The 71,686-nt window shown below is 41.7% G+C and overlaps 4 protein-coding genes across 5 annotated transcripts; 2 read left to right on the top strand and 2 right to left on the bottom strand.

The window, feature by feature from the left end:
* Positions 1-26,509: 26,509 nt before the first annotated feature.
* LOC139411032 (voltage-dependent anion-selective channel protein 2-like) lies at positions 26,510-41,265 on the bottom strand. 2 transcript variants are annotated; one of them, XM_071156820.1, is made up of 10 exons: positions 41,164-41,257; positions 35,858-35,973; positions 34,267-34,338; positions 33,670-33,719; positions 29,622-29,774; positions 29,156-29,208; positions 28,712-28,939; positions 28,393-28,543; positions 28,209-28,266; positions 26,510-28,036 (listed from the first exon to the last, which is right to left on the bottom strand). In XM_071156820.1, the coding sequence occupies exons 2-10, from the start codon at positions 35,967-35,969 to the stop codon at positions 27,945-27,947; spliced, it is 969 nt and encodes a 322-aa protein (XP_071012921.1). In that variant the 5' UTR covers positions 35,970-35,973; positions 41,164-41,257; the 3' UTR covers positions 26,510-27,944. The 2 variants fall into 2 exon arrangements, with proteins under 2 accessions (XP_071012921.1, XP_071012922.1); XM_071156821.1 differs by lacking the exon at positions 35,858-35,973 and having other exon boundaries at positions 41,164-41,265.
* A 13,604-nt stretch (positions 41,266-54,869) lies between these two features.
* On the top strand, positions 54,870-62,238 carry LOC139411030 (DNA polymerase beta). The gene is made up of 14 exons (XM_071156817.1): positions 54,870-55,062; positions 55,533-55,590; positions 55,762-55,828; positions 56,006-56,080; positions 56,262-56,320; positions 56,473-56,522; positions 56,686-56,737; positions 56,891-56,945; positions 57,042-57,114; positions 57,294-57,364; positions 58,366-58,452; positions 58,745-58,812; positions 58,971-59,110; positions 60,812-62,238. The coding sequence occupies exons 1-14, from the start codon at positions 55,002-55,004 to the stop codon at positions 60,904-60,906; spliced, it is 1,011 nt and encodes a 336-aa protein (XP_071012918.1). The 5' UTR covers positions 54,870-55,001; the 3' UTR covers positions 60,907-62,238.
* LOC139411031 (dynein light chain 1, cytoplasmic-like) lies at positions 62,109-66,286 on the top strand. The gene is made up of 3 exons (XM_071156819.1): positions 62,109-62,238; positions 65,350-65,488; positions 65,902-66,286. The coding sequence occupies exons 1-3, from the start codon at positions 62,117-62,119 to the stop codon at positions 66,037-66,039; spliced, it is 399 nt and encodes a 132-aa protein (XP_071012920.1). The 5' UTR covers positions 62,109-62,116; the 3' UTR covers positions 66,040-66,286.
* A 1,020-nt stretch (positions 66,287-67,306) lies between these two features.
* Positions 67,307-71,481, bottom strand: LOC139411029 (large ribosomal subunit protein eL6-like). The gene is made up of 7 exons (XM_071156816.1): positions 71,439-71,481; positions 70,385-70,534; positions 70,173-70,271; positions 69,788-69,931; positions 68,877-68,925; positions 68,457-68,641; positions 67,307-67,486 (listed from the first exon to the last, which is right to left on the bottom strand). Exons 2-7 carry the CDS (start codon positions 70,532-70,534, stop codon positions 67,334-67,336), a joined length of 780 nt encoding a protein of 259 aa, XP_071012917.1. The 5' UTR covers positions 71,439-71,481; the 3' UTR covers positions 67,307-67,333.
* Between the last annotated feature and the right edge of the window lie 205 nt (positions 71,482-71,686).

The raw sequence follows: 71,686 nt of genomic DNA, 5'->3' as shown, positions 1-71,686 counted from the left end.
TGAGACTTGACGCATTGCAGGTTACAAAGGAAGACCTAGCTGTGATATGCCCAACGATAACTCTTCACCAGATGAACTCAATGCAATGCATATGCACGCTTCCACAAAAGGAATGCCAAGCCGCACATGAGGGCCCTAGACCCAGTCCAATTTGCATCCTGCCCGAAAGATCTACAGACAATGCAATCTCAATTGCATTCCACACTGCCCTCTCCCACCTGGACAACAGGAATACCAACAGTTGAAGTCGGAAGTTTATATACACTTAGGTTGAAGTCATTAAAACTCGTTTTTCAACCACTCCACTAATTTCTTGTTAACAAACTATAGTTTTGGCAAGTCGGTTAGGACACCTACTGTGTGGATAACACAAGTAATTTTTCTAATAATTGTTTACAGACCGATTATTTCACTTATAATTCACTGTGTCACAATTCCAGTGGGTCAGAAGCTTACATACACTAACTTGACTGTGCCTTTAAACAGCTTGGACAATTCCAGAAAATTATGTCATGACTTTAGAAGCTTCTGATAGCCTAATTGACATAATTTGGGTCAATTTCAGGTGTACCTGTGGATGTATTTCAAGGCCTACCTTCAAACTCAGTGTCTCTTTGCTTGATATCATGGGAAAATCAAAAGAAATCAGCCAAAACCTCAGAAAAAACCTCCACAAGTCTGGTTCATCCTTGGGAGCAATTTTGAAACGCCTGAAGGTACCATGTTCATCTGTACAAACAATAGTATGCAAATATAAACACCATGGGACAACGCAGCCGTCATACCGCTCAGGAAGGAGACGCGTTCTGTCTCCTAGAGATGAACGTACTTTGGTGCGAAAGTGCAAATCAATCCCAGAACAACAGCAATGGACCTTGTGTTGATGCTGGAGGAAACAGGTACAAAAGTATCTATATCCACAGTAAAATGAGTCCTATATCGACATAACCTGAAAGACCGCTCAGCAAGGAAGAAGTCACTGCTTGAAAACTGCTATAGAAAAGCCAGACTACAGTTTGCAACTGCACATGGGGACAAAGATCGTACTTTTTGGAGAAATGTTCTCTGGTCTGATGAAACAAAAATAGAACTGTTTGGCCATAATGACCATCGTTATGTTTGGAGGAAAAAGGGGGAGGCTTGCAAGCCGAAGAACACCATCCCAACCATAAAGCACGGGGGTGGCAGCATCATGTTGTGGGGGTGCTTTGCTGCAGGAGGGCCTGGTGCACTTCACAAAATAGATGGCATCATGAGGGAGGGAAATTATGTGGATATATTGAAGCAACATCTCAAGACATCAGTTAAAGTTAAAGCTTGGTCGCAAATGGGTCTTCCAAATGGACAATAACTTAAGGACAACAAAGTCAAGGTATTGGAGTGGCCATCACAAAGCCCTGACCTCAATCCCATAGAAGAACTGAAAAAGCGTGTTTGAGCACGGAGGCCTACAAACCTGACTCAGTTACAGCAGCTCTGTCAGGAGGAATGGGCCAAAATTCACCCAACTTATTGTGGGAAGGCTATCCGAAACTTTTGACCCAAGTTAAACAATTTAAAGGCAATGCTGCCAAATACTAATCGAGTGTATGTAAACTTCTGACCCACTGGAAATGCGATGAAAGAAATAAAAGCTGATATAAATCATTCGCTCTACTATTATTCTGACATTTCACATTCTTAAAATAAAGTGGTGATCCTAACTGACCTAAGACAGGGAATTTGTACTAGGATTAAATGTCAGGAATTGTGAAAAACTGAGTTTAAATGTATTTGGCTAAGGTGTATGTAAACTTCCGACTTCAACTGTATGTGAGAATCCTGTTCATTCTACTACAGTTTAGCGTTCAACACCGTAGTGCCCTCCAAGCTCGTCATCAAGCTCTGGTCCCTGGGAATGAACAACTTCCCCTGCAACTTTATCCTGGACTTCCTGACGGGGTGACACCAGGTGGTGAGAGTAGAAAACAACACCTGTGTTGACACGGGGGCATCTCAGGAGTTTGTGCTTAGCCCCCTCCTGTACTCCCTGTTTACCCACGACTGCGTGGGTAAACAGCATGACTCCGTGGCCACGCACAACTCCAACTCCATCATCAAGTTTGCTGATGATACGACAGTGGTAGGCCTGATCACAAACAGCGAAGAGTCAGCCTACAGGGAGGAGGTCAGTGACCTAGCAGTGTGATGCCAGGACAACAACCTCTCTCTCAACGTGAGAAAGACAATGGAGATGATCGTGGACTACAGGAAAAGAAGGGCCGAACACGCTCTCATTCACATTGATGGGGCTGTAGTGGAGCGGGTCAAAAGTTTTAAGTTCCTTGGTGTCCACATCCCCAACAAACTGTCATGTCCAAACACACCAAGAAAGTTGTGAAGAGGGCACAACAACGCCTTTTCGCCCTCAGGAGACTGAGAAGATTTGGCCAGATCCTCAAAAAGTTCTATAACTGCACCATTGAGAACATTCTGACCAGTTGCATCACCTCCTGGTATGGCAATTGCTCGACATCCGACCGTAAGGCACTACAGAGGGTAGTGCGTACAGCCCAGTACATCACTGTTGCCAAGCTTGCTGCTATCCAGGACCTATATACTAGACTCGTCACCCAAGCCATAGACTGTTCTCTCTGCTACCGCACTGCAAGCAGTACCGGAGCGCCAAGTCTAGGTCCAAAGGGCACCTTAAGAGCTTCTCCCCCAAGCCATGAGACTGCTGAACAATTAATCAAATGGCCACCCGGACTATTTGCATTGACCGGTACCCCTTGTATTGTATTTAAAACTTGTTTTTACACTGCCGCTACTTGCTGTTTATTATCTATGCATAGTCACTTTACCCCTACCTACATGTACAAATTACATTGACTAACCTGTACCCCTGCACGTTGACTCGGTACCAGTACCCCATGTATATAGCCTCATTGCTGTTATTTTATCATGTTACTTTAAATTTGACTTTTTTTTACTTTAGTTTATTTAGTTAATATTTTCTTAACTCTATATTATTAAAACTGCATTGTTGGTTAAGGGCTTGTAAGTAAGCATTTCACCGTAAGGTTGTAATATCTGTTGTATTCGGCGCAGGAAATAAATACAATTTGATTTGATTATGAGACACAGCTTTCGATTGCCAATAGATGGGCCTAGCGGCAGATTGACGAGGTCGGCATTTTCTGAATTAAACTGAACGAGACCCACCTAGAACAACACAAAACCTCACATAATTTTCCGAAAAACCTTGACAATTGCTCTCAACCAGTGGTTTAGGTAAGCGCTGATGCCGCCCTTTGATAAGCAGACCCCACTTTGTCAAAGGCAGGGGCGCAAAATATTTAGCTTGTCCATTCCCAGCGCGCCTCTCCAGAGTGCTGTTGGAGAGATGTATCATAAATCATGTAGCAGATATAGGATATGGTAGAAAGAGTGTGTGGCCTTTTCTGCAGCCTACAGGCTGGAGATAACATGGATGACAATGTAATGAGACTGACACTTCTTACAGGTTTCTCCGATCAAATAGCCTAACCTAAATGGTGCTCAATCAAATAAAAAAGTAGCTGTCATTTTAAGAAACAACATATTCTAAAAACAGGACAGGTCAAAGTAAAATGGATAATATGGAATGGACAATCACAACTGTTGTCCAGGTTGGTTTTAAGTTTGTATCTGTCAAATTTTTTTGACAAGCTGATCATAGCGAAAAATAAAATACTTCTGCATTTCCCGTTGTGTAAACACGTTACAAATGGGCTCACGATAACTCCTGATGAATTTGGGTAGCTGATATTCAGAGTTTAAATAGCCAAACGAATTAGTCACAGGAATCAGGACTAATAAAGCCAATGCAATGGCCTGTTTTACAAACGGTGGGCCTACCACAACATGGATGGATGGGCGTTCATAAAATTCCGTTGGGAGCTGGTAGTAAGCACAAGCCGAGTAAGCACAAGCCGACGTCTTTTGGACGTCTTTTTTTGGTCTTATCAGGACGTCGTTATTTAGTGTTTTTCAAGCGGTAGGCTTACCACATAGATGGGCATTCATAAAATGCAATTTCAGACAACACTGTAGGCTACACCTCAGTAAACACAGACTGAGGCCTTTTGGATATCTTTTTTTGGTGCAGACCGGCCTTGGTTTCCACATCCACAGACATTGGTTTTTGGTCTGATCAGAACCAATCATGAACGTCTATAGTTGGTTCAGATTTGGTGCGGTCCTTGATTTCAACATCAACAGACATAGCTTTTTTTTCTATGATTGGTTTGGTTCAGATTGTGTCTGGTTTGGACCAGCCTTGGTTTGTCCCGAACATAGATGTTTGTAAATGACTTATTTTCAACTTTCATTCAGAACCAAAAATTAGCCTGATTTCAACATCCGGAAAATACATATTTTCAATGACTGTAAAACACGTATTTTAAAAATCAGGAAAATAAGTATTTTCAACTTTCATTCAGAACTGAAAATTAACCTGATTTCAACGTCTAGAAAATACATATTTTTCTATGTCCAGAAAAGATGCCTTTTCAACATCCTGAAAAATATGTATTTTAAACAAACGGAAAATACTGTAACGACCCTGGGTTTATAAGCGCGGAAATCGACTCTGCCGTTCGAGCATGCTTTTGCGGCACAGTCGATAGCGCGCCGGACCTCGGGCTCCCTGCCTGTTTCATTACATTGGTGTCAGAAGTGGGATCCCACTTTTGTGCCGCTCGTGCAGCAGAGTCGATTTCCACGCTTCTAAACCCAGGGTCGTTACAATACCTTTTCACCTTTCATTCAGAACCTAAATTGAACTTAACTTCAACGTCTGGAAAAGCTGTCTTTTAGACGTATTTTTAACGTTATTTTGCTTACTGGGGCAATTCTAGTTTTGTGGGGGCGGCATTTTTTGGTCGCGGCAAGGACCCTGGTTCAGACTGTCTGCCTGGTGCCGACTTGTCTATACTGTGCCCCTCCCCTCTCTCTGTCCCTCGCTAGCTCGTTATGAAAAGATGCGAGTGTTCTCGGAAGTATGGCAATTTATTAGTCTCCTCCGTTCCAAAATACTTCATCTTAAGAGCTAGGAATCGAATCTTGATTCTCAGAAATGGGAGTGAACGCTGAGAGTCCACATGCAACGAGTCGAGAAATCAATTATTTTGAACTCGACTCCACAACTACATCATCGTCGTTAACAGTTTGAAAAATTGCAGAGAAAGGCAAGCGACAGCAGCGAAGTCCAGTATGGCAAAACTTAGAGAAGTTAAATGAGAAGGAAATGTAAACTTTGCGAAGTGGAATAGAGGTACAGCAATCCGTAGTGGTAGTACAAGTGCAATGCTTAAACATCTGAAAGGCACCCAACGTAAGACCCAAACCTTGGCTGGTAGCAGCGCAGCTGCATTGTGGATTTTTTTCTTATTGTTCTAATGGAAAACAGAGAAAAAATCTCACTTAAACCGTCATATCAGTTTGACCACTTGAAACTTTGTATGTAGTTGTCTTTCCTCATGCTGAACAAATTTGCCTCAAGGGCCCATAAGGTCCTTCAGGATAGGTTTTCCTCCATCTTGGACATTTTTACAAACCTTTGAATAACTTATTTTCATTGGCCATAAATCCAAATAACACAAAATTGGGTGTGTAGGCTTGAAACTTTTTAGGGGCATCTAACACATGATCATGATGAACCAGGTTAAGTTTGGCATATCTTAAAATAAGGAAAATATTAACAATGTACTTTTTTGTCTATGTAATGCTTAAAATAATCACACAAATCTACTTAATAGACTAAAAGTCAGATTCTCTCCAAATGTGGCATTCAAAGATGGCCACACTATACCAGTAGATGCATATTTGCACATACACTAATATGCGAAAATTTGGCTAAAAAAATCTTAAACTATTCTTCTCATAAGACCAAGTGACACCAAATGTGAAATGTAGACCCATGGTACATGTTTTAACATCGTTTGAGAAAGCTAAGGGATTGGTCAAAACACGACGGAGTTATTGAAAAACAAAAAATCTGATTTTACTTGTCAAACCACTGTCAATCCACTCCACAGTGGCCTTTCAACTTGAAACTTGTCATCGCTATCATGGACAACCCTAAAATGAACCACACTGTATTTGGTATTGATATCACAAAAAACAAGGAAACTATTAATAACTTGTTCTTTGCATATGTAACGCTAATGCTCAAAATCATCAGCAACAATTTTCTCCTCGTGAACCATATGTCAGATTCACTCTTTGGCTTTGTTGTTTCTGCATTCAAATATGACCACGCTATACCTATAGATTCACGTTAACACATATGCTAATGGTTAAAAATACTTGTACAAAATTATTCTCATGAACCATAAATCAGATTGACTCCAGATGTGGTATATAGACTCAATTAATTAATGTCTAATGAATTTGAGAATGATTAGTTGCTGCATTCTAAATCGGCCACGCTACACCACTAAATTACACTATCTAGTGGTAATGGTGATAACGGCGATAATGGCCCCAGAGGGGCGGTCTGCCGTTGTACGTTGTACGGGCTCCTTAACCAACTGTGCTATTTTGTAAGATTTTTCACATTGTTTGGAGCTAATTGTGTACAAAATGTTGCTGCTACAGTCTCTTATGACCGAAAATAGCTTCTGGACATCAGAACAGCTAGTACTCGTCTCAGACTGGACAAAGATTTTTTCTTTAATGAGTCCAACGTGATAGATATACTGCTTTCTCAAGACAAGGCCCAAATCCCCGTCATCAGCGTGAAGAAAAGACGGAGGAAAAGGGGGAGGAGGACCGGGTGCCTTGTAAGATGATCTACGATCAAGACTATCCTAATAATTGGACATTAAAAACTGTAATATCTTATGTTTCACCAAGACTTGACTAAATGACGACACGGATAATATAGAGCTGGCTGGCTTCTCCGTGTTTCGGCAGGATAGAGCAGCTACGTCTGGTAAGGCAAGGGGCGGGGAAATGTGTCTATTTGTCAATAACTGCTGGTGCGCAATGTCTAATATTAAAAAAGTCCCGAGGTATTGCTCGCCTGAGGTAGAATACCTCATGATAAGCTGTAGAACACACTATCTACAAAGAGAGTTCTCATCTATATTATTCGTAGCCATCTATTTACCACCACAAAGACCGCACTCAAGGAGCTGTATTAGGCCATAAGCAAACATGAAAATGCTCATCCAGAAGCGGTTCTCCTAGTGGCCGGGGACTTTAATGCAGGCAAACTTAAATCCATTTTACGTAAGACTGTTTTGCTAGCACAGACTGGAATATGTTCCAGGATTCATCCAATGGCATTGAGGAGTATACCACCTCAGTCACCGGCTTCATCAATAAGTGCATCGATGATGTCGTCCCCACGTGACCAGAAGCCATGGATTACAGGCAAAGATTGAATCCTACTACTAACGTGTGAGAGCACCAGCTGTTCCGGATGACTGAACGATCACGCTCTCCGTAGCCGATGTGAGCAAGACCTTTAGACATGTCGGCAGGGTAGCCTAGTGGTTAGAGCGTTGGACTAGTAACCGGAAGGTTGCAAGTTCAAATCCCTGAGCTGACAAGGTACAAATCTGTCGTTCTGCCCCTGAACAGGCAGTTAACCCACTGTTCCTAGGCCGTCATTGAAAATAAGAATGTGTTCTTAACTGACTTGCCTAGTTAAATAAAGGTTAAAAAAAATTTTAAAAAATAAAATAAATGAAGGTCAACATTCACAAAGCCGAGGGGCCAGACGGATTACCAGGACGTGTACTCAAAGCATGCGTGGACCAACTGGCAAGTGTCTTCACTGACATTTTCAACCTCTCCCTGGCCGAGTCTGTAATACCAAAGACCACCATGTAATGTCAAAGACCACCATAGTCCCTGTGCCCAAGAAAGGAAAGGTAACCTGCCTAAATTGTTACCGCCCGGTAGCACTCACACCGGTAACAATGAAGTGCTTTGAAAGGCTGGTCATGCCTCACATCAACACCATTATGCCAGAGACCCAGTTCAATTCGCCAACCGCCCCAACAGATTCACAGATGACACAATCTCAATCCCACTCCACACTTCCCTTTCCCACCTGGACAAAAGGAACACCTATGTGAGAATGCTGTTCATTGACTACAGCTCAGCGTTCAACACCATAGTGCCCACAAAGCTCATCACTAAGGAACCTGGGACTAAACTTCTCCCTTGGCACAAAGTTTGGACGCACCTACTCATTCAAGTACTATTTCCTACATTGTAGAATAATAGTGAAGACGTCAAAACTATGAAATAACACATGGAGTAACCAAAAAAGTGTTAAACAAATCAAAATATTGTTTAGATTCTTCAAAGTAGACACCCTTGGCCTTGAAGACAGCTTTCCACACTCTTGGCATTCTCTCAACCAGCTTCATGAGGAATGCTTTTCCAACAGTCTTGAAGGAGTTCCCACATATGCTGAGCACTTGTTGACTGCTTTTCCTTCACTCTGCGGTCCAACTCATCCCAAACCATCTCAATTGGGTTGAGGTCGGGTGATTGTGGATGCCAGGTTATCTGATGCAGCACTCCATCACTCTCCTTATTGGTCAAATAGCCCGTACACAGCCTGGAGGTGTGTTTTGGGTCATTGTCCTATTGAAAAACAAATGATAATCCTACTAAGTGCAAACCAGATGGGATGGCGTATCGCTGCAGAATGCAGTGGTAGCCATGCTGGTTAAGTGTGCCTTGAATTCTAAATAAATTACCTACAGTGTCACCAGCAAAGCACCCCGAAACCATCACACGTCCTCCATGCTTCACGGTGGGAACCACACATGCAGAGATTATCCGTTCACCTATTCTGCGTCTCACAAAGAACCAAAAATCAGACCAAAGGACACATTTCCACCGGTCTAATGTCCATTGCTCGTGTTTCTTGGCCCAAGCAAGTCTCTTCTTCTTATTGTTGTCCTTTAGTAGTGGTTTCTTTGCAGCAATTCAACCATGAAGGCCTGATTCACACAGTCTCCTCGGAACAGTTTAAGTTGAGAAGTGTCTGTTACTTGAACTCTGTGAAGCATTTATTTGGGCTGCAATTTCTGAGGCTAGTAACTCTAATGAACTTATCCTTTGCAGCAGGAGGTAACTCTGGGTCTTCCTTTCCTGTGGTGACCTCATGAGAGACAGTTTCATCATAGCGCTTAATGGTTTTTGTGACTGCACTTGAAAAAACTTTCAAAGTTCTTGAAGTTTTCAAGATTGACTGACCTTCATGTCTTAAAGTAATGATGGACTGTCGTTTCCCTTTGCTTACTTGAGCTGTTCTTGCCATAACATGGACTTGGTATTTTACCAAATAGTGCTATCTTCTGTATACCACCCTTAACTTGTCACAAAACAACTGGTTCCAACATTAAGAAGTAAAGAAATTCCACAAATGAACTTTTAACAAGGCACACCTGTTAATTGAAAAGCATTCCAGGTGACTACCTCATGAAGCTGGTTGAGAGAATGCCAATAGTGTATAAAGCTGTCATCAAGGCAAAGGGTGGCTATTTGAAGAATCTCAAATATAAAATATATTTTGATTTGTTAAACACTTTTTGGTTACTGCATGATTCCATATGTGTTATTTTAACTTAACTATTATTCAACAATGTAGGAAATAGTACTTGAATGAGTAGGTGTGTCCAAACTTTTCACTGGTACTGCATGTCAGTATCTCTAGTGGATTCCATTTACACAGTGTTTTCCATGAGTTCTCAAAGTTCTTGATGTTGTGTAGCTGCCACCTGCAGTATGGTGTCTGTGTCATATGCCAGCAGTTTAGCCAAGTTCCACATTCCTGATGGAGACATCACAGAGTCCCTGTCTGAGAGGCGGAAGTTAATGTGTGATCAACTTCCTGTTGGATGGAGTAAATGGGCGAGCCTGTCTGTGTCACACATACACACATCTGTCAGTCTGACCTTTAGAGTGACATCATCAATGGCCCTAACCCACCGCCCTGAGTTTGATTCCTGCTCAGGCCACATGCACTGAATATACACTACATGACCAAAGGTATGTGGACACCTGCTCGTCGAACATCTCATTCCAAAATCAAGGGCATTAATATAGAGTTGGTTCCCCCCCTTAGCTGCTATAATAGCCTCCACTCCTCTTGGAAGGCTTTCCACTAGATGTTGGAACATTGCTGAGGGGACTTGCTTCCATTCAGTTACAAGAGCATTAGTGAGGTCGGGCGCTAATGTAGGGCGATTAGGCCTGGCTCGCAGTCGGAATTCCAATTCATCCCAAAGGTGTTTGATGGGGTTGAGGTCAGGGCTCTGTGCAGGCCAGTCAAGTTCTTCCACACCGATCTCAACAAACCATTTATGTATGGACCTCACTTTGTGCACGGGGGCATTGTCATGCTGAAACAGGAAAGAGCCTTCCCCAAACTGTTGCCACAAGGTTGGAAGCACAGAATCATCTAGAATGTCACTCTATGCTGTAGTGTTAAGATTTCCCTTCACTGGAACTTAGGGGCCCGAACCATGAAAAACAGCCCCAGACCATTATACCTCCTCCACCAAACGTTACAGTTGGCGCTATGCATTCGGGCAGGTAGCGTTCTCCTGCCATCCGCCAAACCCAGATTTGTCTGTTGGGCTGACAAGGCATTGAAGCGTGATTCATCACTCCAGAGAACGCTTTTCCACTGCTCCAGCCAACGCTTGGCATTGCGCATGGTGATCTTACGCTTGTATACGGCTGCTCTGCCATGGAAACCCATTTCATGAAGCTCCTGACGAACAGTTCTTGTGTTGACGTTGCTTCCAAAGGCAGTTTCAGTCACTGGCAGCAGAGAACTGGAAGGAAAGGCGGCCAAATGAGGTGTTGGCTTTGGGAATGATCAATGAGATATACCCACTGGAACGTGTGCTACGGGTGGGTGTTGTTATCGTGACCAGTGAACTGAGATAAGGCGGAGCTTTACCTAGCATAGACTTATAGATGACCTGGAGCCAGTGGGTCTGGCGACGAATATGTAGCGAGGGCCAGCCGACTAGAGCATACAGGTTGCAGTGGTGGGTGGTATAAGGTGATTTGGTAAAAAAACTGATGGCACTGTGATAGACTGCATCCAGTTTGCTGAGTAGAGTGTTGGAAGCTATTTTGTAGATGACATCGCCGAAGTCGAGGATCGGTAGGATAGTCAGTTTTACTAGGATAAGTTTTGCGGCGTGAGTGAAGGAGGCTTTGTTGCGAAATAAAAAGCTGATTCTAGATTTGATTTTGGATTAGAGATGTTTAATATGAGTCTGGAAGGAGAGTTTACAGTCTACCCAGACACCTAGGTATTTATAGTTATCCACATATTCTAGGTCGGAACCGTCCAGGGTGGTGATGCTAGTCGGGCGGACAGGTGTGGGCAGCGAACGGTTGAAAAGCATGCATTTGGTTTTACTAGCGTTTAAGAGCAGTTGGAGGCCACGGAAGGAGTGTTGTATGGCATCGAAGCTCGTTTGGTGGTTAGTTAGCACAGTGTCCAAGGCAGGGCCAGAAGTATACAGAATGGTGTTGTCTGCATAGAGGTGGATCAGGGAATCACCCGCAGCAGGAGCGACATCATTGATATATACAGAGAAAAGAGTCGGCCCGAGAATTGAACCCTGTGGTACCCCCATAGACTGCCAGAGGTCCGAACAACATGCCCTCCGATTTGACACACTGAACTCTGTCAGCAAAGTAGTTGGTGAACCAGGCGAGGCAGTCATTAGAAAAACCAAGGCTATTGAGTCTGTCGATAAGAATACAGTGATTGACAGAGTCGAAAGCCTTGGCCAGGTCGATGAAGACGGCTACACAGTACTGTCTTTTATCGATGGCGGTTATGATATCGTTTAGTACCTTGAGCGTGGCTGAGGTGCACCCGTGACCGTCTCGGAAGCCAGATTGCACAGTGGAGAAGGTACGGTGGGATTCGAAATGGTCAGTGATCTGTTTATTAACTTGGCTTTTGAAGACTTTAGATAGGCAGAGCAGGATGGATATAGGTCTGTAACAGTTTGGGTCTAGGGTGCCACCCCCTTTGAAGAGGTGGATGACAATGGCAGCTTTCCAATCTTTAGGGATCTCGGACGATACGAAAGAGAGGTTGAACAGGCTGGTAATAGGGGTTGCAACAATTGCGGCAGATAGTTTTAGAAAGAGATGGTCCAGATTTTCTAGCCCAGCTGATTTGTAGGGGTCCAGGTTTTGCCGCTCTTTCAGAACATCTGCTGTCTGGATTTGGGTGAAGGAGAAGCTGGGGAGGCTTGGGCGAGTAGCTGCGGGGGAGGCGGAGCTGTTGGCCGGGGTTGGAGTACCCAGTAAGAAGGCATGGCCAGCCGTTGACAAATTTTCGATTATCATGAATTTATCAGTGGTGACCGTGTTACCTTGCCTCAGTGCAGTGGGCAGCTGGGAGGAGGTGCTCTTGTTCTCCATGGACTTTACAGTGTCCCAAAACTTTTTGGAGTTAGAGCTAGGATGCAAATTTCTGCTTGAAAAAGCTAGCCTTTGCTTTCCTGACTGACTGCGTGTATTGGTTCCTGACTTCCCTGAACAGTTGCATATCGTGGGGACTATTCGATGCTATTGCAGTCCGCCACATTATGCTTTTGTGCTGGTCAAGGGCAGTCAGGTCTGGAGTGAACCAAGGGCTATATCTGTTCTTAGTTCTGCATTTTTTGAACGGGGCATGCTTATCTAAGATGGTGAGGAAATTACTTTTAAAGAATGACCAAGCATCCTCGACTGACAGGATGAGGTCGATATCCTTCCAGGATACCTGGGTCATGTCGATTAGAAAGGCCTGCTTGCAGAAGTGTTTTAGGGAGCGTTTGACAGTGATGAGGGTTGATCGTTTGACCGCGGACCCATAGCAGATACAGGCAATGGGGCAGTGATCGCTGAGATCCTGATTGAAAACAGCGGAGGTGTATTTGGAGGGCAAGTTGGTCAGGATAATGTCTATGAGAGTGCCCATGTTTACTGATTTAGGGTTGTACCTGGTGGGTTCCTTGATGATTTGTGTGAGATTGAGGGCATCTAGCTTAGATTGTAGGACTGCCGGGGTGTTAAGCATATCCCAGTTTAGGTCACCTAACAGAACGAACTCTGAAGCTAGATGGGGGCGATCAATTCCCAAATGGTGTCCAGGGCACACCTGGGAGCGGAGGAGGGTCGATAGCAGGCGGCAACAGTGAGAGACTTATTTCTGGAGAGGTTAATTTTTAAAATTAGAAGTTCAAACTGTTTGGGTATAGACCTGGAAAGTATGACAGAACTTTGCAGGCTATCTCTGCAGTAGATTGCAACTCCTCCCCCTTTGGCAGTTCTATCTTGACGTAAAATGTTGTAGCTAGGTATGGAAATCTCAGAATTGTTGGTGGCCTTCCTAAGCCAGGATTCAGACACGGCAAGCACTTCAGGGTTGGCGGAGTGTGCTAAAGCAGTGAGTAAAACAAACTTAAGGAGGAGGCTTCTGATGTTGACATGCATGAAACCAAGATTTTTTCTATCACAGAAGTCAACAAATGAGGGTGCCTGGGGACACGCAGGGCCTGGGTTTACCTCCACATCACCCGAGGAACAGAGGAGGAGTAGGATGAGGGTACGGCTAAAGGCTATCAAAACTGGTCGCCTAGAGCATTGGGGACAAAGAATAAAAGGAGCAGATTTCTGGGCGTGGTAGAATAGATTCAGGGCATAATGTGCAGACAGGGGTATGGTGGGGTGCGGGTACAGCGGGGGTAATCCCAGGCACTGAGTGATGATAAGAGAGGTTGTATCTCTGGATAAGCTGGTTATAATGGGTGAGGTCACCGCATGAGTCACCCATTCTACTGCCAATGTTTGGCTATGGAGATTGCATGGCGGTGTGCTTGATTTTATACACCTGTCAGCAATGAGAGTGGCTGAAATAGCCGAATCCACTCATTTGAAGGGGTGTCCACATACATTTGTATATATAGCGTATGTGTTTACTGTAAGGTACTTTCTTTGGATAATAGCGTCTTGTAAATTACTATGTTATTACATGCATATTACATATTGAAGAGAGGCCTGGAGAAGAGGGGCCACACATACATTGTTATTGTTCTTCATAGTCATTATTGAGTGGGCCTGTTTAGATGCTCGACATTAGGTGAACTGTGTTTCACTTCAGTTTAATTTATCCACACTGATACAATTATTTTCCATCACCCTGTTTACCAGACTTGACGATGCTAAATATGAAGTTGCAAGTCTCTAGAAACTAACCACAAACTTCCTGATATTCATAGGCACACATCATCCAACACACACCAAATCATATATCATCTCATCCTCCGGTATGCACACAGATTTGAAAGAGCAGACTGTGGATACAGAGGATACTTCTCCACCCGAACACTCACATGGAAATGTACAGAACATACACTCACACCATATTCACTCACAGGAAACACACGTAAATATACAAACACACACATGCTTAGGAATCCATATGTTAATTCATACATCTCACATCTCTGAGAGCAGGCACAGACAGACAAGTGAAAACACGTGAAATGCAGACATGCTAAACATGCACTCACACCATACTCAACCTGTAACACACACACATACAAACACGCACACACACACACACACACACACACACACACACACACACACACACACACACACACACACACACACACACACACACACACACACACACACACACACACACACACACACACACACACACACACACACACACACAGAGAGAGAGAAACAAATGATTAATCTTCCTGTCTCCCTGGTGACCTTTGGTGGGAACTTCCTGCTGATGAGAGTTTTACACTGTACCACCCTCTGGGCCCTGACACACACACACACACACACACACACACACACACACACACACACACACACACACACACACACACACACACACACACACACACACACACACACACACACACACACTCACACTCACACACAAAGACACAGGGGCACAACAGGTTACAAATCTTGCTGCTGTGATTGCACACCGTGGTATTTCGCCCAATAGATATGGGAGTTTATCAAAATTGGATTTGTTTTTGAATTCTTTGTGGGTCTGTGTAATCTGAGGGAAATATGTGTCTCTATTATGGTCATACATTTGGCAGGAGGTTAGGAAGTGCAGGTCAGTTTCCACCTCATATTGTGGGCAGTGTGTACATAGCCTGTCTTCTCTTGAGAGCCAGGTCTGCCTTCGGCGGCCTTTCTCAAAAACAAAGCTATGCTCACTGAGTCTGTACATAGTCAAATATTTCCTTAATTTTGGGTCAGTCACGGTGGTCAGGTATTCTGCCACTGTGTACTCTCTGTTTAGGGCCAAATAGCATTTTAGTTTGCTCAATTTGTTTTGTAAATTATTTTCATTGTGTCAAGTAATTATCTTTTTGTTTTCTCATGGTTTGGTTGGTTCTAATTGTGTAGCTGTCCTGGGGCTCTGTAGGGTCTGTTTGTGTTTGTGAACAGAGCCCCAGGATCAGCTTGCTTAGAGGGCTCTTCTACAGGTTAATTTCCCTGTAGGTGATGGCTTTGATATGGAAGGTTTGGGAATCGCTTCCTTGTAGGTGGTTGTAGAATTTAACACTTCTTACCTGAATTTTTCATAATTATCGGATATCGGCCTAATTCTGCTCTGCATGCATGATTTGTTGTTTTACGTTGTACACAGAGGATATTTTTCCAGACTTCTGTCTCTCTCTCTCGCTCTCTAGCCCCCCTAGCATCTGCACTGACTTACCTCCATAAGAACAGGATCATCCACAGAGATCTGAAGCTAGAGAACATCGTCCTCCAGCAGGGAGAGAAGAGAGTGGGTCTCCCTGTGTGATTTTAGGAATTGAAGACTTTGCACTCCTGCTCCCTGACAAATGAGGCTTTAGCTCAACAAGCTAACATGATTTTGAATCACACAGACAATACCTGGATAATCACAGAAGCACAAACACTGCAAACCCCAATGCAGACAGACACCCACCCTCTATAATAGTTCCTACCTTGCCCAATATGTCCCCATCTTGTCAATGATGCAATATACCATCCATCCCTAAACTCCTAAATGGACACAAATAGAGTTATGTAACGAAGGCCAGTCAGACATATTAAAACAAGTTCTTGCTGAGTTTATGTGTTTCTGTATGCCCTTGTATTGTTTTATAACATTACATGGAGGGTACAGCACAAAACACATATTTCTGTCTGGATTAAATTGACCGTAAAAATGTTTATTGTGAAATGTTTCACTCATCGGCGAACAGCAATACTATATGCCCTCCTGGTGAAGGAGTTCCTGTGCTTGGAGTTCAGTGCTTGCTTTGAGAGACAGGGGCTGTAGAACTATTAAATTAAGGGGTTCTTAAAGGCAGTAGAGCCCCAAAGTAGATTTGATATTTGGTAGTTAATTGTATGTTATGTGTAGTTACTGTTTTGCTAAGTAATTTCTTAGAAAATACTAAGAATACTCCATACAGTGTAATAAATCATTATCCTGTTCTCTCCCTCTGTAGTTGATACATACGATCATAGATCTGGGCTATGCCAAAGAGCTGGACCAGAACAGTTTGTGTACCTCATTCGTCGGAAACACTGCGATACCTCGTGCGTGGTGCTACTGTGGCGAACACTACTACTATTTTTTCTATTTGTGTATCTCTCTCTGGTTGTACTTGGCCCGTATCCACAAAGTGTCTCGGAGTAGAAAATTGGTTTTAAGTGCTGAGAATAGACATTTCACTCTTACGGGTTAAAAGAAAAGCTATGTTAAGCCTCTGTCATTGTAACGGTTTTCCGTATGAGAAGGAGAGTCGGACCAAAATGCAGCGTGTAGATTTCGATCCATGTTTTAATAAACAAACGTAAAACACGAATCAATACAAACACTACAAAAATAATGAACGTAACGAAAACCTAAACAGCCTATCTGGTGAAAACACATAGACAGGAACAATCACCCAGTGAAACCCAGGCTACCTAAATATGGTTCCCAATCAGAGACAATGACGAACACCTGCCTCTGATTGAGAACCATATCAGGCCGAACATAGAACTGGACAAACTAGACATGTAACATAGAATGCCCACTCAGATCACACCCTGACCAACCACAACATAGAAATATACAAAGTAAACTATGGTCAGGGTGTGACAGTCATACTGTAAGTCACACCTAGTCGGCTGATATTTAGGAGACCTCATGAACTGTCCTAACCAGTTAAGAGTTACCAGCAGGTGTCTTAATAAAATACAAATGCAGTGAGTCAGTGGTTCCTGATCCACATGCAATTGCTTTGGAGTTATTAAAGTAATGTTTTATATGTTCAATCCATAAATAATCTAGACCTACGTGCAACAGTATCTCTTGCGCCTTTAACACTGATTTCACATGAGGCCTAGTTCACATGAGTTGCCTAAATACTAATAACCACTAGGCTAATAAATAAACATGTTTTTCTTTAGATTATTCAATTACCTACATTATGTTATTTCAAGTTATCCATTTGGAGCACAACACCACGTTGTTAAAAAAGATGCCTAAATTGGGCATGTCTATAAATTGTGCAATTGAAGGCATCTAGGGTTTATGTTAACCTTTACTGTGTTCAATGAAAATGATAGACCTTTCAATCGTTGCATGCAACATTATTGGCAAGCGACTTGATGCCTATTGTGCCAAAGCGATGAGCAGTGGTGGAAAAAGTACCCAATTGCCATACTTGAGTAAAAATAAAGATAACTTGATAGAAAATGACTCAAGTGAAAGTCACCTAGTACAATATTATTTGAGTAAAGTATTTGGTTTTAAATATACTTAAGTATCCAAAGTAAATCTAATTGCTCAAATATATTGAAGTAACAAAAGTACAAGTGAAAGTTTAAATCATTTCAAATTCCTTATATTAAGCAAACCAGACAGCATAATTTTCTTGTTTTTTAAATTTACAGATAGCCAAGGACACACTCCAACACTCAGACACCATTTACACATGAAGCGTGTGTGTTTAGTGAGTCCACTCCCTCTCCAGCCTTTAGGTCATCAGGCTGCTGATTATCCCGCACACCTGTCACCATCGTCTCATGACACTCACCTGGACTCCATCACCTCCTTGATTATCTTCCCTATATCTGTCACTCCCCTTGGTTCTTTCCTCAGGTGTTATTGACTCTGTTTTCATGTCGGTGCATTGTGTGTGTTGCGTTTTCATTTGGTGTGTGTTGCGTTTTCATTTGGTGTGTGTTGCGTTTTCATTTGGTGTGTGTTGCGTTTTCATTTGGTGTGTGTTGCGTTTTCATTTGGTGTGTGTTGCGTTTTCATTTGGTGTGTGTTGCGTTTTCATTTGGTGTGTGTTGCGTGTTCATTGTGTGTGTTGCGTGTTCATTGTGTGTGTTGCGTGTTCATTGTGTGTGTTGCGTGTTCATTGTGTGTGTTGCGTGTTCATTGTGTGTGTTGCGTGTTCATTGTTTCTTCTATTTATTAAAACTCACTTCCTGAACTTGCTTCCTGACTCTCAGCGCACTCCTTACACCGCCAGAGGTAGTAGGGAAGACCAGGGATGTTCTCTTGATAAGTGTGTGTGGATTTTACAATTTTCCTGTCCTGCTAAGTATTCCAAATGTAACATGTTTTTTTGGGTGTCAAAGATAATGTATTTCGGTAAAAAGTACATTATTTTCTTTAGGAATACATTACAGTGAAGTAAAAGCAAAAGCTGTCAGAAATATAAAAAGTTAAGTACAGATATCCCCAAAAATGCCTTAAGTAGTATTTGAAAATATGTTTTACTTAAGTACTTTACACCACTGGTGACAGGAGTATTGATATAACAGTAATATTGAGCATGGTTACATGCACACAATAATGTGATTATTGTGGATAGTCAGGTTAATATAATAGTCAATTAAAAACGTTTACATGCTTTGCATGTAAAAACAGGTTTTAACAGGATTTAACAGAACACATCTGAAATCTGGCTACTGATGGGACTTTGATAAATGCAGAAAATCGTCAATCAAAAGAAGCATTCTACCACAGTGAACGTTATTTTTTCAAATACTATTTACAGTGCATTCGGAAAGTATTAAGACCACTTAACTTTTTCCACATTTTGTTACGTTACAGCCTTATTCTAAAATGGATTCAATATTTTTTTCCCTCGTCAATCTACACACAATACCCCATAGTGGCAAAGCAAAAACAGTTTTTAGACATTTTTGCAAATGTACTTATTAATGTTTTTATGTGAGAAGTATTTATAAGATGTATACTTTCAGTTTTTACTATTAAACTGTTTACATGTCCTAATAACTTGAAAGACTGCTCAGAAAAAAATATGTTTTAATCAGCGTATGCTTACTTCGATTATGACCTTACGTCGATTAAGATAAACAGAGTCATGTGTTTACATGACTAATGCCATACTCAACCTTCTGCCATAGCTAGTTTAATATCAAATTATTAGTGTACATGTAAACATACTCATAATTCTGCTTTTCATAACCATTGGAATTGGTATATAAAAAAGAAGGTTATGCATGACAACATATTAGGCAATAAGTAAGACAAGGCAAAGTGATCGTGTCAGGCGAAAATGACATATGATGGATGATACAAGCGTTTTACTATTGCAACATTCACCGTTGTTGTCTGTAGCATGCTATAGAATTCACAGCTGAGATAGACTTTTATGAGTTGATCCATCCTGAGATGCTTTGTGGATACAACTGATCTCACTTTCCCTCTCTAGCTTCCTCTTTGTCAAGTACATTTTTTCACTGTTTTTCTTTTTGGGGAAAATAAACCAGTTTTATGTCCGTTCTCACCCTTCAGCTAACCCTTATAGTTCTTGCACCTGTTAGAAACACACACATACCCATTGTTTCTTTTTCCTGTTGTTTACAATCTTGAGCTACAATAAAATAATATGTGTGTGTGTGTGTGTGTGTGTGTGTGTGTGTGTGTGTGTGTGTGTGTGTGTGTGTGTGTGTGTGTGTGTGTGTGTGTGTGTGTGTGTGTGTGTGTGTGTGTGTGTGTGTGTGTGCATACATGAATGCCTGTGAATATATTAACATTATAGTTATTATACAAATTATCTTCTCCCTCTCTCTCTCTCTCTCTCCTATTTCTCTCTCTTTCTCGTTCCCTCTCTCAGGCATAATAAGTTGAAGTTGAAGCAGGATGTTATGACATTGTGGTTTATGAGGACCTGACAGGGGAGTTCACCTGGCCCAGCCCAACAACCTTAACATGTGAGTTGCTACATCGCCACCCGGGGCAATTTCTCCTGGCCACTAAAGTACTTTGAATTGAAGAAAACACAAGATAAGTAATTTGATAATTGGGGTGTGTATTTGTGTTGTAGTCTATTGTAACTTATTTTGTATGTAATGTTGCTGCTACCGTCTCTTATGCCCGAAAAGAGCTTCTGGATATCAGAACAGCGATTACTCACCTCAAACTGGATAAAGATTTTTTCTTTAATGAGTCTGACGTGAAGGATATTATAAGGGCACCAGGCGAGACCCAAATACAGACACAGGAGGCAGATGGTTGAGCTCCAATATTTATTATAACAAAAGAGGTAGGCAAAAGGCAGGTCGGGTACAGGCGAGAGTTCATAAACCAGGTCAGAGTCCAAACGGTACAAGATGATAGGTAGGCTCGAGGTCAGGGGCAGGCAGAGTGGTCAGGCAGGCGGGCTCAGAGTCAGGACAGGCAAGGGTCAAAACCAGGAGGGCAAGAAAAGGGAGACTGGGAAAAGCAGGAGCTGAGACACAAAAACGCTGGTTGGCTTGACAAACAAGACGAACTGGTACAGAGAGACAGGAAACACAGGGGATAAATACACCAGGGATAATAAGCGACACCTGGAGGGGGTGGAGACAAGCACAAGGACAGGTGAAACAGATCAGGGCGTGACAGATATACTGTTTCTCCTGGACCAGACCCAAATCTCCGTCATTCGCATGAAGAAGAGATGGAGATACAAGGGGAGCAGATCCGGGGGCCTTGTGAGAATTCACCAGCGAGTGGGTAACCCGCCTCTACCATCCGTTCTATTGACCAACATGCAATCACTGGAGAATAAACTGGATGAGCTCCGTTCGAGACTATCCTTCCAACGGGACATTAAACGTAATGTCTTGTGTTTCACCAAGTCGTAGCTGAATGACGACACGGATAATATACTATTGGCTGGGTTTTCTATGCATCGGCAGGACAGAACAGCTACGTCCGGTAAGACGAGGGGTGGTGGTGTGTGTCTATATGTCAATAACAACTGGTGTGCGATGTCTAATATTAACCTCTCTAGGCTAGGGGGCGGTATTTTCACGTCCGGATGAAAAGCGTTGTCGTGGAAATTTCCTCTATTTACCAAATCATGGGAGCAAACCACACACACAAGTCAGAGTTAGTTATAAAAGTCCATCTTTAATTATATCAGCTCTATAGCATTTTGACTTTCAACAGTTCAGTATCTCTAATGAAAAGTTGAGAGTCCCCACACAATGGCAAAATGGGATCCTTTATAGCAAAGATCACACATAGTCAGACAGCATAGACATAATTCATCGTTCAGCTTTGTCTCCTTTCCCAAACCCCAGAACCATAAACCAATCCTCCATATCAACAGGTATATATCAAATTGTCATTTAGATACAACCCACTCTAAATACAAACTCACGGAGAGGAGAGTGAGGCTATAGGTTAAGATAAAAGGGAGCATGAGAATGATTCCAGACACTGCCACCCTCCTTTCCCCACTTAAAGAAAAAGGTAAGGAGTAAAATATATGTTTACACATGATGACACTTTGACCTCTCCCCTCTCTGTGGCCCATGCAACTTAGTTTTGACATAGAACAGATAACTGCAACCTCGCCACAGCATTATACAAAAATACCATTCTGATGAGAAGTAACTTACACCCATTTGATGAATATAAAAACATTTTACATATGTTACCAACAAATTCTGAATCTTCCCTAACAGTGTGTTCAAAGTAAACTGCCTGCTACTCAGGCCCAGAAGCTAGGATATGCATATTATTAGATGTGGATAGAAAACACTCTGAAGTTTCTAAAACTGTTTGAATGATGTCTGTGAGTGTAACAAAACTTATTTGGCAGGCGAAACCCCGAGGACAAAACAACCAGGATTTTTTTTTTTTTGAGGTCACTCTCTTTTCAATGGGTTTTCTATGGGGATCTAGATTTCTAAGGCACTTGCTTGCAGGTCCTATCACTTCCACTAGATGTAAACAGTCTTTAGAAATTGGTTGAAGTAATGAAATTAAGAAGTAGGGCTGTTCAGAACGAGGGTCCAGTGTAGTGTACTGTTGTGGTTGGGGCGCGTGACCTAAAAGCTCGCTCCACTTATTATTGAACGCAGTTTATCCCGTCTTAAATTTGATCAATTATTTACGTTAAAAAATACCTAAAGTTGTATTAGGAAAGTTGTTTGAAATGCTTGGACAAAGATTACAGGTAATTTATTAGATATTTTGTTGTCATGTTGTGCGAGTTGGAACCTGTGTTTTTCTGGATCAAACGCGCCAAATGAATGGACATTTTGGAGATATAACGACGGAATTAATCAAACAAAAGGACCATTTGTGATATTTATGGGACATATTGGAGTGGCAACAAAAGAAGGCATGAATTATATCGTTATTTCTGAGTTTTGTGTCGCGCCTGGCGGGATGAAATATGATTGTCTGTGTTGGTTTGATGGGATGTTGTCCTCAGATAATAGCATGGTTTGCTTTCGCCGTAAAGCCTTTTTGAAATCTGACACGGTGGCTGGATTAACAAGAAGTAAAGGTTTAATTTGGTGTATTGCACTTGTATGAAAGTTAAATATTTCTAATAATTTAATTTGAATTTGGCGCTCTGCCATTTCACCGGATGTTGTCAAATCGATCCTGTTAACGGGATTTGATCCCTAAGAAGTTGTTTAAGGAAGTAAGTATTGAGGTATTGCTTGCCTGAGGTAGAGTATCTCATGATAAGCTGTAGAAGCTGTAGAAGCTGTAGAACACACTATCTACCAACTTTTCATGTATATTTTTCGTAGCCGTCCATTTACCACACAAACCCATGCTGGCACTAAGACCGCACTCAACAAGCTGTATAAGGCCATAAGCAAACAAGAAAATGCTCATCCGGAAGCAGCGCACCTAGTGGCCGGGGACTTTAATGCAGTCAAACTTAAATCCATTTTACGTAATTTCTACCAGCATGTCACATGTGCAACCAGAGGGAAAACAAATCTAGACCACATTTACTCCACACACAGAGACGCATACAAAGCTCTCCCTCGCCCTCCATTTGGAAAATCTGACCATAATTCTATCCTCCTAATTCCTGCTTACAAGCAAAAACTAAAGCGGGAAGTACCAGTGACTCGCTCAATACGGAAGTGGACAGATGCTTTCGCTACACTATAGGACTGTAGCACTATAGCACTATAGGACTATAAGATGCTACACTATAGGACTGTTTTGCAAGCAAAGACTGGAATATGTTCCGGGGTTCATACAATGGCATTGAGAAGTATACCACCTCAGTCACCGGCTTCATCAATAAGAGGATCGACGTCATCGTCCCCACAGTAACCATACGTATATATCCCAAACAGACGCCATGGACTACAGGCAACATCCGCACTGAGCTAAAGGTTAGAGCTACCGCTTTCAAGGATCAAGACGCAAATCTGGATGCTTATAAGAAATCCCGCTATGCCCTCCAACGAACCATCAAACAGGCAAAGCGTCAATACAGGACTAAGATTGAATCCTACTACATCGGTTGTTGACGCCCGTCGGATGTGGCAGGGCTTGCAAACTATTATGGACTACAAAGGGAAACCCAGCCGCGAGCTGCGCAGTGTCGCGAGAGGAGATGATGCTCCTCCAGACAGACATTGTGGAGCTCAAGAGACAACTGTGGATGAGTGGAGAGGCCCTTGACACACTGTAAGAGACAGACAGAAACATCTCAACAGTCCAGTTAACTCAGAGCAAGATCTATAAATACATCTAACCAGTTTCATCGTGTCAGCTGATGCTTGGCCTTTAGTGAGCTAATACTGTAAATGTTCATTCTCTGTTCTCACCTCTTTCGGGCCACAGCGAGGGGAAGGCCAAGGAGATGTTCCGCAAACTCAGAGAGAAACCCAGAGGTTGGTTTACCACTTCTCCCTTCATGATCATTTACCGTCACATAGATTATAGACACCTGATGTCTATTTGTGATTCTGAGAACATGTCATTATAGAATGGAAAACAACCTCTCTCTCTCTCTTCCTCTCACTCTCCCGCTCTCTCCCCTCTCCCTCTCTCCCCTCTCACTTTCCTCCCCCTTCCTCCATCTCTATCTCTTTCTGTCTCCAGATCTCCCTCCCTCCCTCGCTCCCTCCAGACCCGAGGTATAGGGGGGGGGGCAGTCGGAAGGTAGTGCGTCTGGTAGTCTAGGCATTCCAGTTCCACGAGAGAAAACTCAAAGATTTCGACACACACCTCAGGTACTCATGCACACACACACTAGTCTACACACACCTCAGATGCCGTTACATATACACACATTTGCGTTTTCACTCTCTCCCTGCGGTAAGATCAAATAAAATTTTATTTGTCACTTGCGCCGAATACAACCTTACAGTGAAATGCTCACTTACAAGCCCTTAACCAACAATGCGGGTTTAAGAAAAATAAGTGTTAAGTAAAAAATGGATAAATAAAAAATAGAAGTAACATGTAATTAAAAAGCAGCCGTAAAATAACTTTAGCAGGCTATATATATGGGGTACCAGTACAGAGTCAATGTGCGGGGGCACCGGTTAGTCGAGGTAATTGAGGTAATATGCAGTGGTGTAAAGTACTTAAGTAAAAATACTTTAAAGTACTACATAAGTAATTTTTTGGCGTATAAGTACTTTACTTAACTATTTATATTTTTGACAACTTTTACTTTTACTCCACTACATTCCTAAAGAAAATAATGTACTTTTTACTCCTTACATTTTCCCTGACAATCAAAAGTACTTGTCATATTTTGAATGCTTAGCAGGACAGGAAAATTGTCTAATTTACACACTTATCAAGAGAACATCCCTGGTCATCCCTACTGCCTTTGATCAGGCAGACTCACTAAACACAAATGCTTCGTTTGTAAATAATGTCTGAGTGTTGAACTGTGCCCCTGGCTATCCTTTAAAAAAACAAACATGTTTTTCTTAATATAAGAAATGTTTAATGATTTATACTTTTACTTTAGACTTTTACTCAAGTGGTATTTTACTGGGGGACTTTCACTTTTACTTTAGTCATTTTCTTTTAAGGTATCTTTACTTTTCCTCGTGTGTGTGTGTGTGTGAGAGATCTCCTGATCAGTGTATATCCTTCGTTGTTATTCAGGTGGACAGATAGTGTGTTAATGTGGTGTGTCTCAAGCTGATGTCAAACAGAAGCGCTGTCCCGTTCCAGACTCCCTGCCGTGGTCCTCTGCTGCTGTTGTGTGGTGGGGAAGACTTACTGCAACAGAGTGCATTGAGCCATTTAACATTGATATTGACTCTTGGAGTTTCCCCTAAAATAATGTATTGAACCAACATTGATATTTTCCAGGCTTATGGGGGTGTCCACGTGAACATATCCAACACCCCCTGTAATCTACACCATGGTGCATTGGAGTAAGTAGATTTGAATAGATCAGTAGATTTGAATGGGGAAAATGTATCTACTGAACCAGGTGACATAGCTGTATTAAAACCAGTGGCCTAGTCAGATCCAAACTGTCCTCTTGACTAAGGTCCTGGTGATACTGGTCCTTAAAGGGGTCAGGTCTGGTCTGGACTGAACTCTGGTGATGATTCCTAATCTTTCAAACATTTTATTTTATGCTTGCCACAAAATATTTCCTGACCAAAGTTTTAGCTGTAGCTTTCATATTCTTTCTGAATTAATACTTTCCAAATTCACTTTACATATTCTCTGGGTTTTTTGTGTATACTGTATATTTGTTATTGATGTTTCAACATATTTTGCAGTATATTATTTGGTTGTTTGATTTCGTTGTATTTTACTGTGGTCTTATTGTTGTTAAGTGTAAGTACGTGTATCTGGTTGAATTGAACTTCAACCACCAAGGAACTATCTGCCTGACAGATATTGTAACAAACTGTAAAGGTGTCCGCATACATAGGTTCGGTTTGCTCCTAGCAGAATTTGGCTAAGCGAAGTGAACGTCTGTGCTCGCAGACTCCCTTAAAATACCTTTGCTTAAAAAACGAGGAAAAAACTGCAATATTACTGTTTGACGCCGTAGCCAGTACACTTTGTCAAAATAGTCCAAATGAATCTAAGATAACTCAAGAAATCTGTCATTAATGTTGACGGTTTTGCCAAGATCTTACATCTAACCAAGATGTTTGGTACAGTATTTCTCAAGTGACAAAATGTGCATGAAAACAAGAACAAAGATTTTGAAATTCTTCTTTATTCCATGAACTCCAGTTTGAGGTTTCAACTATTGACAACCTTCCCTCTCCCAAGCACAGCAGACACAAAATTGCATGATAGTAGTAGAGTTCCCGAAAATAAAATACAAAAAAAAATGTAATTACAAAGAGGTAAGGAAGATATCCACCATGCCTGTATGCCTTCTCAAAACTCTAAACCAAAATAAGAGAATTCAAATGGAGAAGTGTATGGGGTATTAGTTTGGCAATCAGAGATACTTACACACAGAGAGTTGAAATGGTCAAAACAGAAGTAACAGGAGACATTGAGAAAACAGTGGGACATTAGGCAGAACCAGAACCATGTATTTAGTAGGCCAATGCGGTTTCTGCATGTTGATGCATTTACATGACACTTAAACATTCTATGGCAGCCATGTTAGCTTCCTTAACATTACATGGGGAATATTTAAACAATGCTATGTAACAGAATGTTGGCCTAACTTTCTAAATGTATGGCTCTGGGCAGAACATTCAGCTATTGTTACACTGCTTTATGTTCTGGAATGGGAATACAAGTCAGTCAACAAATCTTACTGTCAAGGTGGAATCTTCCAAGTTCTCTGTACTACAGATATTTCCCTGATTTGGAAACTCAACCCGTCTCATTTTCAAGTTCATAGCCACCCATTTTATTGCAGTATGCTCGTGTCAATGTGTCCCTGTTTATGTATCACTGAAAGTGGACATCCTTCCACAAACAGGCCTGTAAAAGGTCTGGGACAACGGAACATCATGACATTTAAAAAATAAGTTATTCCTTGAAAACAACTCCCCTCTGGCTTTGATCGAATCAATAGTGTACCACAAATACACAAATCGAAGTACACTCTCAATCTAAAAAATGTTTTGTCACAAGTCAAAAGTAGATTAAACACATGATCTCAGGCAAAGGGAAAGTATACCACACAATCAAACCCTACTAAAAAGGTGCACACACAGAAAAGAGGATATGTCTGCTTATGGGGAGGAAGTGGAACAAAATGTTGACTTCAGACTTGTCTGTTTCAAACACACTGTTCTGCATACAGTACACCACTTTTGATCAGAGCCCTATGTGAATTAGTAAACTCCTGGTGAATAGAGTGTCATTTGAGACTTGCTCACTGGCTGCCTGCTCCAGTGCCATGGCATGACAGATGTCCCTTACGTAGTGGTATTGCTAAGGAGATAATACAGAGAGATGGTGAACCTAAAACTAACCAAAAAACAACTTGGTTCTCGACAGTCTGTCCATTTTAATATAGTACTGGGGGTCTCAGAGGGTGCTAAGGGCTGTAGGGTTAAGGCCAAAAGACACACTCTCTCTGTGCGTGTGTATGTGTATGTGTGTTTTGTCAGATTCGGGATCTTTCCCTTCCTTCACCCATCCCCCTCTTCTCCTCTCCCCTCCATCCTTATGCCTCCAGCTCAAAGCCCATGCCAACCTTGTGGCCGCCTGCGTTGAAGTTCTTCCCATCGATCAGAGCTGAGAGAGTCAGCTTCACTCCTACAGAGAGAGACACCAGTCTTAACACACAAAGTACAGCTCTTTTCATATATAGAGCATAGACATCACCTCTTCCTTTCTTCTAACCAACTCCTGTGGTACTAATAGGCAAGGTGTGTAGATATAGACAGATGCAGTTAGTCATCTGGTGTAAAGGTCAGTTTTGAGTTACCTGGCCGGAGGACCTGTGTGTAGCCGACTCCAATCAGACTGGCGTTGTTGACTTTGGCCTGCAGGGGGAGACAGACAGACAGACACAAAGAGGTGAGACAAGCGTGTATTTTGATGGTTGTGTGGTTCTTGTTCTGGCACTATGGACTGGTATGTGGTTCTGTATGTGTGGTTGTGGTACCCACAGACAGGGAAGCGTCCTTGTCCAGCTGGTATTTGGCTCCGATGCCAAAGCGTGTGTTGTTGCTGCCGGCCGTCCAGGCAAGGTTGATGGCTGTTTCCAAGTGGCAGTTCACCTTCTGGTAGATGGAGCCACCGAACTCTGTACCGTCGTTACTGAGAGGACAAAACACCATGGGCTTCATCAGTAGGGTACTACATAGCTCTTAAATCAACTTCCTGTGGATCATGACAACAAAAATTGTGCATGGAGAAAACAACTCTGCTCAAACACAAAACAACCTCTGCTGGACAGTAGTCAGGGTTAGGTGTAGTGGTACTCACACATTGGTGTGGAGCTGGAAGTCCCCAGCCTTGTATCCCAGGGCAAAGTTGTTCTGGGACAGTTTGGACTTGGCTGTGTCGAAGGCCATCTGGTACCCAGCCAGCCAGCCCTCATAGCCCAGCACGGCAGCAGCATGGACCGTGGGGCCTGCCATGTCAAAGTCCAGGTCACAGCCCAGGTTGATGAAGTCCCGCTTGTAACCAGTCTTCAGCTTGGCACTCTTCTTACTGCAGACAGAGGGGAAGGGGACAGGAGGAACGTAGAGAGGTGTCAGGATTGCTGTGACATTATGTTCCCCAATTTGACAACGGATGAAAAAAACTGCCCAAGTGACCGTTTTACTCCCTTTACTGGTGCTGTTTATTTCAAAATCCTTCATGTTCGTGTGCACCACTAAGGCATATGGAGGGAGGTAATGATTGACCAGCGAGTGATTAACTTACCCAGTGTTGGGCACGAACGATGTGTCCAGAGCCAGCTTCAAGCCCTTAGCCAACTACAGAAACACAGGACAGAGAAGGAGATACAGTACATACACAGGAGGTTGGTGACAACATAATTGGGGAGGACGGGCTCGTGGTTACTCGCTGGGGCGGAATAGGTGGAATGGTATCAAATACATCAAACACACGTTTTTTTAGGTGTTTGATGTCATTCCATTTAACGCCGTTCCGGCTATTATTATGAGCCGTCCTCCCGTCAGCAGCCTCCAGTGATTACATATTGGTGAACAGCAGACACAGAACAATGAGAACAATAGGGGTAATAATATTACTGACTAAACTTTGAGTTTAATGTTTTATTGGATGCATTTACATACGGGTGTTCAATGATTTAACATCAAGTGCTGTCAGGAGCTGGTTTGGTGCGGTGTAACCTGATTTTGGGCTAAACTGGTTTCAAACTCACCTGGTCCTCTATGGAGACCTCAGTGGTCAGGGTGTTGTCTGTGTTCCATTTCTGGTTGAAGCTCAGGCCCAGCTCCTTCACCTTATATTTGGTCTCCAGGTTACCTGCTGCCTTCCCTGTGTCTGTGTTACTGGAGCCCGAGGTCGCAAACTCCTGAGAGATGGAAGGAGAGTGGAGGGTGAGGAAGAGGGAAATGAGGGATGGTTAACAGCAGAAAAGTAAGAAAACAGCAGAAGAAACTGGAGCATAGGAGAGAAAAGGTAGAAGAGAATGGGGAACTGTTGTTACAGGAGGCTGCTAAAGAGGGCTTAGCACACTCCTCACTGATGAGAGAAAGAGACGGGGGATACAGAGGTGAAGATAAATAGACAGGGAAAGAGATAAGTACCCCTACCACATCTCTGCCAAGCAATTCCTCTCAGGTTTGCATGACTGACATGTCAGCAGCTACCGTTTAGAATAGTGGTAGATGCTCAAGCCAGTCATCTGGTCACTGGCAGACCAGTGACCTGTAGACCAGTAACCTGTAGACCAGTAACCGGGCCAGTTAGACCAGTCTAAATGTCTGTCATTATGGCCTGTCATTATGGGCTTAGCAGTGCAAGGGGAATGGTATCAATAAATCAGCTGGGACACTGCTGCAAGAACGGCTGCAGGGAGGAAAAGCCTTCTCCACACACACACACACTCACACCCTTACCATCTGACAATGAAGTCCAGAGAGGAAGCAGAAAAAAGGCAGAGAAAGAGAGAGGCAGATATCGTTAGGTCAGAACCATACAGATATTCACATTCAATCACTTTTCCACTCTTTCAGAAAAGAAGATTCTAATGCACATAATGTATGTACCAGAGATACCAAAGCTGCACCAGCTTGTATGAACTGTGAATCATAGATATACAACATCTCATTTACAGGACACGCTTGACTTTTGGGGGAAATGATCGTCCAAATAAAGTGTATTTCATGAAATCTGCTTTGTGATTCAATTCAATCGCAGGGAGAGGAAGATGAGCTATCCAAAAGGCTGATATAGATACGGGCAATTCCATGGAAAGGTCAACATGAGCATGCCCAAATGAAACCACGTTCATTATGCTTAAGGTTTTGTTGGAGTTTAGGTTTTATTTGAAAAGTTTAAGAAGTTTAAGAAGGAAATTGCATGAATTTTGACCATTTAGAGCAAGTCTCAAAAAAGGCTTTTCAGTCAATCATATTTCATGGCTTTTAGAAAGGGCTCACATAGCTTGTTTTTCCTCTCACAGCTGTCCCCCCCCCCAGATGAGATTCAGATGAGATGTTAATGAAACAATACAGACCAAATTGAAGTGTCTTGAGTTGTGTTTGTGTCTTCTACAGTCTTGTAATGACAGGGGTGTGAATGGCACAGACAATGTAACGTCCATAACGTTTTAAGGAAAAGTTTTTGTAAAACATGCACCTTACATCGGATCATCTTGAAACTGTCTCTGTAAAGATAACTTTCACGGTTGCATATGGTCTATAATTGGTTTCTCTCTTTTCATTGTCTATGTCCTTATTCATTGTTATGATATCCATAACTTCCATTACGGTGGTGGATGGGATGGATCTTCAGAAGATTGTACCTTCACCACATTTTGTGTGGTTGTTCTGGGATGTACTGAAGCAATTGTTGATATCTTGAAAATGACGTGTTCTAGCTAAGATTCTCTCTGAAAATATATGCTGAAATGCATTTCTCATACATGGCAGTACTGTTTAAAATTTTTATTTTAGATAGAACGATAATAAAATAGTGATTTTCAACAATCTTTGAATATTCCTGGAGTGTTCTTTTCTTCTTCAAATGAAAGCCCCCCAAAATATACAGACTTTATCCAGTGTCCAGAAAGGTGGATTGGCAGTATAGGCACATTTATATTGTCTAATTTGCATATTTCAGAAAATGTGTAATATAAAAAATATATATATTTATGTCTACATTTAACTGGTAAAGGTTCATTTTGATATATATAAAGTGGAGGGAAAAAAATCAGGACCTGCCTATTCAGGCTACCTGTAATTGTGCAATCCTAAAGTACTATGCCTTCTGCTGACCTTGGAAAAACCATCCAAATGACAACAAATGTGTAATGATAAATTTTGATAATGAAATCTTTACGATTTGAATGTTTATTTCAGACTAACATGCATAATGGAGGGTGTAACATCCATAAAATTAGTTTTCCCTCTCTAAAGTAAGAATGGACATGACAATATTTTCAAAATGATCATTTTTGTGTTCAACCATGCCTTTCCTTCAAAATGGCTATCCATGTTTGGACCTAATAATTACAAACTCACAGACGTTTGCTAATATGTTCACTCTCCACAAAAAGCTTGTCCATTTCATGTAACATCCAGAACTCTTCTTATTTGCTTTGTTTCTCCAACATGCCAATATTTAGAAGTCTGCTGGGGGGCTATACACTCCCCCCAAGGGGTACTATAAACATACACATCAACATTTACATTTTGTTTGTCCATTCTGTGAGACATTAAAGTTGTGATTTTGCCCGCAAATGTAATGTCCATAACTCTGGAATCGACCATATCCAAAATGTGTACAGGCCGAAATATGAAGACAATGACAAAAAACAACATAATCCTACACACAGTATTGTTGCCCCTGACATCTTTTAAGAGAATATAACACAAAGTATTTAGGGAGCAGCAATGCTATGGGCGGTATCCATTTTGTTCTAATGTATAGGTAGATTGTAGTCCGACAGTGATCTGCCAAGCTGACTGGGTTCGACAGCTTGTCAGACTCTCTGGCAGACACACACACACACACACACACACACACACACACACACACACACACACACACACACACACACACACACACACACACACACACACACACACACACACACACACACACACACACTCTGCCAGCAGACAGTGAGTCAGCCATTTCAACTTTCTTGTTCATCCCTGAGGTTAGGGTCTAGACATGCAGCTTATACTGTAAGGCTAGACTACACAAACACACAGACTATTGCATGGGTGTGGCCTAAATGTAAATGTTACACATCTGTGATAAATTAATTGGAAAACTTGTTTTTTATCATCCCCAGCACCACAATGTAATGTGAATGTGTGTGTTAGTATTTCTCAAATATTACACATCTGATCAATGAGTGTTGCATGGCAATCCCGGGTAAATATATTTTAGCTTAGAGAGGCACACAGGTGGCACATTTGGTTCATAGGGAAGTTGTGGGTTTTTGGTTTCCCATTGGTCCTGGGAATGAAGCAATACGTTTCCTGACCGGCAAAACTTTTTTTAAACATTCTGAGAATAGAAGTGAAAATGTTCTGGGAACATTCATTTTTAGGTTGCAGGGATGTTCTGAGAATGTTTTACTATGGTTCCCTGAAAGTTTTCCTGTGAGGTTTTATAGGTTATTTTAAGATAATTAAATAACGTTCTGAGAACCTATCATCTTCTGTTCTCTATCCATGGAATTAGTCTACTGCACCACCATGATGGAGCTAGCATGCCATGTTTTTTTTTACTCATACAAAGCTGTTAATTTCAGTCTATTCAAACAGACCCCATTTCAAAGGAAACAAGCACTCATTAAGATCAGGTGTGGCCAATTAGTGGATGCAGTCAACACACCTGAACACACTTAAGGTAGAAGATAGACATTTTTGTTGACACTGAGAACAGAATGTTTTTAAATAAGATTCTTAGAACATTCTTTGAACGTTAATGTTTTCTTGTGGTTTTTATGTAAAGTTTTCTTAATGTTCTGAGAACATGACTTTAAAATAGAACCATGAGGAAACCTGCAGAAAATGTTATGCTGAAGTACTGAAATTCCCACCTAAGGTTGTCAGAACGTCATGTGCTAGCTGGGTATCCTGCACCATTCCCAGAAAATTGTGGGAAGGTTGTATGCAAAACAAACATAGGACAACCACGCTCTCACCAAACTCCAAGAAACATAATGTATAAAACAGAGGAATTCAATAAATGTGAAAGAGAGAGATAGAGAGAGAGGTTGTACTTACAACTCCACTCTGGGCCTTGGTCTTTAGGTCCAGTTTCACAATTCCAAAGCCTGGAGGGGAAAAGAGAAAGAGTAGAAGGAAAAGAGGGGGAAAAGAAAAATCATGTCTCTATTCATAAAAAATAGAGGAGCAGACCCCATTTGATTTGGGATACTTCTCTGTAGCCCTTCGTTATTGGATGCATAATTTACATGACGGTTTTCATTGAGGGTCATCCAAGCTTTACAGTTGTGAAACAAGAACATTTGCAGAAAAGTAGATCTAATGGTATGAAACAACGATGACAAGAGACACTGTTTGACTCAATATAAATGAGCATGAAACAAGTCTAAAAACAGTCCCAGTCCCCATCCGCTGACCCATGGGGTCGTAAATAATGTAAGAGGTCACAGAGTCCTTGATGACCAGCTGAGGTTTATGGTCTCAGAGGGAGAGAGCAAGAGAGAGAGAAATAAAGAGAGGAGAGAAAGAGAGGAGAGAGACATAGGTTGGAGTGATCCTAAGAGCTTACAAACACATGAAATATGTAATTGTGTCCTCCCTTTCTTCTTGCGTGTGGTGGTGGTGGGTGGGGGTCTGGGGGATTTACTGACTTACCATAGCCCTTGCTGAAGATGTCTTTGGCAGATTTTCCCAGGTCTGAGTATGCAGGAGGAACAGCCATGGTGACTGTGGAGAGAGAGAGAGACAGGTTTGGGTGTATCTCTAATAGTACAACAATACTTCTCTGAGTCACAGGAGGCAAAATTCTGTACAAATGGAGCACAACCTCCAGCACACAAGCAAAACATCACATTACTTCTATGCAAAATAGGTCCAACACAGTACCTGCCTATGACTTCACACAGAACACTGCTGTGTTATAGTGAAGTGGCTTTGAACTGAAGCAAACACACACAGCATCTAGGCATACACACAGTGTCCACACAGCGTCCATCTATGCGTTCACAGTCACACACACACCTCACGCTGCTCTAGAAAGGTTTTCAACAGAAGCAAACACACACCACACAGCGCCTACTAACTAGAGGATCTACAGGCCCACTAATGACTTACCCTTGGTAAGTCCCTCGTACATTCCTTGACTGTGTCCTAAATAATATCCACACTAGCATACTAGACTATTCAGTATGAATGGTCAATACATTGCTTCATACTAAAGTAGTATCCAAAATGTTGTTGAAGCCTTTATGAAGGTGTGTTTTGTAAAGCCAACGTACTGTGAAGTACTGATGGCCTTGCCAGCTATACTGGCCCTGCCTGGTCTGGTCTACTGGGCCTGTGATATATTGCTTGTCGCTTTCCCCTACATCCCCACTTTAGCCCAGCCAATTAGTTTAACTCCATTTTCTCCTAGCATCAGTCCATTAGCGAACCGCTAGCTAGCATGGTTTAACTTAATGGTATTGACTTGTGTTTTGACCACTGGTATACCAGGTAATCATCTCTCTAAACAGGGAACCACATGGCACCATATTAGGGACAGCCTGAATGGGGCCATGGTATGATTAGTTAGTTGATTTTTGGGTGAACTGTGCCTTTAAAATCTTGCCACTTCTTTTGCCTAAGTCAGCATTGTTAGTAGCTTGCTGCCTGGGAATGAAACGGTTAGCGTGAAGTGGAAGAAGATGTATGACATATAGCAATCACAGTGTACGCCACAGCATTCGCTCTACTATGTGCTGTTGAGCGACAGTAAGCCTAAGCCAGGGTTTGGCTAGTCAGCAACTATCACCACTGCACACAACTGCACTACGCTAGCTTTTATGATGTCACCAGGGTCCCCTGAGTCTCTGCTAGGATAAATTACCGGTGTGTGCATGCGTGCATGAAGGTGACTTTGCCATAGCAGTGTGTCTCTTTGTGCTCTTGCTGGTGTCCAGGGGCTGTGTCCCAACACTCCTACATACCTTCCTACCTTTCAGATTAGTGGCTTGTCATATTGGGCATATCATGTGACCGATCAAGTCCTTTCAAATCAGAAGTCATGAAGGAATGGAGACAAGGACAAGGCGGTCTAAGACTGTTAGGACAAAGCCTACTCTCTGGAATGACAGATACAGGTAGATTGATCAATCGATTCAGATAGCCGAGGGGACCCTGATAACATCTTTGTCTACGCACCTCCCTCTCTCACCCACCTCCGTATCTCCCCCACCTCCTTCCCTCCCTCACCTCCCTCACTCACCCTTGTGGCAACATGGCACACAGGGAGCTCCTTTGTTCTGACTGGCCTGTGCTGCTGGACTCTCCCCCTCCTTCCTCACCAGGCTTGCCTTCTCTCCGCCTTTGTCTGACATGACTCTTCAGATGTGGGGAAGGAAGGACAGAAGACTTTGGCATGCAATCTCTGTATTCACAACAATGATGGTGGTGTCTGTACTCTGTACTTGGTCTGTCTCATGTAACTGGACTGGATATCTTTGTGAATTTGTATTGAGTATTAGGTGCTGCCTTTTGTTGGAAGTGGTTTTGGAAAGGATAGCCGAAGCAGTCTCTTTAAGTTCTCTTAGTTGCATGCCCTATACTGGCATGGTTATCATCACAGTCCATGTAGCACTGTGACTCTAAAGCCAGGCAATCAAACAATTAAACTGTCCCTTTCCTCTGAGCTCTTCAAATTTGGCAGAACACATGATCAATTCCCCATGAACGCGTCTCCAGGGAAGGGCCTGCAACTATTACTCTAATATTGAACCAAGGGGTGTGTGCTCAAAACTGATAAAGCAGTGCTCTATGGGGCCTCCCGAGTGGCGCAGCGGTCTAAGGCACTGCATCGCAGTGCTTGAGGTGTCACTACAGACCCAGGTTCGGTCCCAGGCTGTGCACAATTGGCTCAGCGTCGTCCGGGTTAGGGGAAGGATTGGCCGGTCGGAATGTCCTTGTCCCATCGTGCTCTAGCGACTCCTTGTGGAGGGCTGGGCGCATGCTCACTGATTCCGGTCTCCTGTTTTATGTTGTTTTCTCCAACACATTGGTGCGACTGGCTTCCAGACACTCTTACTGACAGTTGTGGCTGCTTCGTGTGATGTATTGTTGTCTCTACCTTCTTGCCCTTTGTGCTGTTGTCTGTGCCCAATAATGTTTGTACCATGTGTTGTGCTGCTACCATGTTGTTGTCATGTTGTGTTGCTACCATGCTGTGTTGTTATGCATTGCTACAATGTTGTTGCCTTAGGTCTCTCTTTACGTAGTGTCTCTCTTGTCGTGATGTGTTTTTTTGTCCTATATTTTTATTTTATATTTTTAATCCATGCCCGCGTCCCCGCAAGAGGCCTTTTGCCTTTTGGTAGGCCGTCATTGTAAATAAGAATGCTCTTAATTGACTTACCTAGTTAAATAAAGGTTAAATTAATACAATTCCCGGGTTAAGCGAGCAGTGTGTCATGAAGCAGTGCGGCTTGGCAGGGTGGTGCTTCGGAGGACTCGTGGCTCTCGACCTTCGTCTCTCCCGAGTCCGTAACGGGAGTTGCAGCGATGGGACAAGACTGTAACTACCAATTGGATATCAAGAAAATTGTGGAGAAAAATGGGTAAAAAGCTATTAAAAATAAAAACAATAACACTGTTCTATGGCCCGTATGACTGACATGTTGGCTGACATGTTTATCACCCAAAGTCATAGGCTCTATAGATGACAAGAACACGCCCATCTATGAGAACATAGTGATCTGGTAACACACACACACAATACTGTGGTACCGAGAGCATCTGGTGATTTGGGGACACAGCGGTGAGGTGGATGATTTGCTTTGTGGTGATTACCCTGGTGTCACTGGGAATTTAGCAAACAGGCAGAAACACACACACGGACACACCTTTTGTCCTCTATGCCTGTCTCAGTGCTGTTGTCTATGCTCAAAGGCTTTATGATAGTCAGCTGACTGATGCAAGGGGGGCATTCTGCAGACTCAGCATGGTGTGGAATCTGTCTTTGTCAATCAATCACCCCCCCCCCACCGACACACACCCGGCCCCCTTTCTTCCCTCCTTACTCAGTTCCTGTTAGAGGAATTTAATTCCTATATGTTCGTTAACCAATTCAATTATATCAAAGCAAAACACTGTCCATTTCTAAGAATTTGTAAGGTTCTTATTTGCATAAAACATACAAAGATCAGTCTCAAAATGAATCAGTAGCGTTTATTTCCGAGAGCTCTGCTCAAAATACCATGTACATTAGTTTATATACCATTCTAACCTACGTACATACTTACACACTAACATTTGGATTCTCTCTTTTTCTACTGAAGTCTCACCATAGTTTATTACCACTCAGCTGACAGTTCCAGTCCCCCCCAGATACGGGAAACCTGGAGGGGCTCTCCCTGTCCTATCTTATCTCTCCAGAGTTAAAGCTGGGTCGGTTCAAACATAGGTTAAGGATCCTCTTTGTTTTCGTTAGGCACACACATGCATTCCTCTCTTCCCCCCTCCAACGTAGTTGGAGCTGTGTTTATTATTTTGAATTACTCCTTGTTCATGCTACATAACCTCTAATCCCTAATGGTTAAGTTTCCGGGTAGAAATAATATTAATTAATTAATAATTTATCTTAAACCTTGATAAAATATCTTAACAGTTCCTTCTTCCCAGCTTCCTCACCCTCTCCTCCCCCTTCTCCCTCTCCCCCTACCCCCTAACCTCTGTTCTATAAATAACCCAGGTGAACTCAACACCATACCTCATATGGCCACGCCATTTTGAAATGGGTGCTTTACTCCTCTACCGCTGGCAAACCTAACCTCACACACCTCATCACTCCCACCCAACCCCCACCCCCATAAATCCTCTCTCGACCCCTACTTTCCTCTACCTTGATCCCCCCCACACCCCCATTCCTCACTCCCCACGTACAGCCCCCTCTCTGACAACTTCACTAGCTCTAGGGGTCACGACGACATTCATAAATCAGCTACGCACAGGACAGGAAATCAACTGAAAACAGATAGGCATAACACATCCAGTGGGATCCTGGGAAATGTAGTTACCAACCAGACATCATTCACCATAGCAGTCCTTAGTCTTTATGCCATTCAAACAAAATAAGCATCATTGTTGGGGAGATCAGTTAGCTGCAAAAATTATCATGTCAGCCCAAAGACACTGGTTTGGTGATAGAGACTGACTAGGGACAGGCGAGGGTGAGGCTTTACTTAAGGTCTGCTTATAAACGGCGTACAAAAACATTATTATATGCTTGTTACTCAGTAGTAAACATTTTTTAAACCATGGTTTATTTTTAATCCAATGTTTAACAAACAATGTAGGCTGATAATGTTCAGCAATTAATAAAACAGATCCTCACATGCAGTGTAACCCAGATGGGCCTATGTGGCATGCTGGTAGTGGAATGTGTGAGATAAGGTCGGGGGAAATGAAGTTACACCTTGTGAATATATAGCCTGAATGTACAGTGGTGCATGGGTTAGCTATGGCTACCCATGCACCTATGTCCTTGCCGTTCTGCAGCCATAGGCGAGACCAATGTTCGTAGATGCGGAAATCATGGCCGGTCTGGAATTGCACAAAAGAAAAGACGTCCAAAAGGTGTCGGCGAAACCACTGATCATGACAATGGGGTGAAACTCACTGTTGTGATTGTCCATTCTACATTGTCCATTCTACTTTGACCTGTCCTGTTTTTAGGATATGTTGTTTCTTAACATGACAACAAATGTTCTATTTGATTGAGCGGCAGTTAGGTTAGGCTATTTGATTGGAGAAACCTGCATTTGGTAAAAAGTGTCTGTCTAATTACACTGTCATAACTTATGTCCAGCCTGTAGGCTACAGAAAAGGCCACATACTATTTCTACCATATCCTATATCTGATACATGATTTCTGTTAGATTTTTGTTGTAATTGAGGGAACGTTGGTGGAGCGCTGCAGAGATGCGTCTCTCCAACAGCACCCTGGAGAGGTGTGCTGGGAATGGACACGCTAAATATTTTGCACCCCTGCCTTTGACAAAGTGGGCACTGCTTATCAAAGGGCGGCATCAGCGCTCACCTAAAATGCCCATATGCCACTGATTGAGAGAAATTGTCATTGTTTTGGGCAGAATTATTGTTGTTGGAGGTGCGCCTTGGCCAGTTTAGCTCAGAAAATGCTGCCCGTGTCAATCTGCAGCCATAGGCGGCTGCCTAATCCTGCCTAATGAGTGTGGCATCACATCTTGACCTACTCAACAGTGCATTCCTTCCAACCAACGCCAGGCACTTCAGGACAGCCATGTTCCTATAGGGGTTGATATTCAGCCTGTGTACATGGACCTATATATACAGAAAAAACGACTTAAGTAGTACTTTAAAGTATCTTTTACTTAAGTACTTTACACCACTGCCTAGATTGTGATTAATAATAGCATTCTTTTAACGAGTCTAAACTTGAACCTACTAGAACTATCTACAGGCCTTCTCTCATCAGGCATTTTACTAGGTCTAGGCCTACTGCTTCAGACACTACTACCACAAAAATAAGCAAGGTTTGTGTCATTCTTTGTTGTCCATAGGCGGCGGCGCAATAGGATTCCAGAACTTCAGAGAGCAACAAAGGTTCAAGAAGAGCAAACACCTATTGTGTGATCACACAATGTTTTCACTTTCACTTGAAATCCCCAATCTTTTTCACTTTCATTCCTGTTGGTGGGCCGACTGTCTACTACGCTCATGATTGAACACAGTAGAAGGTCAGGTGGCTCCAACAATCGAGAGTGGATTATATATTTGCTGCATGTTACACCAGAACCCAGCGTGCGTAAAGTCCACCGTGCCAACCCGAAGACAAACCTAACCCTCCTTGTTTCTGCAGCACAAACCATGCTGTTAACGGGCCTTCAACTTTACAAAACATTTTACAAAAACACGGACACTATCATACAGGGTGTAATTTATGGGATGACATATATATTGCCCTTTGCAATAGACAAATGGCAAGCCTAGGTCTCCAATGTTCATAGTTCAGTGCATTGCTCTGTTTACAAAAATCTATAGCGCTATAACTATAGACAGTCTCTAAAAAAAATTACAGAATCTACAATAAAATTGACAACAACTCAACCATTTTAATATCCTGCTGAAATTCAGAGACTACATGTAATTGGCACTAAAAGTGAAATACTGTGCGTAATGCGCACTAGTTAGCAATCAAATATGTTTATTTTACATTGTATAGCCCACAATACATGTTATAGCTTATAATCAACCTGCATAGTCTAGTGTTATAGGAATCTAATTTGTCCGAATAATTCTTAAATATACCTCAAGTGTTGAGATATCTACCGTTTATAGACAGACAGGCCTGTATGTCCTGCAGCCCTACTATGCTGAGGCCTACCACACTGTATTCTCGCTTCCACACTTTACGCGTCTAAGCCATTTAAACAACAATCAAATGAGTCAAATATATTTTCAGTATCAATCCAATAGACAGGCTTTTCCGTCAGAGCCTTTCACAATAAAATATCCCTGAAGGTGCCATGAATTTCCTACCTTATTTAAGGGGCGATGAGCGAAGTTTCAGAACGTTCTGTCTCGCGCAATAGGGCACAGTGAAGGAGAAAGCACAGAGTTGCGGACTGAGCATGCGCAAACATTATGACACAAAGGGCGGGGTCATTGTGTAATTGTCATTGAACAAAGAGAGAGGTAGCCAATAACTGTTTTCGAAAGCTTGTTTATGTCTATGGTTTGCAGTAGCCTTCAGGCTCAGGGCTGGGGAGTAACAGATTACAAAACAAATAAATAAACTGTAACTGTAATCCCTTACTTTACCAACAAATATATTGTCATCAGATTACAGATACTTTTGGGGAAAAAATATATGATTACTTCTAGGATTACTTTTAAAGCTGCAATATGTAACTTTTTGGGTGACCAGACCAAATTGAGTTATAGATCCTTCATTCTCATTCAAAGCAAGTCGAAGAAACGGTAGATCTATTCTATGTGCACCATTTTTATGCTTCCTGTTCTTAAATGTCATTCTTTCAGTTCATAGAGAGGCATTTTGGATTGTGCTGTGGATGGGGCAGCATTGTTTTTAGCGGCCCCACAAGGAATCACTATGTAAATTAACATCCTAGCACAGAATAACTTTTGCGGCTCCGCCATCTTTTTATTTTGATGGAGGTTGGGTTTTCCAGTTTAACTTTCTCGCCTAACAATTGTTTACAGACAGATTGTTTCACTTATAATTCACTGTATCGCAATTCCAGAAGTTTACATACACTAAATTGACTGTGCCTTTAAGCAGCTTGGAAAATTCCAGAAAATGATGTCTTGACTTTAGAAGCTTCTGATAGGAAAATTTACATAATTTGAGTCAATTGGAGGTGTATCTGTGGATGCATTTCAAGGCCTACCTTCAAATTCATCATGGGAATATCAAAAGAAATCAGCAAAGACCTCAGAAAAAAAGTGTCGACCTCCAAAAGACTGCTTGATCCTTGGGAGCAATTTCGAAACGCCTGAAGGTACCACGTTCATCTGTACAAACAACAGTATGCAAGTATAAACACCATGGGACCACACAGCCATCATACCGCTCAGGAAGGAGATGCATTCTGTCTCCTAGAGATGAACGTACTTTGGTGCGAAAAGTGCAAATCAATCCCATAACAACAGCAAAGGACCTTGTGAAGATGCTGGAGGAAACAGGTACAAAAGTATCTATATCCACAGTAAAACGAGTCCTATATCGACATAACCTGAAAGGCCCCTCAGCAAGGAAGAAGCCACTTCTCCAAAACCACCATAAAAAGCCAGACTACGCTTTGCAACTGTACATGGAGACAAAGATCGTACTTTTGGAGAAATGTTCTCTGGTCTGAAGAAACAAAAATAGAACTGTTTGGCCATAATGACCATTGTTATGTTTGGAGGAAAAAGGGGGAGACTTGCAAGCCAAAGAACGCCATCCCAACCGTGAAGCACGGGGGTGGCAGCATCATGTTGTGGGGGTGCTTTGCTGCAGGAGGGCCTGGTGCACTTCACAAAATAGATGGCATCAAGAGGGAGGGAAATTATGTGGATATATTGAAGCAACATCTCAAGACATCAATCAGGAAGTTAAAGCTTGGTTGCAAACGGGTCTTCCAAATGGACAATACCCCAAGCATACTTCCAAAGTTGTGGCAAAATGGCTTAAGGACAACAAAGTCAAGGTATTGGAGTGGCCATCACAAAGCCCTGACCTCAATCCCATAGAAGATTTGTGGGCAGAACTGAAAAAACGTGTGCGAGCAAGGAGGCCTACAAACCTGACTCAGTTACAGCAGCTCTGTCAGGAGGAATGGGCGAAAATTTACCAGATTTATTGTGGGAAGCTTGTGGAAGGCTACCCGAAACATTTGACCCAAGTTAAACAATTTAAAAGCAATGCTACTAAATACTAATTGAATGTATGTAAACTTCTGACCCAGTGGGAATGTGATTAAAGAAATAAAAGCTGAAATAAATCCTTCCCTCTACTATTATTCTGACATTTCACATTCTTAAAATAAAGTGGTGATCCTTACTGACCTAAGACAGTGAATTTTTACCTGGATTAAATGTCAGGAATTGTTAAACTGAGTTTAAATGTATTTGGCTAAGGTGTATGTAAACTTCAACTTCAACTGTATGTGAGAATGCTGTTCACCGACTACAGCTTAGTGTTCAACACCGTAGTGCTAAATAGCGGACTTAACGTTTAAGAGCTAACAACCACATTTTCTCTAACAGCAGGTCATAGTCGGAGTGTTTTTTTCTAACTGGCTAGCAAGCTAGCTACTTTTTTACCAACATAACGTTACTTTCTGAAATCTGAACTCAGTGGAAAAACCTCTAGCTAGCTAGCTAACCCAATTTAGATCGTCTGTATTGGTCTCTGTTTCAACAGATGTTCAGTGATGTGTGAGGGTCCCTCCATGATATCTGGGCCCATACCCCCAGAGCACTCCTTTTTCCCCAAATACTACAAACGTCCTGTCTCTGGTAAGATAGCTAACATGTACACCTTTTAAAAATCCCAATAATTGTTGGTACAACATGTCACCCAGTGTCTTACTGTTCATTGTCTTCCTTACACTCCCATCCTTCTGTGGGTGAGTCTTATCCCAGCTAGGGGTCGTCTGGAGGGGAACGCTGATGGGAGTCCAGCCTTTCTCTCTGGTCCCCTTACCCCGGACCCTGTGTTGTACTCAGGCTGCTACAGCACACGTATCCCTCAGCACCAATGAATTAGCCCTAACGCCACACACATCCTGGAGAGGGGCCAGAGAGGGGTGACAGGGGCCCTGAATAGTTAGACTTTATCTCATTGTAGTACATTATATGCAAGGCTGTTGTTTAATATACAGGAAAATATATTCAAAAGGTTAAACAGACTGTGGTACCTCTCTCACATTCTATATAATCTCGGTTTGTCCCACAGAGCAGCTGGTGTGTGACTACGGAAAAGAGAACGTACATCGGGAGACAGAGGGAGATCCCCCCTCACTTCGTCAAGCCACCCAAAACCATACAGGGAACCAGGGTTTACAGGTGAGATAGGCACCTTAAAATAGCCTCTGATTGAACGAATGGATGAACTTTGACTCCAGCTCAAATGTAAACATGTATTCCTCCAATGAGGATATTAGCTGTGTATTGGCATATCTACCTCCACAGCTGAAGGTTTTTGATAACAAAGAGATGCATATTATTCAACTTACATTTTCCTCCAAATGTGGCTGAGCATCTCTTGTGTACTCTGTCTGTTTCCGCTAAGGACCATGTTGAACATAAATGTCTCTCTCTCTCTGACCTACTGTTTTGACCTTGATTCTCAGAATGCCTGGTTATGAAAAGCCAACTGACATTAACTCCTAAGTTATTGAACTGTTGCACCCTCTATAGCAACCACAGTTATTATTTGCCTTGCTGGTCATCTATAAACGTCTGGGATAGCGATCTTAAATGGCCACATGTACTCTTAAATCTCCACCCGGCACAGCCAGAAGAGGACTGGCCACCCCTCTGAGTCTGGTTCCTCTTTACGTTTCTTCCTAGGTACCTGCCTTGTAGGGAGTTTTTCCTAGCAATTGTGCTTCTACATGTGCATTACTTGCTCTTTGGGGTTTTAGGCTGTGTACCTGTAAAGCACTGTGACAACTGATGTAAAAAGGGTTTTATAAAATACATTTGATTTATTGATAATGAGCCCAAATGCATGCTTAATGAATGAATATATCCAGTACATCCAGTTTCATGTTGTTACTGTAATTTAATTATGCCAATGTGTCTTCATTAATTGAAAACCCTTAATCTATTTTATGAGAATTTGTAAGATTCTTGTTTTCATAAAATAGACGGAGACCAGCCATTTCAATAATAGGTAACAGAATGTATTCTCGGAGCGCGCTGCCACATTACCACGAGCAACAGTTTATATACAATAACATGACGTCATTTCATTGCTTAACAGAATCCCCTCCTCTCGACCGGGACAAAGTGAGGTTAGAAGTTCATTCTAACTTACGAACACACTCCCAGGTAACTTTTGACCCCTCAACATTATCGATCACCACTTAGCTGACAGTTCTAATTAACAGAAAACCTAGGAATGCACTCACTGCACCCTTATCTAAAACACCCCAGAGCTCAGTTTCGTCGGTTCAACCATAGGTTAACTACCTTATCTGTTTACTTAATCCACAAACCATTTATTTCTTCCTAGTTGGAATGGTGTTCATTAACTTTAATTACTCCTTGTCTGTGTCACACAATCCCTTCTTATGAACTCATATTGTTAATCAGATATAATAAAACAGAGTATAAGTTTACTTAGTTACAGTTCCATTTAAAATTATTTGTTCAGTCATTTAATCATAATTTTCCCAACACAGGTGCAGGGCAGGACGGTAGACTTTGTGAGACACAACACACAGGCTGTAGGGAAGACAGTTCTCTGTCGCTCCCAGTCATTGACCAATCTGAAGAACAGCCAGCCTGTGCCCAGTGCAGTCAAGGGACAGGTGCCTCAGTAGTGAGTACACTGAACCAATATACAGTATGCTCCTCTGTTATTTAGAAATGGGTCTCTCTCTTGCATTCAAAAGTGTAAGTCACTGGAAGTATCAAATTCACTTTTTCAATAATTCTGCCTCACGGTTAACAAAGCTTACTCTTTTCTGACACTATTATTCATTCTCTCTCTTCCTCTGTCTATCAGCTTTGAGGAGTGGAAGAAGCAGTGGCAGAGGAGAAGAGTAGGAACATTCCTGATCCATCCATTTAATCTGGCCACACCCTGATGCCGGAGAGGGAGAGGGAGAGACAGGAGACCCTGCAGTCACTCAAAGAGAGTAGGTATTTTACCATAAACACATTTAAAACATTTCTCTTATGCCTCTCACTGAGCATTTGGTCCTGACTTTTTTTGGTGTGGACCGGCTTTGATTCGTCTCCATGTTTGGACCAAATCAAGGCCTGTCCGGACCAAATCTGAGGCAATTATAGACATCTATGTTTGGTTCAGTCCGGTCCAGCCTATATTTGGCCCAAACATAGAGACGTCTATGATTGGTTCAGATTTGGACCGGACCAAATCTGAAACAATCATAGACATCTATGTTTCACAAGTTTGGACAGCACAATACAGCACAGTACAGTTGAATACAGTAAAGAAAAGTACAGTACAGTACAGCCCAGTATAATGTATTGTACCCTACTTACTTTACTTAAATGTACCCTATTCTACTGAACTAAACTGTACTGTACTCTACTGAATTCAACTCTACTGTATCGCACTCCACTTTGCTCCTGAGTGACGCAGCGGTCTAAGGCACTGCATCTCAGTGCAAGAAGCATCACTGTATCACATCCGGACGTCAGGAAGTCCAGGATACAGTTGCAGAGGGAGGTGTTTAGTCCCAGGGTCCTTAGCTTATTGATGAGCTTTGAGGGCACTATGGTGTAGAACGCTGAGCTGTAGTCAATGAATAGCATTCTCACATAGGTGTTCCTTTTGTCCAGGTGGGAAAGGGCAGTGTAGAATGCAATAGAGATTGCATCATCTGTGGATCTTTTGGGGCGGTATGCAAATTGGAGTGGGTCTAGGGTTTCTGGGATAATGGTGTTGATGTGAGCCATGACGAGCCTTTCAAAGCACTTCATGGCTACAGGCTGAAAATGTCAGTGAAGACACTTGCCAGTTGGTCAGCGCAGGCTCGCAGTACACATGCTCCTGGTAATCCGTCTGGCCCTGCGGCCTTGTGAATGTTGACCTGTTTAAAGGTCTTACTCACATAGGTTGCGGAAAGCGTGATCACACAGTCTTCCGGAACAGCTGGTGCTCTCATGCATGTTTCAGTGTTATTTGCCTCGAAGCGAGCGTAGAAGTAGTTTAGCTCGTCTGGTAAACTTGTGTCACTGGGCAGCTCTTGGCTGTGCTTCCCTTTGTAGTCTGTTTCTCAAACTAGACACTAATGTATTTGTCCTCTTGCTCAGTTGTGCACCGGGGCCTTCCACTCTTTCTATTCTGGTTAGAGCCAGTTTGCGCAGTTCTGTGAAGGAAGTAGTACACAGCGTTGTACGAGATCTTCAGTTTCTTGTCAATTTCTCACATGGAATAGCCTTCATTTCTCAGAACAAGAAAAGACTGATGAGTTTCAGAAGAAAGTACTTTGTTTCTGGCCATTTTTAGCCTGTAATCGAACCCACAAATGCTGATGCTCCAGATACTCAACTAGTCTAAAAGAAGGCCAGTTTTATTGCTTCTTTAATCAGAACAACAGTTTTCAGCTGTGCTAACATAATTGCAAAGGGTTTTCTAATGATCAATTAGCCTTTTAAACAGATAAACTTGGATTAGCTAACACAATATGCCATTGGAACACAGGAGTGATGGTTGCTGATAGTGAGACTCTGTACGCCTATGTAAATATTTCATTTAAAAAAAATCAGTTTCCAGCTACAATAGTCATTTACAACATGAACAATGTCTACACTGTAGTTCGGATCAATTTGATGTTATTTTATTTGATTTTTATCTTTAAAAAACAAGGACATTTCGAAGTGATCCCAAACTTTTGAACGGTAGTGTATATACTAGGCGATGTCAGAAGGACAAAAAAATTGTCAAAGACTCCAGCCACCCAAGTCATAGACTGTTCTCTCTGCGACCGCACAGCAAGCGGTACCGGAGCGCCATGTCTAGGAACAAAAGGTTCCTTAACAGCTTCTACCACCCTCCCCCTTTGTTTTTACACTGCTGCTACTCGCTGTTTATTATCTATGCATAGTCACTTTGCCCCAACCTACATGTACAAATTACCTCGACTAACCTGTCCTCCCGCATATTGACTCGGTACCGGTACCCCTGTATATAGTCAAGTTATTGTTATTTTATTGTTTAAAAAAAAAGTTTTTTACTTTCGTTTATTTAGTAAATATTTTCTTAACTATTTCTTGAACTGCATTGTTGGTTAAGGGCAGTAAGATCTACACCTGATGTATTTGGCGCATGTGACAAAAACTATTTGTAAAGTATTTATGCAATCTGAGAAGAAATGGTACAAGAGGTTCAAGACCCTCGTAAGACATCACAGTAAAATAGAGGGATGTATTGCAAAGGGAAATGGTAAAATGGGAGTTCATTTGGAAAGATGGATTAGACTGTGGACATCTGAGGGTTGGAATTAAGATCAGAGTGACTGGTTGAATGGCCGATACACTATATTGAATTTGAAATGTTTTCCACCAAGTCACCCAACTAGGGGAGAGGGAAGTAGGGGCAAATTAAAAAATAAGTAGGTTTTTATCAAGGATCTATCTGTACTGTGCTCCGTTCATCCTTCCCTTCGATACTGACTAGTCTCCCAGTCCCTACTGCTGAAAAACATCCCCACAGCATGATGCTGCCACCACCATGATTCACCGTAGGGATGGTGCCAGGTTTCCTCCAGACTTGACTAGGGCTGTTATGGTGGTCACGAGTCATGATGGCGGTCAAATTCCATATGACCTTTAGTCACGGTAATTAGGCTTCTCCAAGCTCTGATGCTGCTGATGGTCATTAGTAGCCTACCAAACTTGCTAACTGCTTGGTACGCCACACTATATTGTTCCTCTAATCACACTGACATCAATGCAAATGTCATCGAAAATCTAATCAAACAATTCATGAGAGCCCATGAGCTCATGTTGTGCAACATCTCTATAGGCTATGTGATTGTGTGAGAAAACAGAGTGATCCCATCAGCTTTCTGTAGGCTAAGACTACTATATTTATTTCTCAACCTTAAGCACATTGCTTCACTTTAAAACAGGAGTATACAGAAACAGTGTCCTCCATTCGCTATTTAAGTGCATAGATGACATGTATTTTTCTCCGCTGCCCCTGTTTCGAGATTGTACCATTATCATGCAACTTTCTAAATTAAAATGCATTATACACATACACAGTACCAGTCAAAAGTATGGACACACCTACTCATTCAAGGGTTTTTCTTAATTTATACTAGTTTCTACATTGTAGAATAATAGTGAAGACATCAAATTTATGAAGTAACACATGTGGAATCATGTAGTAACCAAAAAACATGTTGAATAAATCAAAATATATCTTATATTTGAGATTCTTCAAAGTAGTCACCCTTTGCCTTGATGACAGCTTTGCACACTCTTGGCATTCTCTGAACCAGATTCATAAGGTAGTCAGTCACCTGGAATGAATTTCAAGCCTCGATGTGTCTGTCTTCAATTGTTGCCTGTGAGAAAAACCTGATCACGTAACTGAGAGCCATGTGAGTGAGAGGTGCTTCGGCACGCAGCTGGGAGAAGGGAATTCTAATTATTATATTTATCCCAAAGGCACAACGGCCAATGGTCGCAAAAAGCATTTTTTTAGGGGGCATTACGGCCACTGAAAGGGGATGCAGCTGGGAAATTTGAGGCATTATTAAGTACTTGTCAAACTGACAAGTACTTAATAATGATGAAGTGTGTACAGCCTGTGCAAAAAAACAAAGCAGAGCTCATGCCTTTTGTGCAACTTTTTTCAAGTCATCATTAGAGTTGCATCATGCAGCCTTAGCATATATGAAAAATGTAAACATATAGCCCAACCAAAGTGACATAAATAACTCTAAAATTAAGCATATAGGAGTACCTGTTTCTTTGTTATCCGCTCAACACAGAATAGCTGCATATGCGCACTTCCTCATCGTTGGGAGAAATGATCCTTTCTATTTTATTCAGCTATGTTCAATTGTATTCTTCATACTATAAAATAATGCCACGGAATTCTAAGCAAATCTTGTCTGCTGGCATAGCCAGATCAGGGCCTAACATAAGGACAACTCAGAGTATGTTATTCTGTTCTTCTGAATTTGACTACATTTTCTTCATATAATGTTTCTTTACACCTGTCTAAAATAAATAATGGATTTATTGTGATGGTGTAGGCTATATTACATGGATTTATTGGACTTTTTCAAATGTAGATGATCCGAATGCACTGTTTATAAGTGTCACGTACATTCTCTTTATTAAAAGAATGAACACCGAACAAACTAACAAAAGAAACATGAAGCTGTACAATATAGTTCTGACAGGCAACTAACTACACATAGTCAAGATCCCACACCAGAAAGTGGGGAAAAGGGCTGCCTAAATATGATCCCCAATCAGAGACAACGATAAACAGCTGTGTCTGATTGGGAACCATATCAGGCCAACATAGATATACAAAAACCCCTAGACCTACAAAAACCCTAAACATACAAAAACTCTAGACATACAAAAACCCTAAACATACAAAAACTCTAGACATACAAAAACCCTAGACATACAAAAACCCCTAGACCTACAAAAACCCTAAACATACAAAAACTCTAGACATACAAAAACCCTAGACATACAAAAACTCTAGATATACAAAAACCCCTAGACCTACAAAAACCCTAAACATACAAAAACTCTAGACATACAAAAACCCTAGACATACAAAAACTAGAGTACCCACCCTAGTCACACCCTGACCTAACCAAAATATATAGAAAACAGAGATATCTAAGATCAGGGCGTGACAATAACATTTCACAGGCATTAAGTGTTCGCTGTTCTTTACCATTTTTTATTTATTTATGCAGCATTTAAAAAATTACAAATAAATCAATTTTAAAAGGTATGAATCTTGGCTTTTCATTAGCCCACTTGCATTCATGTATAAAGTATTTACAATACATAGAGATTCATAACGAATACTGATTTATTAAATAAAAGTAAAACATCCTTACCATCAAGCTGAACCTTGACATCAGTTGATCTAAAAAAGAAACTCTAAAGGTCCCAAAAAATATTAATACAAATACAATCATAGAATAAATTACTTAGTTTCATTCTCAACTTGACAAAACACACACTTTTCATTAATATCAATTGTAAATCTTGACAGTGCCTGTTTAACTGGATAAATTAAGTGTGTCCTTTGAAAAGACACTTGACAGACTTTGTTAGTGACACAATTCTTATTTAAATTCCATGCAACTTTCCAACTAATGTTATTAAATGTTGAAATCCAGTTTACTTTTGCAGGAGAAAAAGCCGGCTCGCTACATACAGTGGGGCAAAAAAGTATTTAGTCAGCCACCAATTGTGCAAGTTCTCCCACTTAAAAAGATGAGAGGCCTGTAATGTACATCATAGGTACACTTCAACTATGACAGACAAAATGAGAGAAAAAAAATCCAGAAAATCACATTGTAGGATTTTTTTATGAATTTATTTGCAAATTATGGTGGAAAATAAGTATTTGGTCAATAACAAAGGTTTATCTCAATACTTTGTTATATACCCTTTGTTGGCAATGACAGAGGTCAAATTATTTCTGTAAGTCTTCACAGGGTTTTCACACACTGTTGCTGGTATTTTGGCCCATTCCTCCATGTAGATCTCCTCTAAAGCAGTGATATTTTGGGGCTGTTGCTGGGCAACACGGACTTTCAACTCCCTCCAAAGATTTTCTATGGGGATGAGATCTGGAGACTGGCTAGGCCACTCCAGGACCTTGAAATGCTTCTTACGAAGTTAGTTCAGTTATGCTGAAAGGCCCAGCCACGTTAATGCGTGGAGTTTGGAGTGTGACTGTTTGAGGTTGTGGACAGGTGCCTTTTATACTGATAACAAGTTCAAACAGGTGCCATTAATACAGGTAACGAGTGGAGGACAGAGGAGCCTCTTAAAGAAGAAGTTACAGGTCTGTGAGAGCCAGAAATCTTGCTTCTTTGTAGGTGACCAAATACTTATTTTCCACCATAGTTTGCAAATAAATTCATTAAAAATCCTACAATGTGATTTTCTGGATTTTTTTTTCTCATTTTGTCTGGCATAGTTGAAGTGTACCTATGATGGAAATCTCTCATCTTTTTAAGTGGGAGAACTTGCACAATTGGTGGCTGACTAAATACTATTTTGCCACACTGTATCTTCCTATAATTATTAGTGCATTTTTTATCTTTGATACACACACCATCCAATAGGACGCTAAAACGTAATTCTTCATTCCTCTTGTCAAGCCTGCTCCCGCTCCCGCTCCCCCTCCCCTCTCCTCCCCTCCCCCTCCTCCAGCTTTTTTTTTTCTCTTCACATTTTCAAACATTTATATTTTCCAAACTGGCTTTTTTTTTATTGCCTAAGTAGCCTTGTTTCACTGCCAAAAATAAAACCATCTAGTGTTCATCGAAATAACAACACAATGTCAAATACAGGTAGCCTAGTCAAATAATTAACATCCAATCACATTAACCGTTACTCTCTCGCAGGAATTCCACTAATGGTCCGTATGTAGCCAAACGTAGCTGCTGCTCATGATGATATCTGTACTGATGGCGCAAAAGCCATGACAAGGAGACATAGTGAAGTGTGGTAACGCACGTGCAAGCAGTTGCTCCCAACGCCACTTGGATACACTACAGCATCCACCGAGAGGCTCTTGCTGCCAAGGGAATGCCTGACAGCTTTAAATACTTTTTGGACACTACAGTGAAAATGGTTAACTTTGTTAAAGCAAGGCCCCTGAACAATCGTGTATTTTATGCTTTATGCAATGATATGGGCAGCGACCATGTTAACGCTTTCACAACAGACAGAAGAAGTGCGCTCGTTATCAAAGGGCAAAGTATTGACACATTTTTTAAAATTGAGAGACGAGCTTAAAGTTTTCGTTACTGACCATAATTTTCACTTGTCTGATCACTTGCATGATGACAAGTTTCTCACACGACTGGCCTATCTGGGTGATGTTTTTTCTCGCCTGAATGATGTGAATCTAGGATTACAGGGACGCTCCGTAACTACTTACAATGTGCGGGACAAAATTAAGGCTATGATTAAGAAGTTGGAGCCCTTCTCTGTCTGCATTAACAAGTACAACACACAGGTCTTTCCATCATTGTATGATTTTTTGTGTGCAAATGAACTCAAGCTTACGGACAATGTCAAATGTGATATAGCAAAGCACCTGAGTGAGTTAGGTGCGCAATTACGCAGGTACTTTCCAGAAATGGATGACACAAACAACTGGATTTGTTATCCCTTTCATGCCCTGCCTCCAGTCCATTTACCGATATCTGAACAAGAGAGCCTCATCGAAATTGCAACAAGCGGTTCTGTGAAAATTGTATTTAATCAGAAGCCACTGCCAGATTTCTGGATTGGGCTGCGCTCAGAGTATCCTACATTGGCAAATCGCGCTGTGAAGACACGGATGTCCTTTGCAACCACGTACCTATGTGAGAGTGGATGCGGAAAATTATTTAAGACTGAGACTCTCTCCAATACAATCCAACAATGCAGAGTTATGTACATCCTTTCAAGCGCACCCTTCTCATTAACCTGTGGTGAGTTATTCTCAATTTTCAATGAACAAATAAGGTTTTATTTGTAAGATGTTAAAATAAAGAGCAAAATGATTGATTATATTATTATTTGTGCCCTGGTCCTATAAGAGCTCTTTGTCACTTCCCAAGAGACGGTTTGTGACAAACTCACACTCATTCTTATGTTTAAAACATGTATCATAGAGTGTAAGTGTGAAAGGCTTACAATGATGGCAAAAACCAACATTGTAGAGTGCGCTGACCCTGGTGCTAGAGGGGGTACTCTGCTGGAGGTTGAATGTTTGAAGGGGCACGGGACTATAAAAAGTTTGGGAACCACTGGTCCAAATGAATGGAAAACGGAGCAAAGTAGTGTACAGTGATGAGAATGTCCCTTCATATCTAGTAGGAGTATGGTTTGTTAATGAGGAGCAGCTGAGCAGATGACCAATCTTAAAGAAATCATTTGAGATATCCAAACTGGTGGAGAGAGTGCTGGGTTAGATTTTTTTGTGCTTCTGCGGATCAGAAGGAACGTTTGTTGCGTCTCACCCAATTTGATAAGTTTGAAGTGTTGTGTGTTTCTTTCGAACAGGGCACCCCTCAAGGGGGTTATATCTGACATCTCGTGGGAAGTTGATTTTGAAGAGATTAAAAATATTCCTGGAGTGATTGATGCACGTCGGATGAATCGTATGGTGAATAGTGAAAAAGTTAAGTCTATATGTTCTTTTGTTTTTTTATACGGAGTCTCTTCCTACTCAAGTGCAGTTGGGGTATGTAAACTACAGAGTCAGAGCATTTATCCAAAGACCAATGCAGTGTGATCATTGTAAAGCTTTTGCTCATGTGACATATTGCAAATGTGGTTGGAACCAAAAAGCAACATATTTCAATTACCCGATAAGGGTTAAAGAGAATGAGGTGTCCAAAGTCAGTGCTGTCCAGAGCATTTCATATGCAGCAGCTGTCAAAAGGGTTTAGGGTTTGAATGGTGGTGGATAGGCCTTCACTGCTGGCTGCAGCATATGTGTTTCACCAGCAGGACCCTGACATGTTAAAGGTTAAGAAGGTGGACTTTGAGGCCTTTATAGCTATGGTGATTAATAGCACTGCCAAGGTGGAGAGAAGGTCCAGGAAGATAGATATTGTGGATTCGGCAATATTTCTCGGCAGAGCAGCCCTAGAGCCTGAGAAGGGTGATATCGAGATTTGAAAGAAGGAAGAAGTGGGAGTTTTGTTTTGTTTTTGTCAATGTACTATTTTATTTGGGTGGGTATGGATTTTCTTTTTACCTTGTTTTGGTTTTTCAACCGTCCACTTGGTGGCAGCAATACTCATTTGGGGGTTGTAGTCAGCGGTAAAACCATCAGAAGAAGAAGAAGAAGAAGAAGAAGAAGCAGCAGAAGAAAGGCAGTGTTAGCTACACTACTTGCAAGCACGTAAAATAAGAATACAATATAATTTTTGAAAAGCTTGAATACAGAGATGAGTAAAAGGAAAGCGCCACAGGAATCCCCAAACGAGGGAATAACAGACTTTCTTACCGGTAAGCCAAGAGACTTGAAGGCTAGCTAGCTAACGACAGCTGGCTAGCACATAATAGATAGTTTAGCTAGCTAGCTATCTTCATTTGCAACCAAATATCGCAACTTAATATTGATAGCTTTTTACTAGCTAGCAATGAAACACGAATGCAAACTTGCTAGTTGTATGGTAGCTAGATTTAGCTACTAGTTCAATCTTTAAAATCTAACCCCGTCGTCCTTGTAAGTGTGTGTGTGTGTGTGTGTGTGTGTGAGAGTGTGAGATGATTGTGATGATGGAGGCTGTGTCAAACTCGTCACACATTTAAAAAATCTACTTTACACAGCCTGTCATTGGTGAGGTAGAATGTGAGCATTTGTGATGCTCATGGTTAATAGCCTGTTAATCTCTCCAATATTCTGTTAGAGTTTGTTTCTTCCGTATGCGAAGCCTGTGAGTGAGTGTGCTTTTGTATCTGTTTCTTTCTCCCAGAATTGGCCAACTATGAGAGGAATGTCAACAGAGCTATACACAAGTACAATGCCTACAGGTATGAGATGGGAGTAGTGTAGTGAGGGATGTGAGTGTCCCTTTACAACAGACATATGTTTAAGTGGCTCATTCAGTCCTTGGTCATACGAACATATATATTTTTTTATTTACGCCCCGTTTACTCCCTCATTTACTGGAAATAACTTTGTGTTGTGCCACTGTTCTTCAGGAAAGCAGCTTCAGTGATCTCCAAGTACCCCCAGAAGATCAAAAATGGGGAGGAGGCCAAGAAACTGGTGAGGGCATAAATGATGAGAGAGAAAGATGTCACAGACAGTACAGTGCTGTTATAGCGGTGGTTGACTGTAGTTGATTGACTTGAAAGCTCATCTGATGACAGCCAATGCTCACCAGTGACTTACTATAACAATATTATCATTATACTTTCTATTGTGTTCATCTATTTTAAATAGGATGGCGTTGGAAAAGAGATCGCTAAGAAGATAGATGAGTTTTTACAAACAGGAACACTTAAGAAGTTAGAAAAGGTAAGTGTTTGAGGGATGACATGTGAAACTTAATGCAAGGACAGTGAACTCTGCAGCCTGTCACTTCTTTGTCCCCTGTGACCACAATACAAATGCACAAATAACCTTTTTAAAGATGATGATTATATTATTAATTTCACTCAGTTTGATGCAGGTTAATGGATTGTGTTTATCTTCCCAGATTCGTAATGATGACACCAGCTCCTCCATCAATTTCCTTACCAGAGTCACTGGTATTGGGTATGTCTTCTGCATGGTTTTTTAAACCAAATCCCTGACCCTAGCCCCTGGGTGGCAAACCCTTCTTGTGGAGAGCTACCATTCTGCATGATTTTGTTCCAGCCCTTATTTAAGACACCTGAGCAGTTAACTCTTTCTTTCCCCTCCGCTAGTCCTGCTGCTGCCAGAAAGTTCTTTGATGAGGGAGTGAAGACTCTGGAAGGTTTGCTCAGCTTTTAAAGCATTTTTTTTTTTACATTTAGAAGAAGATACCAGAGTAGCCTGCAGTGCATATGGTGAAGGGTTGAGTATATGTAGGAATGCCATACAATTTCAAAAGTAACTTCAATTGTTATTAGACTACATTAACAGTGTTGTGCTTTTAGATCTGAAGAAAATCGAACACAAGCTCAATCATCATCAGCAGATTGGACTCAAGTAAGTATGAATTTCCTATGTCAGTGTCTCAGTCTGCATGCACCAATGTAAGTGTTTTTCTGATGTTGTATGTGCATCATTGGTTGGTGACTCATACATTCCAATGTAAGTTTCCTTTGCATGTTTGGTGGCGCTGCCCTGTGCCCGCTGTAGGTACTTTGAGGAGTTTGAGAAGAGGATTCCACGATCTGAGATGACGAAGATGGAGGTGAGAGAGAGAATTCAGATAGATTTTTTAAAAAGTGGTTAGAATGGCATGTATTTACTCTTACCTCTGTCTTATGCTTCTTGTGTGTTTGTCCAGACTCTCATTCTGCAGGAGCTGGAGTTGGTGGATACTGAGTACATTGGGACAATCTGTGGAAGCTACAGGAGAGGTGAGTCCACCATGTACTCTGTGGTTTTTACTATTACTAACTGTGTGTGGTGTTTATATTTGCAATTGTCATGTTGTATCAAAGAAGTGATTGCACTGGGAAGACAGATTTTTATGCATGTGATTATTGTTTTAGGTCATTTCTTCATTATTTAACTGTTCCTGCATTCCCTCCTGCAGGTGCTGAATCCAGTGGGGATATTGATATCTTACTGACCCACCCAAACTACACCTCTGTGGATGAGAAACAGGTAACCACCAAACTCCACAATGCCAACTGCTACTTTGGCACTGTATTGAATTAATATATATTACGCAGGGGAGGACCATCCTCCTCAGTGAATTTCATAAAAACAGTGAAACATTTAAAAATGTATCCTTTTTAGAAAGAACTATACAAAATATATTCAGGTCACCAAATAATTTATTAAACACACTGTTTTGCAGTAGCTTTAACAGCACTCTGTAGGGTAGAACCATGGTGTTTAGACAGAGGACAGCTAGCTTCCGCCCTCCTCTGGGTACATTGACTTCAGTACAAAATGTAGGATGCTCATGGTACTCACCCTCTTCCATAGATTTACACAGTAATTATGACAACTTCTGGAGGACATCCTCCAACCTATTAGAGCTCTTGCAGCATGAACTGACGTGTTGTCCACCCAATCAAAGGATCAGAGAATGAATCGAGTACTGAAAGCATAAGCTACAGTTTGCTAGCACTGTAGTGCATAAAATGTGATGAGTAGTTGATTCAAAAGTTTTGGCAGATGCCAGGAGAATGCAGAGTTTGGTGGAGGATGAATAATGGTCTGGGGGTGTTTTTCAAGGTTCGTTCTAGGCCCCTTAGTTCCAGTGAAGGGAAATCTTAACATTACAGCATACAATGACATTCTAGACGATTCTGTGCTTCCAACTTTGTGGCAACAGTTTGGGAAGGGCCTTTCCTGTTTCGGCATGACACTGCCCCCGTGCACAAAGTGAGGTCCATACAGAAATGGTTTGTCGAGATCGGTGTGGAAGAACTTGACTGGCCGGCACAGAGCCCTGACCTTAACCCCATCTAACACCTTTGGGATGAATTGGAATGCCGACTGCGTGCCAGGCCTAATCGCCCGACCTCACTAATGCTCTTGTTGCTGAATGGCAGCAAGTTCCCGCAGCAATGTTCCAACATCATTGCATTCAACAGAAGATAACTCTTATGACTTGCATATACTCATAACATAATTCTTTGCTCTTCCTCTTCCAGCCCAAACTTCTCCATGCCGTGGTGGAGCATTTTGAATCCATTGGGTTCATTACAGACACACTGTCCAAAGGAGACACCAAATACATGGTGAGGACATTTTGTGGCTAGCAAGCTGCAAGGAATGTTGCTTAATCTGTCTAGTAACTAAGATGTTTTATGTTGTCATTGGTGATGTATTTTGTGCAGAGAGGGTCTGTACTAAATCGGAAGCAACCATTCAAGCAGATGGCTCACTGGTTATTTATGTGGTTGTTGCTCTCTCTCTAGGAGGTTTGTCAGCAGAATTAGTTTCATCAGTCAGAAAGTGTATCTATTCAGTCTTTATTTAGCTATAAAAGTGTCCTACCCCTCTACCACATGGTCATTAATATGTTTCTAGGGAGTCTGCCAGCTGCAGCAGAAGGATGAAGACGAGGAGGAATATCTTCACAGACGCATTGATATCAGGTGGGTAGCTAGTTACCCTCCACATACACACCTAATCACATGGTTCTTATGACTCTGTTGCCTGGAGGATGGTCAGATAGAGCACTTTCAACGACATTTGATTATCTTTTCCTTCACCTTGCTATAACAGAAATACAATTTCCCTTATCTCACGGCAGGTTAATTCCTAAGGACCAGTATTACTGTGGTGTGCTGTATTTCACTGGCAGTGACATCTTCAATAAGAACATGAGAACTCACGCTCTGGAGAAAGGCTTCACCCTCAATGAGTATACCATCCGTCCAGTGGGGGTCACTGGTGAGTCACGCTGAAATATCAGCCGTCCACAATCAACCCCTTGCCCCTATTCCTAGACCAGGGTGTCAAACATACGGGCCCACGAGCCGATTAAATGTGACTCACGTTTTTAGTTTAAAAAAATGTAATCTAGATATAATCAAAATCATTTTGGGGGGGAAATATATACACATTTTGACGGCGAGGAAATCTTTAAAAACAATTGTGCGGCCCTATGGACCTCGGTGAATACAGAGTGAAATGCATAAATATCTAATTTCCATAAATATTCACATCCCTGAGTCAATACATGTTAGAACCATCTTTGGCAGCGATTACAGCTCTGAGTCTTTCTGGGTAAGTCTTCATGAGCTTTACACACCTGGATTGAACAATGTTTGCGCATTATTCTTTTTTAAAATTCTTAAAGCTCTGTCAAGTTGGATGTTGATCATTGCTAGATAGCCATTTTCAAGTCTTGCCAAATATTTTCAAGACAATTAAAAAAACTTTTTTTTTTGGCAACTTTAACTAGGCCACTCAGGAACATTCAATGTCATCTTGGTAAGCAACTCCAGTATATACAGTATTTTGCCTTGTGTTTTAGGTTATTCCCTGCTGCAAGGTGAATTTGTCTCCCAGTGTCTGTTGGAAATGATGAAAAGCATACCAATAACATGATGCAATCACCACCATGCTTGAAAATATGAAGTGGTGTACGCCGTGATGTTGGATTTGATTCAAACATAACTATGTTCCGAGTACAAAGCGTTAATTTCTTAGACACATTTTTTGCAGTTTTTTAGTGTTATTGTAGACTTTTTTTGTGTGTGTGTGTGTGTCTTTCTGCAAACCGGATGCATGTTTTGGAATATTTGCATTATGTACAGGCCCCCTTCTTTTTACTCTGTCATTTAGGTTAGTGTTTTGGGTAGTGACTACTATGTTGTTGAACCATCCTCAGTTTTTTCCTATCACAGCCATTTAACTCACCATTGGCCTCATGGTGAAATCCCTGAGCAGTTTCCTTCCTCTCCGGCAACTTACTAAGGAAGGGCGCCAGTATCTTTGTAGTGACTGGGTGTATTGATACACCATCCAGGGTGTCATTTATAACTTCACTATGCTCAAAGGGATATATTCAATGTCTGCTTTTTTTATTTTTACCCATCTACCAATAGGTGCCCTTCTTTGCCAGGTATTGTAAACCTCCTGGTCTTTGTGGTTGAATCAGTGTTTGAAATGTACTGCTCGACTGAGTGACCTTCCACATATTTGTATGTGTGGGGTACAGAGATGAGGTAGTCATTCAAAAAATCATGTTAAACACTATTGCACGCGACGTGTAATAGTGACTTGTTAAGCACATTTTTACTCCTGAACTTATTTAGGCTTGCCATAACAAAGGGGTTGAATACTTATTGACCCAAGACATTTCAGATTTTTATTTCATTTGTAAAATTTCCTAAAAACATAATTCCACTTTGACGTTATGGGGTATTGTGTGTAGGCCAGTGAATACTTTCGGACGGCATGTAATAAATCCTTCAGATCAAAGTGTCTGGAGGTTGATTAAAAAATATATATATTTATTAGGCACCTGTATCTTATTTCCTGAAATTCAGCAATGTATCCATCTCACCGTCACAGTTGGGTTAGTCAACTGTGTAAAGTCAGTTTAAACAGCAAGGTTAGTTCATGTCTGTGTTTCTGTGGTTGTAGGTATGGCCGGGGAACCTCTGATGGTGGACAGTGAGAAGGATATCTTTGACTACATCCAATGGAAATACAGAGAGCCTAAAGAACGCAGCGAGTGAAAGGGATGAAAGACACTTTTTATCCCCACATGATTTAACTGCCAACAAGGCTGAAATTGTGTATGTTTGTTTTTATCTATGTGTCTTAGGGTTTCTTTTGATTTTGGTGTGTTTTCCCAGGAGGGAAAAATAGCACAACCTTGTTGGTCTTTTTTTAAGTTGTTCTGAGGTTTCTCCTACAGATTGACAGAACATGTATAGTTAAAATATACTTGCAAACACTCTAACTCTTGTGATATGCGTGATCTGTTTTTTTTTGACGACATCACCAGAGATTTCTACCCTCTGACAATGCCAAGACAGAATTATTTGTTTACATTGCTGTCACTCAGCAGAATCATCCGAATATATTTTTATTGTGCTAAAATAATTTGTGTATCGAACAGCAATGCAGTCTGTTACTGCTTTGTCACTATCTTGTTTGGCTAGCTAGGCAACAATGTTACCTTGACTGCAGAAACAGACTATCTACCAGGCTAAAGCATAGGGCTAGTGTTAGGACAATACCAGATCTTTTAGTATGCCTGACTAGTCACTGCTGTAGCATCTTTGTACATTGTTGTTTCCTTCACTCACTGTCAAGTTTTATATGTATTATGTCTGGGAGACATGTATCATGCTTTTGAGATGAAGTTACTTCCAAGATGAAGACACTTTGGAGTGATGAATGGATATTATGTTACATATTGTTCTGTCTTTTTAGAACCAGACGTACCCATGAGCAGTTGGAGTCCATTTTGTCTCTAGATTTTTTAAATTAATTTTTATGGGTGGAAATGTAACACTGTAATTGAGCTCTATCCGCATGATTTCTAGGGAATAAATGGTGCACATAAACATGTCGAGATGGCCTGTAACTACCCTTATGGAATCCCCCCCCCCCCCCCAAAAAAAACCTGAAGATTTTCGAGAAAGGTGAATTGATACTGCTAGCTAACAGAACTATTTATTTTGTGTTTTTATGAGTAATTAAAAAAAATAAGTATTCTCTTTAACTTTGACTGTGCACTGCAAAGCATTAGCAGAAGTCTAATAGTACTGTCTTTGCTAATGTTGTTTACAATTACACAGCGGTTGCCACGGAAACCAACGACGTTTGAACCGCAAAGCATGATGGGCTGAAATAAAATGCAGCAAGAAATGCCAGCAAAAGCTGCGAGAGATTGACCAATAACTACACCGTGTGCATAACGGTTAGCCAATAGGAGATATGTGCGATCGTGTCTTCTGTCAGTTACACACCCACATTACTTTTTGTCCACCACTTAGCGGGAGTTGTAGCTGTGAAATCAAGCGTCCATATAGCAGAGACAACCGGCGTTGGAAAATAAGGTAAAAAAAAATTGTTAGGCTATTATGAGCTCTCCTTCATTTTTTAAATTAGTGTAGGTGGTCTAAGAATAATTTGCGATCTGAGTTGATAAGTACAGTTGAACCCGCTAACGTTAGCTATTTGCGTCTGAGTGGCACACAACAGGCGTCATTAATTAATCTTCTACAAGCTAACGTTAGTCTACTAACGGTAGCTAGCTAGTTCATGTTAGATTGCTAGCCAGATATCAAGTTACATTACGACATCTAACATAATATCATTAATGACTTGTTTGCAAGGTGGCACCCATGGAGATCCTATTAAATTACTAGAGGGGCAATGTGAACCCAAAAAGTTCCAGAATGTGGTGAAAAAATGGCAGCCATATTGGTCAGGGAGAAATCAAAACCAGTCTAATTGGAATGAATGGCAGAGGCATAATCCTCCTGCTTTTACTTATGCAGGAAAATAAAAGTAAAGCATGCGATATAAATTGTGTAATAAAATGTTTCAACCTAAAATATTGTAAGTTAATAGAAAAGTCATGCAGGTTTTATATCTACACGTTGTCTATCTCTATCAACAGACCATAAATGGATACATTTATTTTCTTAGAAAGGTGTGTTTATTATGATACAACATCAGTACTTGTTGCATTATTTTACAACTTGTCCAATGCTGCTTTCACATGCTAGTTGGATCTCGGAAACGCGAAAATGTCCCAACTTGCTAACTGCATGTACATATACCTGCCATGTGCAACCAGTTAGCAACTCCCTGACCAAAATGGCTGACTTTTAGCCCATCATAAGACAGTTAAAGCCTATGTCTAGTATTGTAATTCCTAATTTTATGATAGCATCTGTCTTACGAATTTAAATGAAACACTTTGCAAGCTGCAAACAGCAATGTTAAGTTATTATGCTAATTTTAACTTGACTAATTTGGGGAAATGGTGAGTTATGGTTTTTGTTTTGTCAAGCAACATTTTTGTTATTTTGAACAACTTGAATAGATTGGAGAAGATGAGAATTCTAGCTACACATAAGTAGTGGTGAGGTGGAGTCTACCGTGTCCGGATGCAATTTCACCATTAATTTTCTGTATTCAGGGTACACTCAAACATTGTTTTATGATTGAGAGTAACAGCTGATTTTGAGATTGTATATAGATTTGCTCTCCTTAATTAAATACACAACAGACCAAAAGTATGTGGACACCTGCTTGTCTATCATCTTATTCCAAAATCATGGGCATTAATATGGAGTTGGTCAACTTTTGTTGCTTTAACAGCCTCCACTCCTCTGGGAAGGCTTTCCACTAGATGTTGGAAAATTGCTGCGGGGACTTGCTTCCATTCAGGCACGAGCGTTAGAAAGGTCTGGCATTGATGTTGGGCGATTTAGACCTGGCTCGCAGTCGGCGTTCTAATTCATCCCAAAGGTGTTTGATGGGGTTGGACCACGCTTTGTGATCAGGGACATTGACATGCTGAAACAGGAAAGGGCCTTCCTCAAACTGTTGCCACAAAATTGGATACACAGAATTGTTTAAAATGTAATTGTATGCTGTAGCAATAAGATTTCTCTTCACTGGAATTAAGGGGCCTAGCCCGAACCATGAAAAAGCACTAGAACATTACTGCTCCTCCACCAAACTTTACAGTAGGCACTATGCATTGGGGCAGGTAGGGTTCTCCTTGCATGTGCCAAACCCAGATAGTGAAGCGTGATTAATCACTCCAGAGAACGCGTTTCCACCAACCCCAGCCGACGCTTGGCTTTGCGCGTGGTGATCTTAGGCTTGTGTGTGGCTGCTCGGCCATGGAAACCCATTTCATGAAGCCCCCGAGGAACTGTTATTTTGCTGATGTTGCTTCCAGAGGCAAGTTTGAACTCGGTAGTGAGTGTTGCAACCGAGGACAAACTATTTTTATAGTGTGTGTCATCTGATTTATTTGTTTTAGACTCTGAATTGTTTAATCAAACTTTTTGCCACCAGCTCCTGATTAGCCTACTGATCACATGTGCACTACGCCTGCGCTCGTTTTCCCTGGCTAAACTAGCTGGCTTGCTGGACTATGCTAGTTTTCATTCTCATTGTCAAACTTCATAAATACTGCACCCTCAACTTCAAAACTCATTTGGTAGTTATACAATCATGTAATTAAGAAATTACCTGGAAAGAAACTTTACAATTATGTATTGTTTTGTTGAATAGTCATGACTGTTTTGAGACAAATGTCGTAAGACAACAGTAGCGAAAGATATCATTGCTTTGCCGACACAGCCAGATGTGTAGTCTTGTACTTGTAACCTTATTTCAATTTACTATTGTATTTGTTGATTAAATCTGACATTTTATTAATGAATAATCCAGAAGTGAGATCTCGAAAATATATAAACTATACAGATCGCATTTACTACAATGAATGGCTAAATTAATTTCAGACACTAAGGGTCCGGAGCTCCCCTTCCTCCTCATATTAGAAGTGTATCCATAGAAACTACACAGAGCGCGGTTGCCATGCCATGTGCCAGTCATTATTTAACTGGTATTTGCACAGCAGTAAGCCACGGTTGGTTAGCCAGAATGGATTCCGACCCTACGCTTGCTTACAGCTGTGCTAGGTTTGGACAGGCTGCATGTTTAGATTAAGACACCGCGGAGCTGGCTCAAAACATGGCTCGGAAAACGTACCTCAATCCAGGGATGCGAAATGCGTTGTACTCCGATTTGTCCAATTCACTGTTACACCGAGAAGATTGAATGAATGCTACTCTAGCAGTCGTTTTTATCTTCTGTGTAACAGTTGGGATGATGGGACAATTCGGAGTACACCTCATTTCTCACCCCTGGGTTGAGGTGTGTTTTCCGAGCCATATCCTGCACCTGCTCTGCGGTGTCTTGCTGGCCCCAGTAAGGAAGCGTAGGGTTCGGAATCTATTCTGGCTACTGCTTGGCGTGTTAAGCTCTGATCTGAAGATGTTAGCTAGTGGATGATGAGTCTTAATATGCCAAGTTCTTTCTAGAAGTGTTTAGTGAATAGCGTTTAAAATGCTGGGTGAGCCCAGGTTGAACCCTATCAGTCTGTCCTTGTTGGTTAATACCGTGATGTTTTGGTTTCCTAGGGCAACCATGTCTGACAGAAAAGCAGTCATAAAAAATGCCGACATGTCAGAGGAGATGCAGCAGGATGCAGTGGAGTGTGCCACGCAGGCTCTGGAGAAGTACAACATCGAGAAAGACATTGCCGCATACATCAAGAAGGTACCCACCCAAGACTTACCTATTCAATAACTATCATGGTCTGTGGCTGAATGACTCCCTGCCTATTCCCCATACAGAGCAGTGTGACTCTTGCCAAAAGTTACTCTCTGGGGGGATCGATTAATTCTGTGGCTATCCATATTTTATGATTGTCTAAAATATTGTTTGATGCTCAAACAATTGGTTGAATTGCATACATCGGGAAAGGGATGTTATCCCCAGGCTTTGGTATAACATTGAGTTCAAGTAGTCCGACCTTCATTCTAAATAATGTTAGCTACCTGATTTACTGGTTAACTATAAATCTAAGTAAAATTCTATGACATTTACTACAGTGGTGCAGGGTCACTGGATTGTAAAAAATTAACACTGCTGTCTTGTTGATCATGCATTCCTGTCTCCGCCCCTTCCAGGAGTTTGACAAGAAGTACAACCCCACCTGGCATTGCATTGTAGGGAGGAACTTTGGCAGCTACGTGACCCATGAGACCAAGCATTTCATCTACTTCTACTTGGGCCAGGTGGCCATCCTGCTCTTCAAGTCTGGCTGAGGAGCCAGCCGCCCCAGCCCCTTTAACATCAACTGACCATTAAATATTGACTGACTCGACAGAAAGGCTCTTTCATTCCTGGTCAACGGGAACTGCCTTTCTGTGCTGCTTTCTACCATTTTGTTCCTCTTTGTTTAAAGAAAATACCTGGCCATGTGAGAGAAATGAAACACTTGTATTTATGTTTTCTATTGCAGTAGATTGTCACTAATTTGATTTTAAATTAAAGCGATATCGTTTGGCTTTCTGGGTTTACCCGTTGTAGTTTATTTTAGCTACTTGTGTTCACTTACTATGAAGCATCTTGGTCCACCACCCAAATGTATTGAATGACAGCACTGATTGTAAGGAGGGGGAACAGGTTTCTCCTGATAACCAGAAACTGTGTGGGATAAGGCTTTAAATATCAGTCCACTTGAAAATGAATTACATTAGCCCGGGTAAATATTGGTCACAATGAAAAGGTGATAATCGTCCAAATAATTCATACATTGCCACAACTTTAGATGGCATGAGTAAATTATAGCTAGAACAGCAAACAGGACTTATGGGAAGTGGTGAAAAGTAAAGATGCCTTAATAGAAAATGACTCCAGTCAAACAGTAAGAGAAAGTCCAAATGTACTTAATGGTTTTTACTTGATACTTAAGTTATATTAAGCGAAGCAGTTGGGATGACCAGGGATATTAAGTGTGAATTTGTCAATGGAACACATTTCCCCTGACACCCAAAAGTATGTGGAGTAAATGTAGGCAAAATTGTAAAGTACTTTAGACCACTGCTTGTGGGTAGACAATGCAGCCAAGTGACTGGTGTACATCTGTTTTCCAGAGTAAAGTGACCTTTATTTGAAGAAAAACCTGGTCCAGGGATAATTCTATGGTCTGGCTCATGCTAAAAGCAAAGCAGCTGTATGCTGAGCATTTTCATGCAACTGTTCCTAACATTGTATCACTAGTCTAGCACAACCTACCAAACTGTTCCATCATATATACAAGCCGAATGGCTTAAAGCTTAAATGTCAGTGAAGACAGACTCATTCTGTGTAGGGGGTGGATGTGAGGCAATAAGAAACTGATTTGTCGATACAATAGCAGCAACCAAACACCTGATGTGTCCTGAATGCCTTTGACAGCCCAGCCTGCAATAGAACCCCATTAAGAGTTTGAGTTACAGGGGAGCTACTGAACTACAATGTCCTCAAATGCTTTGTGGATTTGAAACTCAATCAGCCCATTTACACACAATCACAAGGTGAGATAGGACGGTGGTGGTACTCTTTATTACAACACATTTAGAAAACCAGTTTGTGAGGGTAGACCCCATTGGAGAGGCAGAAAGAGGATCGCAGGTAGCCCTTCAGCTGGGGAACCTTCTTAATGAGGGGTAGAAGCTGAGAGTCCACAGCCTTCTGGTCCTCCTTCCTCTGCACTGTCAACTGGTACTTCTGTAGCGGGGGTAGAGGTAAGAGTTTCAGATAGCTTGTGACATCCCAGTTAAAAGCATTTTTTCTAGCCACAACCAGAGGGAAGAACCGTTATTCACCATATTTTAAGTAAAAGACCTACTCCCAATCGAAAGATTTCCAACCAATTGGGACAGATTAATGTGAATATTAAAAAATATGCATAAATTATGCACATTTCCCCACCAGCGGTCTTTCCACCAAACTGAATTGCAGCGGATAAAAATCCGTGCGTGGTGACAGTGTACACAAAATTTACTTTTTCACTTCAGTTTTCCAGTACCGAAAGAAATGTAATGTTCAATGTGTTTCCATCGCATTTTCAACTCTACCAAACAATTGCTTGCGTTAAATTGCAAATGTGCCTACTCTGGTCTTGGCAAGTGCGCTCTAGCCAACAGCTCACAGACAGATACAGGTAGGTTAGTCTACAACACGAGATTATTGTGGATATTTGTGTCAGACGGCTGTCAAGCATCAATCGTGTCACCAGAATAGGACCCTCAACATTTATCTGGAGCCTAACAGTCAGTGGGAGGACGACACACCATGACAACGCGTGACTCAGTTTTCTTCGACGTGTTATTATATAAATATTTGTGCCATTGCTTGCATCATTTTACCATCAAAATGATCCCACCATTTCGAACAAATGTTGGCATTTATAAAATTGTGCCGACACTTCCTGTTTCCTATCACAGCAGTCCTGATTTTGTATGATTCCTTTTTAAAATATACAGTATGACTTAACTAGTGGATGGAAATGTGATTAATGACTGCATTCTCCAAATAACATTCTAAGGAATGTAGGATTAATGCACCATGGTTTTTATGTTACTTGTCCAATAACAGCACTCAATAGTAACCATTACTCCTCACTACCACTAGTCTAAATCCCAGGAGCGTTTGGAAGTGTGTATAGCTTGTGTATATCTAGTAGTGTGGGGTTGACCTCTTTCTCTGTGTCAAAGATCTCTCCTTCCTGGTGGCGGGGTCTCCTCAGCCTCTTCTTCTTGAAGTAGGCATCTGACAGAGTCTTGGGGATCTTCATGCCAGAGATGTCAACCTTGGTTGCTGTGGCAATGACAAACTTCTGGTGTGCCCGGCGCAGGGGAACACGGTTCAGGGCCAGGGGACCTAGAGGATGGAGAAAGCAAGAGGGTGATTGAGTTACAACTGAAAATGCAAGAACAGCATACTTTTCCAAACATCACATCAAGATAAGGCTACCAAACGGGGTACTGCAGCTGCACAGACGTGAATGTGAGCTATAAAATCTCACTGGACATTCCGACCAGATCTACTCTATGCAACACTTGTTTGGCCAATTCACTGATTAATAGGAATGTTTCAAAGCACTGGTTGTTCTTACCAGTTACAAGCAGGAGACCACTGGAGAGCTGCTTCAGGAACACAACACGCTGAGGGGAGAGAAGAGTCAGTTACTGCATTGCACAGGGCAACATCTACCACACGTACATGCTACTGAAGTGATAACCAGTCCTGGTTCTGAAAAACTATGAAGACTTCGAAAAACCAATGGTAATAGTGCTATAGCCTAAACCAAACAAGCTGGCCTTCTACTAGAATGTAGAGCTGATCAATCTACTTGTTACAGTAAGAAAAATATCCACAACACTAGTATAACACAATTGTACTAGACCACTGACTTTTAAAAATGTATTGGGAAACTCATACATAAATCAAACAAATCTGTTCAGATATTGTTTATCAACTCGAAATTCTCCACTTCACACATTTATGTTCTTCCAATACAACGCTGTGAGTGTCCTCTGCCAATTGAGCAGCACTTAAAGCTGAAACCATAGCAGCAGGCCCTGCTACGTGCATTCAGTGTGTGGGCGCAGTCCTATGTGTGGGCACTACCGTAATATGCCTGTGTGAGGCTTGAACGTGTGTTTTTCATTGTGGGAAAAAAGGAAACTGAGTTGGTAGTGTGGGAGTATTGTGCAGCTTATCGCATGTAGAGCAAAGGACAGTTCTAAGGAGGGTAGCAGTGCAACAAGGGTGTTTAGAATAGTGTGCACAGCACGCCATCTCAGCAATATAATAGGTCGCTAAATAATGCTACTGAGTTTGCTTTCGCATGCTCAAGCTATGTATATTTATGAATGATGGCAGTGTCATGTGTAGCCATGCGAGTGTTCACCTTCCTGCACTAGTGTCCAGTGAGCAGGACAAGGACTCTTCCGGGGGTGGTGCATGAGTGTTTCAGAGGTGATGTGTGCGATTGTGCACGCACAAGTCTGTGTGTGATCTCACCTTTCCACGGTGGCGCCCAGTGAGTAGTACAAGCACGGTTCCTGGGGTGATGGTGGCACGCAGGTTCCTCTTGTGCTTGCTGAAAGGCTTCTTACCATGGTTCTTCAGCTTATGGGGCACATCCTCTGTGGGGTAGTAACGGGGCTGGGGGGCACAGAGTCAGGGGATCAAACTACTTCACAGGTGTAGAACCATTTAACACCACCAGCCATGTCTCATAATTAGACCTCACTGCAGTATATTGAAATGGTGAGAAGTTAATCTGCTGAATCATTGTGCGCTGCAAAACTCAAGACAATTTTGTCTCTCCAACAGCAATTGCATCGATCCATGCGCAACATGACACCAACTACAATTAAGGAAACTGTTTGAGCCAATGACTCACCATCTTGCGCATCTTGACAACACGAGTGCCTCCATTCTTGTCTCCACCAACAGTCTTGGTGATTGTGGATGGAGTCTTGACCTTCATCTTCTTCTCAATCTGAAACAAGCAAAACACTTCAATACACTACACATACAAATTTGAAGTCTAACAGGTCCCATGTAGAGAACCAAGGGGACAGCTTTCCCCAGACTGTGCCTCCCTTCTCTCACCTTGGTCTCAGTGGTCTTGGTCTTTCTCTTGTACATGGCCCTGCGGGCGTACATGGCGGTGCGGGAGTAGCGACCAATGCCCCTGGCCAGGACAGGGTTCCGGCTGCAATGAGCCTTCTTGGCCACCTTCTTCTTGTCTCCCTCTGCCATCTTAGGACAGACCAGGGGACCCACATGGGTTAAAACACATGGATACAATACTATAGAACAATATTTATATAATCACTGGATGCATTACTGGTGAATCATGAACTGATCATGCTGGCTAGCTAGATCCTTTGATGGTATGATGCTCAGAGGTTGCAGGTCATAGGTCAGGAGAGCTAGCAAACTAAGTTAAGCACATTTGTGGCTCCAGATATTCAATAACAGGTAACCAAAGTACTAGTTTGTCATATTCCAATACAATATAACCAGCAGGCCCCATACTGGGAGGTGGCCTTTTAGCCATTGTTATTAAGTAGTTAGTTTGCCATAAACATTTCGATAGATCACATCTGCGACTTGCTAGCATATCAGAAACAAATAAATGCCCGCGTGCAGGTAAAACTCTGACATTTTAAACAGTCAATTAACTAGTTAGGCACGACAGACTTGTCAATATGCCAGAGTTTGCCAAAACACCTCAAACCTGGGAGTGAACACGCACGCATGACGTTTTACCTTAGCCGGTAGCTACATCTAGCAATCTATCTGGCTAACCTTTTGACTATTTCGGCAATTCTCTATAATATGCCATTACACATAGATAAGTAATATCCGCTGACAAGCCACTAACGTATGAACCAGGGTACATAAACGTAATATTGGTCAAACGTGAAATCTGCTCAAGTTACAACGCGTTGCGCTAGCATGTAGCCGTGGGCCTAAATTTCCGAAACATAAAGCAATTTATTTACAAGTCACCACACAAAACACAACAATTGTCATACATATTAACTGCTTAGGATACAAATAACATTCCCATGCGAATGGGAAATGGTTATTTAGTCCATTTTGCACAGATGAACACCGATTTTATTTATGAAGTTGGGTGGGGAGAAACCAATCTTACCTTTGCTATGAAAAAAAGACCGACATCCGGGGAAGTTACGTATATATCTACGTTGCATGTCACGTCGACGTAAGGATGCAAAAACGACGCAAAAAATATTGGGGGCTTGTAGTTCAGAGAATCAATAAAATACAACAATTTGTAATCAGTAAATATTTAAGCAATAAGGCACGAATATTTAAGCAATATACCACGGCTAAGTGCTGATCTTATGTACGACGCAAAGCCCTAGTGCCTGGATAGCCGTA

Source organism: Oncorhynchus clarkii, chromosome 6 (assembly GCF_045791955.1).
Source record: "Oncorhynchus clarkii lewisi isolate Uvic-CL-2024 chromosome 6, UVic_Ocla_1.0, whole genome shotgun sequence".
Classification (NCBI taxonomy): Eukaryota; Metazoa; Chordata; class Actinopteri; order Salmoniformes; family Salmonidae; genus Oncorhynchus; species Oncorhynchus clarkii.
This window is presented reverse-complemented; position numbering and strand designations above follow the sequence as displayed.

Coding starts and splice junctions, on each gene's coding strand:
- LOC139411032 (XM_071156820.1), bottom strand. CDS start 35,969: ATGTCAGACAAAGGCGGAGAGAAGGCAAGCCTGGTGAGGAAGGAGGGG. Junction 29,775..33,669: donor CCAAGGCCCAGAGTGGAGTT/GTAAGTACAACC, acceptor TCCATCTCTCAG/GAGTTTGCGACCTCGGGCTC. Junction 28,267..28,392: donor ACAAGGACGCTTCCCTGTCT/GTGGGTACCACA, acceptor CTCCCCCTGCAG/GCCAAAGTCAACAACGCCAG.
- LOC139411030 (XM_071156817.1), top strand. CDS start 55,002: ATGAGTAAAAGGAAAGCGCCACAGGAATCCCCAAACGAGGGAATAACA. Junction 55,591..55,761: donor CACAAGTACAATGCCTACAG/GTATGAGATGGG, acceptor ACTGTTCTTCAG/GAAAGCAGCTTCAGTGATCT. Junction 56,523..56,685: donor GGGAGTGAAGACTCTGGAAG/GTTTGCTCAGCT, acceptor TTGTGCTTTTAG/ATCTGAAGAAAATCGAACAC.
- LOC139411031 (XM_071156819.1), top strand. CDS start 62,117: ATGTGCGATCGTGTCTTCTGTCAGTTACACACCCACATTACTTTTTGT. Junction 62,239..65,349: donor AACCGGCGTTGGAAAATAAG/GTAAAAAAAAAT, acceptor TTGGTTTCCTAG/GGCAACCATGTCTGACAGAA. Junction 65,489..65,901: donor TTGCCGCATACATCAAGAAG/GTACCCACCCAA, acceptor CGCCCCTTCCAG/GAGTTTGACAAGAAGTACAA.
- LOC139411029 (XM_071156816.1), bottom strand. CDS start 70,534: ATGGCAGAGGGAGACAAGAAGAAGGTGGCCAAGAAGGCTCATTGCAGC. Junction 69,932..70,172: donor TTGTCAAGATGCGCAAGATG/GTGAGTCATTGG, acceptor TGTGCCCCCCAG/CCCCGTTACTACCCCACAGA. Junction 68,926..69,787: donor CTGGGCGCCACCGTGGAAAG/GTGAGATCACAC, acceptor CTCTCCCCTCAG/CGTGTTGTGTTCCTGAAGCA.